Source organism: Styela clava, chromosome 4, assembly GCF_964204865.1.
Source record: "Styela clava chromosome 4, kaStyClav1.hap1.2, whole genome shotgun sequence".
NCBI classification, from domain to species: domain Eukaryota; kingdom Metazoa; phylum Chordata; class Ascidiacea; order Stolidobranchia; family Styelidae; genus Styela; species Styela clava.
This window is the reverse complement of record NC_135253.1, coordinates 15,512,904-15,584,992: the sequence shown is the minus strand read 5'-3', so window position 1 is coordinate 15,584,992 and position 72,089 is coordinate 15,512,904. Positions and strand designations below refer to the sequence as shown.

Genomic DNA, 72,089 nt, shown 5'->3' with positions numbered 1-72,089 from the left:
ATATGTATGCGATCACCAATCCACATTACTGCCTTCCTTAATTAAACTTTTTTTGGAATAGTAGTAAACTCACATGTAGCTAATAAAAGGCGCTATTCAGAAAAATTATTTCTTGGCTATACCCGCAGAATAAATTCATTGATTTCCATGGACGTAACACTAACTAAGATAGACACTGAATAAATTTATTTCTTTTCACTCTCAGCATTCTTCTCTACTATATAATACTAAAAAGCACCCGCCGAACTTTTTCTGATCATTTTATCAATCTGGAATTCTTCAAGACTTTTGTAAACTGAAACTATAATTGAAATAATGAATCTATCGAAAGTGATCTATTACAAACTTCGGTGTTTTTTTACTTATATAAATTACTTGGTGGAATTTAAATCCACTATGGAAAGGCCTTATTATTCAGGTTAAATTGTGGCTATTATAATTTGCATTTGATGATTGCAACATAGTAATAAAATTATTGAATTGCATGTACTGTATTTTACTTGAAATATCAACCGTCATAAACAGATATCTGAAACTTAATTTCTTGCTTGAAGCTCGAAACATATTTTTTGTTACCACTTTTCCCTATAAATCCAAAATGAAAACTGCTTTCTATTTTAATGTTATTCGACCATGATCGTTTAGTTTTACTATACATTCTACTACCAGCTGTTGGTCGAGCTACAATTGTTTAAACCACGGGACTCGAAGTGCGTTGTTTTTAAGCAGAAAGAAAAAATATTATTTAGTCAGATCGTACTTTCAACAAGGAAGTGATCCGTGAATATTTTCTAAGCTAATATCAGCCGATTTGCGTCGGCCGAAAGTGTTAGATACATATAATATATAGCAAACGTACAGAAGGGACATATTGTATTCTATTTGAGGAAAGTACTTCAGTCTATCAAGATATGATCAACTACCAGGAAGTTAATTAATTCATCACGTGAAAAAGGCCCAGAAATGCAACATCAAAAATAATATTAAGTTATGCCACGCTACGCTACGAAGTCGTCATGCTTTTCAGTTTTCAAACAATCGACAACAATCCAATTAATCAAAATTTTACAGTCATGCACTGTATATTGTGGTATAACAATGAGGTATGTTGCAACTATTAGTTGCGAGTTTTTCAAATAAAAGGAATTAAATTAAAGGCATTGGACGAACACAATGACGGAGCATTTAGTTTATTGCGTTAATTCGTTTGGGATATAGATACCCGATTTTAACTGGACATTGTGTTATGCCACTTTTTGGATATTTTCAAATACAATTTTATTTACTTTAAGAATTTAAGTGTGGGGTCGCATTTCACAATTAGAGGAGTGTTCGAATTTTAGGAGGGGAGGGGGGTGTACACCTTCTATAAGAGGTATAGAATAATCACTGCTTACCGGAGACAGTAATAACACCAAACTTTAAGATAATGAAAAGCTCACACTGCAGCCCCCTTAGCGGTCAACAACATCAAGATTTTCTTATCATCTGAATTTTTCTAGTCAAATATGTCGGTGGAAGAAACCCAATTAAATTGCTCGACCACAAACTGCTTTAATTTTATCATGTTGAATCTTTTAAGAAAATTTTCAAGTTTGATTTCTGAAAAACAAAATACACCTCCAATCTTAAATTTGAGTATTTTCTTTATTTTCTTATGCACGGTGAATATTTTACGAGCGGGTACTTGTAGCACAGATATTCAAGAGGAGGGAAGTGAAACTGTCGTGTTAAGATGGAATACAAAATAAGTTCAGATTTCGCTCACACTCAAGTCACTGTTTATTTTTATAACTATGAAGAATATTCCGACACATTTGATGAAATGTAGGATGAACAGCAAACACTTGTAAGTTACAAAACGAGAAATATGAAGTATGCAATAAAGTGTAGCAATATTTTACTTCAAACATCGTAGATAGCGGTATATACTTGAAAATTAAAATTACTCCTGATTACGTAATACGTTTTTGAACAAGCATATTCGCGTAGGAAGTTTGCATATTGACAGACATACACTCTCTCAGAACCTGCATAAAATTATTATGCCTACGATGAAAAACAAATAAATAAATAACTTGACGTAATAATGAAACGCCAAAAAAGCAACGTTTGCGTCACAAACACACGCATGGAAACGTTACGTTCGGTATTATATAAATAATGTCTGTAATGAAAATGCTTATTTGTTGTTTGTAGGGATTGGTAATAGTCGAATTCCACGCAGAAACGTATTTATCTATTAATCATGTTTTTATAAATTTTCCGGATGAGTATATTTATTGCAACAACATAATACACATGCGTGCGTAACATTTAAACAAATATATTTCACTCAGATCACGATGTACGGATGACTAACTTGCAGGTGCGCTCAAAATCCCATAAATAAAAATTATGTGAAAATAATTTAGACAAGGATGTAAGTTCATTCCTATTACCGTTGTGCTCTGTGGAAAAAAGAGCATGAAATGCCCCACCAGAGAAGTTCTGGATTTGAGAAAATACTCCACGAATATACCAGCAAGACCTCATAATATCTCTTAGGTTTTTGGATACGCACGAACACGTTTTCCTACGTAGAAGACACTCGCTAATCCTGTGGGTTATCACATAATGCCATGTTAGTATTCCTCATAATACCCCAAAAGCCAATACTGTACTCATATATAATATCATATTAAGATCAATATAATATTCAGACCCATTTTTATTGGTATACACATTTGCTCAAATTAGACATAATGGGCTTCGAAGTCGGATTGTATGTGTTGTTATCAAAACGAGTAAAAACTTGGGGTATTATAAGGATTAGCTTGGCTTCACAGTTTTTGGTGTTTGTGGTGTTTGAATAATGCTTGCTGGATTTTGTATGTCGAGCCAGATTCCTCGGAGAAATCTATAGCTCATTCATGCTTGGCAAAATTGAAAATGTTCTGCTCAGCGCACTAAAACTTGTATACAGAAAATTGTTGCCAACTCGTACTGAAGGACACTAGATACCTAAAGATAGAGACTAATGCCGCTTTCACCAAAAAATCTCTTAGGGTCCGTGAAAGGAGAACATAACATTTTTTTTGTATTAATTTACGCAAATTTTAACACAGTAATGGAACATTTATGTTGGGCAAATTTTTCGAAACTCTATTACAGCTTATATACCATCAGCGCATTACGTTAGATGTCAGTCCGAATATTATTACGGGCACGATACTTTGTAATTCTTGGTGTATTGTACAATCACATCTTATTATTTAATATAGTTTGCCTCATACCTCTCGTGTTTGCTTGTAATCAAGTGTTGAGTTGCTCATCGCACGATTTTCACCATGTGTTGAAAAACGCGTTTCTAAATTTACCAAGTGAAATTTTAGAAGGAAGTAATTTAAAAAAAAATATGGGTGACGCAAGCTTTAATTGTCTACGCACGTAACGCTTCAAGAAAAAGCGCGACACGTTGTTACACGGGGAATATTATGATTAATAAGAGCCTATTTTTGTTACAAAGAAGTTTTTATTTGAAATTTTCCGGATGCAGTTTGGCTAACGTGACATGCTGAAACACGTAATATTTATACAACTTTCATCAACTGTGGATGGGGTGAATTCTTAGTTTACTGAACGCGGTGAAACGGTTCAGGGGTTTACGTACACGGCCTGACAGCTTATAAGGTGTTATTTCGGTAAAAATGGCGTGACCATTTGTACTTTCAATCTCTAGACACATTCGTACGAAAAAACAATATAGAGATACAATACACGGCAAAAAGTATGAAATTTGTTCATATTTTTTTGATTTCAGTTTTTTAAGGTGGTACAAGGATATCGTAGATACACTGCTCACAATTTTACTACTCCATTTGCTTTTAGATTTTTTCTGGTGGAGAAACGATGCTTTAGCACCCATTTGGAGGTCATTGCTCTTATGGTTGCAGTCTCTGTTCGGCTTTGGCGAGTGTAGATCGACAAATTCAAGATTCAGGAAACTTCTTCATTTGCATGCTCTTCAAAGAAATATATAATAAGAAATTCATAATAAGCGTCTGTCATCAACTGCAATGCGATGGCATTCTAAACATCATTTAATAACTATTAGGAAGGCCCTAACGTTTGTAATAGATGAATTATTGCAATTTTATTTACATAGCGAATTTTAGAAAGCTGTTTTTATTGCCAATGTTTGAAAATTATGCGAAACACTTGGTGTCATCATTAGGAATAGCTTTTTCGTACTTGCAACCGCTTATTATCAAGTATGAAAATTTAGCTATTATGATCGAACTAAAGTTTTCCACAATCATTTTGTAGAATGGAAATAGGATATTTCTGTCCCCATACTCAGCAATATCCTTGTCCGTCGGTCCATCGGTAATTTTATTGGTCTCTATGGGATGAGATGATTTCAGGTTATAGCAACGCTGTCACCACCCAGTGGTTGTTGTTCGATCGATTAAGCCTAATCTTTCAGATTTAGAAACAGTTGAATTTATGCATCAATGTAGGCGAGGCTGCTGGAAGGCTACATATTTGAGAATATTTTTATATATTAAAATAGCGATATATTCTTACCACTGTTTAATAATAATTAGTCACAGATAAGAATTTTCCCGTTTCGTTCAGGACAGTTGTCAAAGACTAATATGATGAAGGCTGACTGAGTCCAAAATGAAGTAATGGTAAAGATTTTTTTACCGATCACGCCCGTCTGTCGACAAAATCTCCCTTATGTTCATTCACTCTGGCAACTGGGCGTAACCTATGGTTCATCTAAAGATTATGCTATTCTCTGAGATACAGGTGTTTCATGTATTTTAGTTAATATGAATAAAACTGCACTTATGCAGTAGATATTTTATTTTTTCGCAATATGTGGGATTCCGCAAAAATGCAGAAACATAATATGCAGGACTGATTCCTACATTAACCGCAGATCAGTGCTTTCTACACGGCCCTGGTCGCGTTCGATTAAAATTGTGGTCTCAAAGAAGAAATATCCGACCATAACTACTAGCCGTCTGGATCCCGTGCTGGTAATTGGTATCGCCTTTTGAAGATAGTGAAATATGAATTTACACCATGTTCGATGCAGTGCAACACACAGCTGGTCTGATCGAATAGTGTGTGTGAGTCTCCTTCTGTGTAAATTCCCTGCAGAGGCAATGTGAAAAAATTGATATCTCCATGCTAGATCTCTATCCATGATTCGTCACGAATGGCAAGGAATTCTGACAGATGCAGAAATGCACCATAGCACGGGTCATTGGTCGCAGTCCTTGTAAATTCATCAGGTGCAAAGTATTGTTTGCTTTTATCAAAGTTTGAATCAATGCCTGTCTGCTTTAAAGTTTGGAGGATTTACATATTTTTCCTGGAGGAGAGAAAGGAAGTTGAGACGGCTTAACCATATGACGAACCACGGCCTCTCGTCCGGTTACCAGTTCATGTCGGGTATGAGATTAGTTAGTAATTTGTTTTCGTGAGTATGGATTTGAGCTATTTCCCCATTGCAAGCTATTTCCTCATTGCATTGCATATTTTCTGAACCATTGAACCTGCTGCACTCAGCATCAACTTTTTCTGCGTTTTGTTGAAATTTGAAAACGAGTAGCTAGCTGTTCACTAAGTTGTAAGGTTATAATATAATTTAGTCTACAAGTGTCTCACAATAAATTATGTTACGCTAAGAATATAATCGATCGCGAAAACAGCCGTTTTATCGCTATAATTCAGTTCAGTTAAATGTTCCCCTACTTTCATCGCACACTGTGGGTATATCAAAATAGCCTCTTTTTCAACTGGAAAGTTCTTGTTGATGATAAAAATAATAAAATTGAAATAGACTTTCTATGCACTTTACGATAGTTAGCCGTCTTAGTGCAATATGGAGCAAGTCACAAGGAGATACTATAGTGAACTGATTAAATAGCAAACTCAATGAGGAAGTGAAGGTTTGACACAGTTGTACTTGTACTGCTATTGCTGGGAAAAGGGTTTACAGCGACAAAAGCATTTTACTTCAGAAATGACTGAATGGTGAAATATTGATTCATATGCAACAAATAATGATTTTGTGTATCACCTGTTAAACAGTTATAGGAAATAACATTACCGTACTACAGGCTTTTATCAATACGTTTTATATTCATCAAATAAAGTGGTTCAATATTTCTATAGCCTACCCGAACTAATGTTAAAACGTCAAAAAAGCGCAGTTATCAAATCAAATTCAAGGTCTTTATTAATCAGCAAAACTCGCGCAAAGTTGATAGACATGAATTTTACTAATAGTATGAGCTATTTCCGCCGAAGATAATGCCAGTCGCCCAAGGGCATGTTTTAAAGCTAGTGGTTATGGGGAAACCTTTGGGTAAAGTATTGTAACAGAGAACCGTGATTAAGTTGTGGCCATTATCTTTTTAACTACTGGCAATTGGCTTCAGGGTAGATGAGTCATATAAAGTCTTACAGAACAGGGCAGTAATTTTGTCAAGTCCGAATAAATATGTAGGAATCATTGAACAGAAATTTTATAATCTGACCGTCTATCCTGTAGATAAATACAGTTGTAATTGAGCCCGGACAGTATTGTAACGAGTGAATCGACTATGCAGTAGCTGGCAATGCAAATTCTATTCCAAGCTATGGTGTGAATCGCCGCAAAAGAAAAGAAAAATTGTGTATTGTAAAAAAGCGGCTCTTTACTCATTTTAAGACTATAATACAGCCTATTTCCACCGCTTGATAGAAAACCATGCAAATTGCATTTTTATTTGTATTATGTCAAGCCTTCTTTCTAGTAGACATATATATGCGCCGAAATTTGTAACTTGCGAAAATTATGTCGTTCTAACTGATATTATCTTGTTGATCTTGTTGTGTTGTTGCTGTATAGTAGTCCATAAAACCATGCCCTATTTATAGGACAATCCTTGAATACCATATTCAATATTAGGCTCGCAGTTTTGTTTTGTTTTTTTCAATAAAGACAGTAGCATTACGATGTACAGAATCCAATCAAAAACTATTCACATAACTTTGCGGTATTTTAAAAATAACTAATTATACTTCTCTACTAGTTGTTACAAGCCACACTCGTGCGTCACTATTTTAGAAATACATGTTGTTCGCCGTATTGAATGCGTGATTTATCGAGTTTATATTTGTAGTCGGCACTTCATGCAGGTCTTTGTGCATGCACATATAAATTCAGCGTAATGTATACACGTATGACGCTTACAGTATAGTTACATGTTGATATAGAAAGAAATATTCATTTTTTGAGTATGCTTTTAGAGGTAAGATATAGTGCCTGTAGTTTAGTTGTTCGAATAATTTAGACATCACAATCAATAACAGAAAATATTATTAGAAACAATAGGTACCAAACAGACAACACAATAAAAACCGTCGAAAACGCAGTCTCAGGCAGTCGGATGAGATGGCAAATTGGTCTAATTATGTTAAAATCACGAATATTTGGGACTTGTCAATCGAAAACCTATTTTGTATGTAAAACATTCGGTTAGCATTGCCAAACTGGAAAGCTTATGGCACATTCAATGCTCGTTCAAACCCTTTATAGAATTTATCACGACCTTAAAATTATTTTGTAGTAGAAAAAAGAGCAGTACTATTGTATTCATTTGTGTGGTTACTCGGTGGCAAGATAAAAGCGGATTTAATTACTGTTGGGTATATGACAGCATCGTACACACTCATTTGCGGGGCAAATACATTGAAAAGTTTGCTGAAGACTATAGCAGGGGCGCAGCCAGGAAATTTCAAAGGGGGGGGGGGCGTCTGAAACTGGCGCTCCGGAAGTATGTGTACCAAGATGACGCACAACTGAACTCTGACCTGGTACACATACTATGGTCAGGTTGTGCGCCATCTTAGTACATATACTTCGGAAGCACCCTGAAATTTGTAATTGCCAGGTTTGACAGTAACAGGCGGTCTTGCCGAAGGCCGCAAAACGCGAGTTTCTAAGAGAACTGATGTTCTAAAAAGTGCCATGTATGATTGATACATAATGTTTTTAGAAATCGAAACTGAATATGTCATGATTTGCCAGGAACAAGGACTTCAAATGGAAATTGCGCGCTGAATGGATGTTTCCCCGAGCATCGACTTTCTTGTTTACTTCATGAAATTTGTCAATCAGCAAGATGCAAAAAGTGACTTAGTTTCGCATCCGCTCAGACACTTTTCTCGCTCAGACAAATTTTCAGGCGTCGTCGTAAACAGTACTCCGTTTTCGCGTTTTTAAAATCTATTCGTTAGTTTCTAGTTGTGTTTCGGATATTTGAATATATATCAAATAGCTCAATGATCACTCTGTCTTCTTAGGAGTTTCAGTTTAATTGCAGTAGCCAAAGATTAATGTAGAAATAGCTGCTTTTACACATTCCAAAAGGGGGGTTCGACCCGCAAAACCCCTTGGCTACGCCCCTGGACTATAGCATCTCTCGCGATAATCTTGCACCTCAATCTTCCGACGGAGGAGGTTGCCCCATCACAACGGTATTAGATATATGAAATATGCGAACTAATGTTTGAGTTAGTCCAATTCAGTTCAAAACTTTTCAAATTTATATATGACTGATTTCTTCATTGCATTTTATTTTGTTAAATAGTTACTTAGCTTAATAAGTATTTAACTATACCAAAAAGACTCTTGTCACTGTGCAATCGATATGGAACTTTTTGACGTATTTAATTTCATCCAAAGTATAACCGACTTTCTTGGATCTAAACTTTGCCCGTTTTACGGATTTCCACTGCAAATCGGCACCCGTCTGACGACTGCTCCTATTATGATTATGTGTTTGGTTTTGCCAATATTTGTCGGAAAAGGGAGAAAGCTGGACAAAGTACACGTAGTTGTAATAAATCTGTTGGAACTATTTGTACATACAACTGTGTATGTATTTTTTAGTCTATACAATCTAGCCGAAAATCGTCAAAACCATCGTTTTGTTCGTGTCATATCCCCATTATTTACATGTGGATAAAATTAGCAAATTAGGAATGGAAATCGATTGTAGCAAGGCTATTCTGCCAATGGAAGCAAATGGAAAAATGCGAGGCAGGATACCGTGTCGTTCGATGCAGGATAGAGGACTTGACGAGATGAAACGATTTTAAGCTGACACAAAAATGTTACAGTACACGAAGATTCAGTAGACCGATTTGAATATAATTTCTCATTTTCTGCATCTATTATTTGTTTAACCATTTACATCATGGATAAGTTACCGATACTCAGACTGTTTACATTATTCACGTTCTGTCAGAACTTGCATGTTTTATATCAAACTGTAGTTTAATAATCAACAGTATTTTGCATCGTGATTCTTCCCAAAAAAAATTTATTTTCTGTTGAGAAAAGGCACATTCGAAGCAACTGCAAACCTGGATTTTGTCAGGCAATGTTACGCAAGACTGACTACATAATCGTTCCACTTTCATTGTTTTTGTATATTTGGGAATGATCAGCGAATTCGATTGATGATAATCAAATATTTCCTTGTCTTAGGTTGAACATTGAGACATATTCAAACCTTTAAACATATACAAACCTTCGAACGCATATATTTCTTTATTTGAAAAAATACCAGAAATGTAGTGACTGAAGTTGACACATTTTTAGGCTTTGGTCAGTTTGAAAAGCGACGAAATTTAGTCTGATATTTATTTAACGTGAATTATGCCTTACAAAATATAAATTGTAAACATCCTGTGACATAGGAGAATTTGCCTGCTACTCAAATTGTCCCGACATTTCTATTAATCAATATCTGTATAGTATAATCTGTTCCAGGAATATTGATATTTTTTTTTATCTGCGCAAAACATGTGCGAGGTATATATCACACGACTGGTGTAAGCACAGCGATGTAATTTTTCGACGTTTTGGATTTTTTCAGGAAAACTTTTATTACACGCCTTTATTACGTTATTTTTTTACTATATTTTAATATACACTATAGTGTTTTCGCATCATCACACCCTGGTGAAGTGGCCCTGATAAAAATTTTAGACGTTGGAAAATTGCATCGTATTGCTCATACTGACTGTGCTGTGCATATCTCCAACTTGAATATACACTCCTGCATTGCGATGCGCAAGAGGCAAGAGAGCCGAACTGCCACAAGAGAAAAAGAAGTGTTTGTTCCCAGCCCAGGCTTTAGGACTCCAATTATGTAATTAGCAATATCATATCGTTTATAGGACTATTTAAATCCTTTAACTTAAAGTACAGTACGGTGAGCTATATTCTTCCAAGCGCGGTGATCGATAACTAGACACGATGTAGACCTACACAAATAGTTTTGGTAAATTGTTTTTGTTGTATTTCCGAACGTTTTCTCACTTCACATGCCTAAAGCTTATTGATTTTTGTAAGAAAGTGCTTGGCAAACAAAGTATGTGTAATAATCTGTCTGTAGCAGTACCTTTGTTTCCGCATATTTGTCCATCCTTTCATACCGTCCACATCTAACAAGAAAACCCAAATCACAAAACATATTCCTGAACATTGCCGGGTATAAGTAGCCCGATGGGATCACGAATAGAAATATCCCAGAAGAAGTTCAGTGATTCATCGGCAATTGCTTTGACCCCTGCCGTACACCTTCAGAGACTGGATGCGTTTACTCTGGTTATGTGTTTACTCCGAACACAAACGTGAAAACGGGCTCTGAGTGTGAGAAACTTAAAAAGTAAGAAGAAAGAGTACTGGTGCGATGAAAAAATAAAATTTGAATACCTGTTTGAGGGAAATTGTGTAAGAGATCGACTAAGAATAGGTCAATATACAAATGAGGTATTTTTCATGTGTAGTCAATACAGGTAATTCTGTAAGAATGGGCCAATCCGCCATGTTACCCAGATCGAAAATCTGATTGTCCCTGACTGTTAACTGTCGTCATAGTTACGCCAAAACTTATTACGGGGAATTTCGTTTATTTTTAATCAAATAAAATATGCATGGAACGCAATGTAATAGCTATCTACCACGACAAGAGTTTCGATTTGCTATAATTCATACTAATCTCCTTTATATGAACATCATCACCAGAATTATTCAAGAAAGGAGTGCATATTACATACAGAGACATTGAAATTTGAATAGAAAAATTCCGTACCGGCATCTTTTAATCTGTTAAACGGTTTCATAGTCTCGCCGCGGGAAACTCTGTAAGGGGTATGTTAGAGGAACAAGTACAATATTGTCTTAGCAACAGGCAAAATATTTGTATATAGGCGACTGAAACCTCATGTAAAGTGAAAGCAATGCCAGTTTTGTACTATATTCAAATGGAGAGGAATATTAAAAATATACTTCCAAATGCACCTAAATTATATATTGTGACTAACCAACTATTATAATCTCACTATGTCATCAACTGGCTTTTTTGTAGTTCCGAGTCCCGAAATGTTTTCCTCAAAGTAAATAGAAAGAGGTAAATGCTAGTAAAAATTGTTCAAGGTGTTGTTGCAAATGATGTACTTTTTTATGAATGGTTGTAGAGGGTACATTTCATCTTATTTGGTTGTTAAGCGTCATTTTTCATTTAACTCTCACACAAATTGGATACATTTTCAATATATATTCCAATATATATATTGTTCTAAATTAAACTTTTTCAGCTCTCAAATATATATATTACTCAATATAGTGGGGAATACCTACTAACAATAATTCATGATTTTCTTATCCGATATAATTTGAGAGACATTCTGAAAATAATCGCTAAAATTTTTGCGTGGTCTGTAGTTGTACGCTAAGTGGAGAATGAGACACATGGATAAAGTAGGATAATAGATAATACTTCTCATATTGATAACTGGCAACTTTTAAAAATTGCGGGTAAATTTCGAGAGCACAAAATTAAAGGTGGATTTATTTATAGAACATATTACACGCCAATGTTTTATTTCAATTTTGACACCCACAAAAATTCCCCCTCAACATTCTAATAATAAACCGTGGATGTACGGCAAGTATATAAATAAGTATGAATGATATTGAAAACAATCATTGTTGATACGCATATTAGGTGAAGCATGTATAATGAGAGTATAGTTGAATACTTAGAATCGGTATCTTTGAAGACTTGTCAACAGTAGGAGTTGAAGCCTGAAGGCTGGTTGGACAACTTGGAACGATTTGCCTTAGAAATTGTATGTGGAAACTTCAGGTCTTCAAAGAAATAAAAATATGATAGGCTATATATACATTCAGACATAAAGGTTTGCACCGCAAATGTAATGGCTGTTTTCGTTATTAGTTTTTAGTTGTTTTTTAAAAATTTAAGTATGAATCAAATAACCCAATGATTATTTTGTCTTCTCTGAAATTTTATTTTGTTGCAGTGATAAAAAATTAGTTTTGAATCAAAATGATGGTTTGAAACATATAAACCAGTTTACATGCGCCAACTCGTGAAACTACTCTTAAGATGAGAACCAAAAATTTCGCAATGGTGAACTATATAGCAAAAATTTTCCGAGGGTCAAAGGTCCGAAAAACATTCATAACATCAGTCTTGGGGTTGATCACACAAAACGCACAATCGCAAACGACGTCGGTAAAAGATTTCAGTTGACCTCGGGCGACGTGTGATAAAGACGGATGAAAAAACAAATACGACTGTAGTTATTACTTGAGGTGTTTTCGAAGCCCATCAAATTTGTTTCCGTTGGTGATATCATATCGTGGAAAATGCTTGGATAGACATATATGTACCTAAGATACGTCAGTGATTAGCGTGACATCTAATCTAGATATAGTGCTGGTGATAAGATTTTTTTGAGGAGTCGTTCTAGACTAAGTAAATAAGTAAATAAACACATGTTTATATCATACATATAGATAAACGATGTAGATAAAGTAAAGAGAGTTACATGATTTGGTTTGTTCGTGATTCATTGTTACGTCTTGAATTTAATAATGACGCCACAATGAAGGGAGTATCAAAATTAGCTCGATAAGGATTAATAAAGGAAAGTCATGAAATGTACGAAATTGAATAGTAAGTCGGTTGAGCTCGCGGACTGTATTTTAAATTATGTATTCAAATTTATTTTCAATTTATTCGAGTCCACACTTTCGAATAATAGTTACACGCCGCAACGGTATATAATTCATTGGGTTAATTCGATATTTGAATCGACTACTGAGGTTTTACTAGTCCGTGGATTCAGTTCACATGCGCATGAACGAAAAACTTGTTTTGAGATCATGACTTGCAGAAGTATATTGCGGTGATTTAAGTTCACTTTAATTCGGATTTTCGTATTGTGGGACAACAGAAAGAGTTTCTCTTTCAATAGTTTATCTGCATTGCAATCGAGTTGTTAGGGTATCGAAAACTTGTAGAACTCGTCTAATTAATTTATGATGCGTCATTTTCGATGATAACTAAATGTCAATTCGGGTCTGGTAGCAATTAGTCCAAAGTCGGTTATCATCTTTATTATTATCCCAACACAGATTTCGGCTGGATTAGGATCATTAGATTAGGTTAAGCCCTCTATAAGATAAACAGAGAAAGATGGGACAGTAAACTAATGTTCCTTCGTAACCTAGGCTGCAACAAACAGAATTAAACAAAGCTGATATTAAAATAAGTGATTAGGAATAACAAGATAATACCAAAAGTCGAAATTAATTGTACCCACCAAGTAACAAGTATTGACAGTTGGTAGAAATAACAATATATATTTATATATATGGTATACATACGCCAACTTTGTTCGTGGTTATTGATATGATGATGTGTTCCACAAAAATTGTTTTCAACAAATTGCTGGTTGTTTTTATGCATCATAGGTTTAGCTTTACTTCGTCCGAAACTTCGATGAAATACTGCTATAGTCGCACGTACATCGAAACCGCGTAAGAAAGTATATTGTAAATAATATTGTCGACAATCTAAGTTTTCCTAGCTAAGAGTGAACAAAAACATTTTTCGGCAATAAATTTATGTTGGCTAGCACTAAATTGGGTACTCCCGTAGAATGTGTACCAGGTTAGGGTTAGGCCATAATTTTATTCCGATTTTCTTTATTTTAGTTCTATTATGATTTCGGGGACTGTTTGTGCTAACCAAGTAAATATACCCCCTGCCCATAGGCTTCCGTACCTTTACACAACTTAATGTAAAGTAGGCGAACAAAATTAGTCATCTTCGTATTGGTACACATACTTATGGAGCGCCATAAATTGACCATAAAATGTATTTGAGTTTTGCGCGTTTTTCTATCCTCGAAAAAGTTGACACATGGTGTTTTAGATCGTGTTATTTAACACAAAGAAAACGTAAACAAAAACGAGATTATTTTGCTGTGTCAACTTTTTTCAATCAAAGATTTGATCAAAATGACAAATTTATATCCCGAACGTTTTTGGGTGGACACGCCCGTTGCGACCTTATTTTTGTCACACTACAAACAAACATTCTATTTGTACAATACCATCACAAATTTCAAAACAACATTACGTTAACAAAGTCGGCTATCGTATGACCCAAATCATAGATAGATTAAAGAATCGAGTATATCACAGGTTATTACGCAGATCGGAAAGATTAAAAACATTTGTTATTTTCACACAAAAATGAAACAGACTGGAAAAGGATGACAATAAACATTCTTATAGTCCGCGGTTTAACAACAATTTCACTTGCTGACTATTGCACAAAAGAGCAGGGTACATATAACGCTGGGAATTCATGCTTGACTGCAAAAACAAAATCACTCAAAAAATTGTAATTTCCTGTAATTTTCTATAGTAAATTTGCGATATAATACGAAACGTGACTGGAAAGAGAAAATTATTTTTTAGTCATACGCGATAACTTGGATGCCGACATTAATTTAATATGACGGTGTGTGGGTGTGATGTCTGCGAGTCCATATCGAGTTTGAATTTATGCCCGAAGCGAATCTTTAGTTAGAAAATAATAGTTGGAAAAGATCACTTTCCATAAATGAAAGAAAACCGCTGTTGATGAACAAGTGAACAGGTTCTGACAGAAGAAAAAATACTGTTTAGACGAGATGTAATTATCAGGTTTATATATTGGGGGAAGGGCTGACAATCAGCCACATCGCAAGTTTGTAATTGCCCCTATGGAATACGTATACGAACCCACGTAGTCGAGATGCTCCATCGGTTGGCGGTGCAAAAACTCATTCATGTATGGAGATTTAACTATTTTGCATCTATCTTTCAAATGATTTATTGGGTTCTGTTTTGGATACATTTAGAAATATCAGCATTTAGAATGGATACCAGCATAAAGTCGATAACAATCGTTATGTTGAAAGGTAGATTATCCGAAGCTTTGCCATGAGCGACCATCGTGCATATATACTTGAGCTTTCAGAAATAAAAACAGCAGCTAGCACCTTCGAGTTCTGTAGCAGACTTTTTTGGTGTGAGCGTTTAAGTTAAATTTCCATATTTTGTCAAATCGCCTTCAATGGATCACTGCTTACAACTGAACTCAAGTTGATGACACATTTGGTTGAAATGCGGACGCTACGACTCCGTAAATAGGTTCGTCAACTCAAAATGAAACTGCAAGTACTGAAAACTTTTAATTTTGTATTTACATAATTGCTACCATTCTTGTAACAAAGTTCCAAAGAAGATCCACAGCATGTTTTACCAGTGACTTTCATTACATGACAAATTTCAAGCACCGGGTTTGGAAAGATATAGATCTGCGAGAAAAGGTGGTTGGAATCACCAGAAATCTGGTGAATTGCTCGGAAGATATGCCTGGCGCAACATTAGTAATTCGGTATAATTTATCACCCTGGTAATTTAAGAAGTTTCGATTTTGTTGTTCTTACTAAAGAAGTACTTTCATTCTATTTAACGACACGAAAAAAAAATCCTTTCACCTAAATAAAATATGCAAATCGCCGACATAAAACAATCTGAATTTAAATATATCTCAATCGTTTCACGAAAGCGTTGGTTTACGTTTCACCACCCTATCAGATTTCAAATAAATAGAACGTTTATTGGCCTATTATGAGCAGCTTATTTGATCTCGTGGGCAATGGAGTACTTTTTAGGTTAGATATTCCGCCCCAACAGAGTTTACATCTGAAGTTACGTAGGCTACTAAGAGCAAATAAGTGTTGGTATTGGATAATTATTTTGCCATGTAAGTATATCACCCTCACAAGTCAAGTATTAGTTAGAATTTAACTGTCAGTTGAATCATCATACTGATTCATTTTTATAACGATTCGGTTGTAAGTTAATACTTTCTTTATTGTTAGATTATCCAGCTATAAACCAGCGTACTTTAAAAAATAGTCTACACTTGAATGAAAATTCAAACACCAAGTTGAACGTACTCGTAAACAGATAAAGCGATGACTTCGACTAATTCAACGGGAGAAATTACCAACATTTCGTCACGCTCAATGATGCAACACGTCGGATTAGAAGCGTTACGTTTGGCATCGTCTTCTTACGCAATTGACGCAATAAGTTCGTGTTTTGGTGGAAACATAAGGTGGGTTATCCAAATGATGTAGAAGTAGATTTTTTTATGAGAAATTGTCTCACAGTTCCAAAAATAAAAATTTCACAATCTTGTTTTTATTTACAATTTTGGAATGATGTTAAAAATTGTCACGTTTCAATAAAATCTGTGTAAAAATACTTCCTCGATTTGATCGAAGTCCTCAATGGTGCTGACAATCATTAAAATGATCTGACGCAATAATTGTAAAATGCTTCTTAATCTTGAACAAAATTATAAATCTCATGACATCTACCTCGCCCAGACAGAAAAATATTTGTTTATGTCTAACGCCGGTCAATTTTGAGTCACAGAAGCATTCCCTCGCCGATTTCGGTGATTTGGTGTGATCAATTATGATTAATATTTATTTTTTATTTGATAAATCAACGGCATTTCCCTGTCACAAAACGCAATGGGGTAAGGAGAATAATTACTTATTGCACATTATTCATTTGGTGTTCTGGTGCGAATAAATTCCACAGTAGTAAGAGTGAACTAACTCCGGGTTCTCGTGTGTGTTTGGGTTCATCCTCGGACACAAGACGAAATATTAAACCTTTGGTGTAAACAACATCCGATTCCGATATACTTATTGCCATATGTTTGGAGAATGGTATTATTTTATGTAATACAAGCAAGATCGATGACCTATACATCAAAACATTAAAATTGTTGAAATATAGAAGCGAGTGAATTGGGAGAAAGCAAGTCCGTGACCTATCGCATAATGGGCATGCCACGTGATTTCCAGAAAATAGAAAAATCTATTCTGTGGAGGACTGGTTGCTGGCGCTTAGCTAAATGACTCCACTGTCGAACCAAAGTGTTTGAACGATAACGTCGCGAATATTCCGTTTCGATCGACAAGCGAACAATTTTGAGAATTTATTAATAAACCTCAAAATTGCAGTAATCTGAACCATGGAGATAGGTTTCTTTAATAATACCAATTCACTAAAAGACTAGTAATGGCAGTCGTAAATGGCTTCTGCTGAATTTTTATTAGGTTTAAATAATCACATTTAATATTTTAAATGTGTCGATAATTATGTGATGGGATTCCTGAAACGCTTATGTTTTTTTTATACACAGTTCCATCCTTCCAGTCAACCTTCTTATATTTATCAATATTCTCTTATTGGCGACAATATTATTCATCTCATATCAAGTATGGACAATATTATTTTCACCGATAGATGTATTTTACGATGTTGGAAGCATTGGTTTTGTTCATCATGACAAACGCATATCAAAGCACAAGACAGTCAATATTACTCGAAGACAAAGGTAAGCGTGGGCTTGCAGTTTCGCCGTTACAATCAAACTTCCAAACACGTGTTTTAAATTCAAAGAACATTATGTTTGCCGTAAAAAATATACAAAGAGGTTACTTTGAATAAAATCTGAAATATAACAATTCGGTATATTTATATAACAATATGTTTTCAAGTAAATCAAATCATTTGAAAGTTATATTATCGTTGTTTTAAAATGTTGCATATTTTCCCATTTGAATGTTGTATACATCCATCTAAATTATTCGAAATAGAAATGAATTGCAACCTTTATTTTACAATATCTATGATAAGAACATTGACATGCCTAATTGCCACAGATTGCGACACACTATTGTGCTCTTATCGATTTTGTAATTGATTTTACAAAAAAAAAAATACCAACAAATAATAAGTAAGCCCTTTTAGCCCATTCTATACACGCCATTTTGCAAAACTACTTATATTAAAAAATACCTTATTTTATCAGACTCGTTGGAGAAACGCCCCCAGTCTACCCAAACGGTTGGTTCAGATTAATTGACTCTAATATGCTGAAGAAAGGTCAACTCAAGAGCATGTTTGCACTAGGTAAGTGATATAATTGAAGTCATAGCTTTTAAACAATATGCTCCAAATATAGGATATGCATGTCCATAGAATATACAACTTGCTGATTATGAAATGTTGTTATTCACAACTCAAATGGGTTTACCAATCATTTTACACAGGGGAACATCTTGCAGTATTTCGTAATAAGAAAGGCGTCGTTCGTGTTCTTGACGCTCATTGTCCGCATATGGGAGCAAATATGGCGACTGGTGGAAGAGTGTTTGGCTCTGATTGCTTGCAATGTCCGTTTCATGGATGGACATTCAGTGGAGAAACCGGAAAACTGGTTGACATTCCATATACAACTAAAGGTAATTTCAATATAGTTGTATTTTAATAACAACTGGAATACAATCCAAAGTATTAAAAATCTCATACAAAGTGTGTGGTATTTATGTGACGGATTAGTTGAATCGCTGCAAATCAGTACAAGCACTTGGCCTAATACATTATACGACTTCGAGTAATAATTGCGTAATAATTGAGAATGGTGGCTTCTAAAATCGTCCAGCAAAAAATTTCTCATCTTCTCATTGATTTAGTTTTTGAATGAACTATAAAATAAATTAATTTTCTTTCGTGGCACTCCATCTGCTTTACCACTATTTCTTTCCACTTGGAATCCGTTTGTTTTTGTTTCAGTTCCTAATTTTGTGTCTGTACGAAAATGGCCGGTCTGTGAAATAAACAATATAATATACGTCTGGTATGATTGTGACGGGAAGGAGCCATCTTGGAAATTGACAAAATTATCTAATCTACAACGTCTCAAATACGTAGGACGCACAGAGCACATTGTGAATTCTCACGTACAGGTATAGAAAATCGATGTAATTTTGTTATTATAAGTGTTGGTGTACGGTTTTTCAATCACGTGCCGCGTGTGTTCTTTTATGACACATGGGCACGAAACACAATATTCAACCTATTTTTTGTGCGGTTTACAACATCCGTTATTCTTATTGCAGCATGGGGATTTTTTTGTAATGCAAGTAAGATCGAAGACTTTCTATATCAATCAATCAAATTGACACAGAACCAGAAGAATCTTTGTAAACATATGTATTCACCCTCTGGTGAAATTCATTCCAACTAAACGGCCCCAACCTAGCCAAACACAACACAGCTGTCTTGCGATACGAAAAATGATAACTTATTTGCATCACAATATGGTCTGGAGTAACCACCCACGTCTCTATTCGTTATTAAATATGCTTAGTAATAATACTTACCCTTCAAAATTTAAATTGACAGGAAATTCCAGAAAATGCCGCAGACGTCGCACATTTACAACATTTGCATAAACCAATTATTGGACGAGATGTTGAAAATACGTATGGACCGGTGTGGAATTTCTTGAGACACGATATTGAAGTGAGATATGATGTCAATTCTAATTTTAAGATACCAATATTATTTCTGAATGTTGTTCGTGGTTGAAAATTGCTGTCAACCCCCCTCATTTTTTTATGTCTGTAAATACATTTATAATATAATATAGTATGATATATAGCAGCATTGTTGATGGTGTTTTAAGTAGCTCACCATCAACGTGAATTGAACTAATTTAACTATTTAAAGAATTAAAATATTTGAAAACATCATCAATTCTCATATTATATTGGGATAAACTAAATTTTTGCTAATCAAACTCTTTTTACTTTCTCCGACTTCCAAATTCAAATATACCGTAAAAAAACGTAAATCAGTTGAACTAAAGTTAAATGATAATCACATAATCGTGTACATATATTTTCGTTCAACTTTAATGATTTGCTTCAGGCGGCTTGGAGAACTCCCGATGATCCAGAGTATCAACACATATCGACGATGGAAATCAGTGATGCTACACACTTTAAATTATTTGGAATACGGATCCCGCTAAAGAAAATGTTCTTCCATATCGAACAGGTAAGCTATCTCTATTTAGCATAAATTTAGAGATTTGATTTTATATTAATTTATTTTTATCTACATCAATTTCTGCCATTAAATATTATGCTCCTGTCATAATCACTGATTAAATATTTTGATCCAAACAATTTGATTAATTGTGGACTATTTTTGTTTTACAGATCGGGCCTGGAAACGTCCATATTCACATCAATACCCCATACTTTCGAGGAGTTTTGATTCAGACTATAACGCCTACGGAACCCCTTCTACAGAGACTCTCGCATACCTTTTATGTTGAACCACTCGTTCCAATGTTCATCGCGAAATCCTTTCTATATCTTGAAGCAACTCAGGTACGGACTGTTATACTATCCCTTTGTTTTCTTTGAGGCAATAAACGGGCACTTGCCAAGCGAGATTCTTACCGCACCAAGTATCACCGATTCCCTCATCAAAATAGTATATAGTACATTATTGATGGTTGGAAAATCTGGTCATAGCCTGAGATATTTTACTTCATTGATATCACCAATATATGTCGAATACGATGTGTAATTTCTGTTTTATTATCTAGATTGAACGCGACATTATGGTTTGGAACAACAAGAAATATCTTTTGAAACCTTTGTTGGTGAAGGAAGAATCGTCGATTGTTAAGCATAGAAGATGGTTCAGGCAATTCTACTCAGAAAACAGTCCTAGGCTGAATTCCGCGGGAACGGCCTTGATCAATCCCCTTCGCACTGAAGTAAACGATTGGTGATTTTGAAAAATAGGCATGCGTTATAAAGTAAAACCATGTCAGAGACAGCATCATCGGGTGTGGTGCGATCACAGGTGTAGATATCATCGATAAGGTGGTGGCATGATAGAGATGAGACACTTATGCGGCATTCATTTATTTTGTAAAATTTAATACTTTGGAACTTAATTTTTCGCTTTTGAATTTAATTATAAATCGTACTATTATGTGTAATTATTTATTATTTAAAATCAATTTTGCATTGCTGAATAAATTTACTATAAATAATTTTTATTTGAAAAATGAGTCTCGCTAGAGCAGAATGCTGTTCAGTAACACGCATATCGCCGTTGGTCATTGTAGACCAAACGTCGGTCAAGGTATACGTCTATTCTCAGTGGTGTAACCAAAATGTGTCTCACAAACGAAACATTATTTTTTTTTCAATGTTTTTTCTGACCCCTTTTTCGAGATTGTTGTTTTACGCTAACTACTCGACCAATTGACTGCAATTTTGAATAAGTTAAAGCAGGGTGGTCCGCAGGCAGGGGCGAGTTTTGATAACGCTGCCCCTTATAACTAACTTCAAAAATAATTCTTGGAAAGAACAAATTATAGATATTGTTATGCATGAGAATGAATAAACTTAAGGCCGAGTAAGATGGAAACAAACTTATATTTACAAAATCAAACACATTTAGCAAAAAACATGTCCAATCGCTACTTTGCTGGCAACAAATGTCTGAACATCAGGCTCTTTCACCTCGTTGGTCAGGAATTTCTTTTCGATGCTGATCAAAGATAAACTTGACAGGCCCTGATTTGACATCGGAGACATTAAATATGTTTTTATCTGTTTCAACTTTGAGAAAGATCGTTCGCAATTAGCAATAGACCTTATTCATCAAAAACCCATCCTACGCGCAAAAAGTGAAGTGATGTAAACAAAACAATTTAAACATTAGCTCTTATGGGGAATGTGATCACCAAAGCAAAAATTTGCATTTTTTCTAATTTTCTAGATATCTTCTATTGTATATATACGTGAGCAATTTTGAGAATCGAATGTATTTTACATCTTTTCTGATATTTTTAGCATGATAAACATGGTCAAGATTTTTGATAATCGTTTTCTAAAATTTTAATGAGCGCGGTGTTTCCGATGACGTCATTCTCACTATACCATGAGATTCTGCCAACGCGCCGTGCTCTGTGGGATATGCGCTGTGATAACATAATACTGGAATACCGTTACCGGGACCACGACTGGCGTTCAACGAAAAACCTATTTTGGCTTTTATTGGATGTTATATATTTTATGAATTCCATGTAACTATGTACATTTCTGGTGCACCTTTCAAAATCCAATGGTCTACCTCAGTTTATATGTTGACAACATGCACCTATCCCAAAATTGGTGATGTTAGGGGCTGGATTTAGACCATGAGAGGCACCTTCATATTTTATAGCTCAGAATTTTTCTCTAAACAACATCACATGTCATTGCTTAAAATTTAAAAATATGAGTGCATTAAACTTTTCATTCTCCCCATTCAGGGTGCGAATTTTCCATTAAAAGAATAAAAATTTCCTTGAGATAGTTTTGCTTTCAATTTCTTTGATCAAACAACCGCTACAGCCATACTTTAACATAGCAACTTCCAGCAGAATGCGCATAATAACTTCCCTTACGCAATAATGGCTGTTTACAACGTGTTTGAAACCAGGGGTGTACAGAATTTTCTACTCCGAAAAGTTTGATATATATATATATATACTTTTCGTAGGGCTTAAACTTGCCAAGTTTTCAAAATAATTACAAACTTCGAAACCGAATTTCGAGGCCCTAGGTTTCAGCCTATCTAGGTAAATCCATCCCTGGTGATGGTCCCTACAGCAAATTTCTGGCACTAATCACTCAGCAGATTGAAATAAATGGTTTTCGGCATTTATTAGCAAAGATAGATATTTTAATTTAACATATAGTTCAACTTAAAGCCTGTATAAATTTATAATAAATATATGTTTCATTATTACTGCATTGTGGGAAGGCTTTCCACACTATCAAGTCTATAAGGTTTTGGCGTCTTCCAATGTCTCAGATGGAAACTTCAGTCTTCATTTTTCATATTCTTTTTTTCTTTTCAATAATGCCATTAGCATTTGAAGCTTGACTGATTCCAATGTACCTTTTCCATTGTTGTTTAATGGAATATGCTGAACGTGACTTCAAATTTTTTTTCTCACTTCAATCATCACATGTTTGAATACCCGAGCTGACTTCTACTGATTCGTTATTGATTTACAATTTTTTTTATAAAGTAACTGCTGTACTTGCTAAGTTAAAATTTTAATGAACGATTATCAAAAATCTTAACCATGTTTATCATATAAAAATATCAAAAAAGATGTAAAAAATATTCTACCCTCAAAACTGCCCGAGTCTACGATGAAAGTTATCTAGCAAATTACAAAAAATGCCTTTCTTTTTGCGCGTAGGATGGGTTTTTAATGAATAAGATCTATTGAGTAGCCAATTATGAGTAATAAATAATATGCAATGAACAAAGTACGAAAAACATTTCAGCCGAGCCCAATAAACGAAGCAATAAAATCTTCAACATTTTTTAGAAAATCTCTGTTTCCACGTACGAAAAGCGACGCATCAGTAGATATTTTAAAAGCCACTCATACAGATTTTCTCGCATTATTGTAAACATTATCTTTTTGCATGCTATTTGTTAGTTTTTTTTTTTTTTTGTTTTCTTGTGTATCGGAAATTATAGTACGGATCAAATAATTCAATGATTATTCTGTCTACGTATGGTGAGCCTAAAAATAGGAAGAGTCATTTGGGTTCAATAGTGGGGTAAACGTCCATTGTTGACTCACCATCACCACAGTTAGTCACAAAAGTCTAAACGCCTAATGTCAGCTTCTAATTAAATAAAAACACGCACGCCGAGATCGGGTCGGGTTAAATAATGCTCAAATATATGGACACGAAAGTCCAATGATAAACTATAGTACCAGTATTCTGTCATCAGATCATTCGAAAATTTCACGTCCTACCGCCGGAGAAAATCACGTAGACTTCAGCTGTTCGAAATAAAGTTTCTAGGCTTTTAGATGAACCATCATTAAAGACTATTGTATCATCTGCAGCCAGGGGTACTTTAATTTCGTTTTCTGCAATTTTAAATTCAGTGATATCGTCATTATCACGAACCATTGTTGCAAAAATTTCTATCACTATCAGGTATATTCACGATGAGATTGGGTCGCCTTTTTATTTTTAACGGATCTACTGGTTTGTGTCGCCTTTGCGACATCTAGCGGTATATTTTCGTAATTGCCAGCAATCAGCTGATTTGTTGTTTGGTTAAATTCACAACGTGCCGAAATATTTTAAGGACTTCGATTTTGGGAACTTTCACGATATTTTCCATCTGATCGTGTTGATATTATCAAAGCCAACGTCGAATGCTCGTTAGACCACGGATTCTCAACTATACTCAAGTAATTTTAAGTTTTGTAATCAATACCGGAATAATTGCATGCGGTACCGTTGAGAATGACAAATCAATCAATAAACAGCTGGGAAACTGATTGACCACAGAACTAATTTACTTCTAATTTATAACGAGATAGTAATAATATTATGAATTGTTTTCTCCCCTTTCATTATGTCATTACAGTCTGACAGTTACTAAGTTTATTCTGTCTGTCTGTCGATGGTCTGATGGTGGTGTGGCCAGTGTGGTCATTACTTTATTTCAGTATTAAGGTGTTACAACATTCAGACATTAGGTCAAGGTGTGTAGTGTTGTTGAAAAGTTACCAGCATAGAGTTATAAAGTTATAGTACAGTTGGTGATGTACTGGTATAGACTATAAACTAAAATTAATAATCATATGATACAGTGATATTCTGTTACAGAATTTTAGGTCGATTAAATATCTATATGGCAGTATGGCCACCTTACTTCGTTCCTTAGGATATACATATATTCCCAAGAGAGAGGAAAGTTGATAAGATGGCTTAGTACCCTCCCACTAGATCTTTAGAAACCTGATTCAATATTTTTGCAGTATTTATTACATGTTAAGCTGTTGGTACCCTGTCGAGGATGAAGATAATGCAGTGATGCAATATTACGGTATCTCAGAATGCATTGAGTTTTAATCTTAAAATTGCCCAGTATGAAGCACCTAAAATAGACATGATTAGTTTGCTGATAACAACGGAAGATATGGTTTGTTTATGGCCCGGGGCAAATTGGTCATACCAGAAGAATTGTGGTATTACTGTAGCCATTCAGAATAGTTGAATAATTTTCTAACAAAATTGTAAAATAGCTTCGTTGAGATTCTATATTAGTTAAGTATTACAAAGTCTGAAAGTGAATTGTGCACTGTATAGCTATGATTAATAAGGAAATGAAGCATTTATTTGTAATAAGGTTACCAGTATTTAGCGGGTTCTAATCTTAAATATCCAGCTCCGAGAACAATAGTATTGAACAGAAAGGAGATTTATAGCTATTGACTAAAAGTTGGTGCCAATTCGTTCGTAGTGATATGATTAATTCAATGCGGTACTGACAACATGTCTAAGAGCAGTCTAGACATGTCAGGTTGCAAGTGTACTAGAGATCTTAATGTAACCAAAGTTTTGAAATGAACTTCCAATGTGTCAATTGCATTGTATTGAAAATTATTATATTTAGTATAGTCTTTTTGGCTTGTTACTTGAGAGACTGATTTGGTAACTTCACTATGATTTGTTTACTTGATTATTTTATTGCATTTTGGCTTTTGCATTATGTTGCTTATCAACATGATACAAATTGAATTTGGAATTTACAATGAGACATCAGTTTTAGCTTTTAGTATTGTTTCTTAGTATATATCATTGTTGATTTTGTATTTACTACATATTTAGCCTCAAGCTAATTGAATGTATGTGTCTGTCACTGTCTATTGACTGTTAAATGCTCTAAATTTTGCATCAGTGTCTGACTGGATTAATGATGTATTGTGTCTGAAGTAAAGAACCATTTATGAGATATGCTTGCATTCAAGTTGTGGGCATGTTCATGTCTGCTTATAGTGATATACCTATACATTTTTCATGCGGATATTTGCAAAGTCTATCCACATTTCAGGTGTAGCAATGCTGCCAATGTGGGCCTATGTTATTTTCTCTCATTTGGTTTAACTCAAATTTCATAAGAATCATCTAATTAATTTTTGATGCATACTACAATAATAAACCTATTTATTATATTGCAACAACCTGAACAGTGACATTTCCTTAAAGGGTTCTACTTTAGTATACAATCTCAGCGGTTGTGTGATCTCAGTGATTTTAGTTAGGGTTAGGAACTAAATTGTAGGAGAATGGGATTAAACCAGAATTGGTACCACTTTGGTATGTGATTGAGATCACATTAAGCAAGTGAGATCTCATACCAAAGTGGTACCGTACCTATTAATCTGTGTGTAGAATATTAGTGTTTATGTAGTTGTAAAGCAACTGTCTGGATGCAGACAATATAGTGAAATAGGCCACTCAAATATTGATTGAGACCATTTATTGATTCATATTTTTAACTGTAATTCTGTGAATAAATGGGTTAAATTGGCACAGACTGGGGCAAACAGTTTGACGTGTTTGAAATAGCGGTTGTGTAAAATTTAAGTTCGTCTGAAATATTGTTGCTAAACTTATACGGATTGCAGTTTGATGACTAATAATTGCTCTTTGCAAATTATAAGTGACAGATTTTCAAAGCTTAGACCCCAAATTTCATTTTGATTCAATATTGCATATAAAACATGTGCTAAATTTTATTTTATTTATATATTCTGGGCCTATTGAGAGCTTGTACACGACCCATTCCAAAAAGCATACTGCAATTATTCACATTAATTTATGACCCGATACATAACATTCTAGACTAGATAACTAAGCCACCAAAAGAATCTCGTATGACTAAATGTCAAGTAATTTAGAGCGATTGAATCATCATTCATAAAGCAGTTGACATTTTGGTTCAAACTTTTATGCTGTGATGCTTTCTTTGGGGAATGCAGATAATGCTTTTTGAACTGGTGATACACAATGGGATTTTCATGATGCAAAAATTCCGGTTATTTGTCTATTGTATTTTATAAGCTTATAGTATATTATTAATGATGGATTGTTTTCCTAAATGAACAGTGTTAGGTTATCTGTGAAAGTCTTATTATGCTGTAGATTGAGTCAAGAGACATTCAAACAGGACAATGGATATTTTCATTAATTTAGGTAATTTAAATAACTTTCAGACGAATTTTAAGAAAAAACGAATTTTATATTAAACTTGATCCGTTTCACATTTTGGTACAATTCTGCATTTTTCAATCAGAATGAATCATGAATTTTCAAATTTAGACACATTCCTGTTCATAATGCTAATTTGAATCTATTTGAGAAAGCCTGACAAGGAAGCCGCTTGCGGTTTATCTGGTTTTGTTAATTTGAATATTTATGCATATCAAGGCTTTTTTGATTGTCTTCATTTAGCCTTAGTCCAAGTAAGTGTGAAAATTTGCATACTACTGTCATTTTTCACAGCTTCCTCAAATCTTTACCATTAAGCCTGACTATTAGTCAAACATATTCAATAAGGTAGAAGCTTCTAAAAATTTGTTAATTAAGGGTATAGGCTGATAAATTCGAATAATTAATGATTACTCTTACTATTACCAATCACAGAAATTAGGATTATCTATTTTTGTGGAGGCTATTTATTTATGTTCTTCTGATTTCTAGAATATTCAACACCTTTATGGACGTCATTATGCTAATATCTTATCGAATTCATATTTACATAATTCATCAGATCAAGCACTATCTTAATGAGGTAATCTAGGCATAAGGCGAGGTAAACCACTTTCGCTATCGATTGCCTGTCAAAAGCTTTAAATTCTCAAGTAAACCTGGCGGACGATGATATACGGTAGCCTACCCCAGCGTTCTGAGTTTTACGTAAACTGCGGGAGATTGCACAAGTCGAACAACTAATCAGACTGTACTACTGCAATGTACGATTATCTGGTAAATGAAACTTTTGAAGCAACAAGAAAACATATATTTCATTCCAAATCATCTCGGTAAAGGGAGCGCAGCGCGATCGCTTACATCTGACAACTAACATTTCAAAAAGAACACTGCATTGTGGAGCAAGTGCGTAAACGTCATCACCGATGGGAGAGATGGATGTACATACATATGACGAACCTATGTATGTTGGAAAAGGAAGTGATGACTGTGCCACTGTATCCGTTATCCGAAGTGACAGTAACGCACGAGTTAACGTAAAGGAACGTCACACCATCGCGAATACGTCAGACTCCTGCATAATACAGTCAAACAACAAACTGTCAAAAGGATCTCCTGATAAAGGTATTGTCTTCAATTAACAATTAATAACAATAGCTTACTCAGATTTTAAATCTGACGTACAACGTTCTCAAACTTAGTTGACACATTGAATGAAATGCAATTGGCAACCATACTTTTGCTATAGATGAATTGCACTTTGACACTTACGCATTTTATTCGAAAATAGCAAGAGATGGACCGTTAACTAAGCTGTTTTAACGTGATGCGCCTACTATTTACATTTTGATGCGTCAAACGCTTTCTGCCCAAAATTAGACTTTACCCATTCAATTATGTCGTTGACAAATGAGTTATCCCATGAGAAAACGTTAGTTGAGTTGGTACAAACATACAACGAGTGTTGTGGTTATGGGTACCAGGTACCGCCAGTTACATACAAATAGTTTTATATTTCCAAGCTTGATTCATCTGTGGTCTATCGTAAGAGTCAGAATCATTGTTTTCAGATTACGCACAGCAGGATTTTATGTAATTCCTATTTGATTTCCCCGCTTTTTTCACATTGTGGACTGTGGTAATGCTCCACTAGCTGATGTTAACAGTTTCGTGAGTTATGTTGTTAACAGCGTGCAACTCAAACTTCAGTCATTTACGTCGCGCTATAGAGATGCGCAATGCATGCTGTGCAGGAAGTATGTATGTGTTGCGTGGTCATTAGTTATTTCATCATGGAGGCAGGCAATACATTATTATTAAGCGCTGTCACCACACTTTATAGACTAATTCGGATTAAAAGCATCGTTTGTTATGCGCGTAACACAGCGAGGTATCGACTACCAGGGCGGTTAGAATGGGAAGGTAGAACTCGCTGACAGAATGTCGACCCGGAATTAGGAATAGGTTCAATTCAGTTAATGTCATTTATATATTGTATAATATTGCCAGCGCATACTTAGACACGCTTCATTTTTTATTCAGTTTTTCTTCTCTGTGCACCCGTTCAAAACGTCGATATTTCAAGCGCTAAACATCAGAAATCCGTGTGTAATAATATGCAGAGTATTGTTTTCATTAGGTTTAGCCATTTTGACATGAGTTATTAGGGAAGGCAAGAGAATGTTCCCGGATTGTTATAGTGCTAGTTTTGCGTTCCTGATATTGTACTGTTTCGATTTCATCAATAAAGCATTTATGTTCGTTACCGCTAAAAACACTAGGAAAACAGTCAATAAGTTTAGACAAATCGCACATTTATAAACTGTTTGAGTGAATTGCGCTAAAACTAGTGATTGAATTAAAACTGACAAAAACGTTTATTACGAGGCAGAGTGGAGGTCAAATTTGAATCTAGTCAATTAGTTTGCGGATATTAGTCAACATGATACGATGTGTGACTGGCATGAAAACTCCACCATGATTTATTAAAATTCAAGGTTGGCCCAATCCATAATTCTACATACATGAGCTTGTTTTTAGCACACTATGGGAAAAACCTTAATAATATAAAATACAAGGAAAGATGTTTGAATCAGCACCTGGTTTTAATTGTTGTACTTATGCCTCCTAATCTAGTTATCTACATAATTTAAATTGTGGAGATTAGACGCTAATTAAAGATATTTTTAAATTGACATCTTATTAGCTTCAATTATCCACTCAGCCTTAAAGGGCTGTTTGTGGATGATTGAATTGTCTGCCCGTTTCAATCGGTTGCACCTTCCAAACTACAATTCGCCATTTTTGATATACAATTGAGTAAATCTCGTACTGAAATACATTATGGACTCTATTTCTGTTTTATTCTTATGTTTCACTCTTGTTACTTACACGTCGCCATATCGATTGTACTTGTCCTCGTCATTCAATTGCGTTATAATTTATCGACGAATTGGCCTTGCTTATTATTACCGATAAAGATTTTTTATGAAGGACAACGCGAGAGAATAGCTGGAAGCATTTATTTTATTAGTCCGTACAGTAGCAAAAGAGCTTGAATATTATCTACTGCAGATATTTAGCATTGTCCAAAGCTGGCATATTCGTTTCTATATGTTTGTACTAGCTGGTAGTGTTGAAGGTTTTTCTGTCAGTGTTTGTGAATTCCATGCCCATTGTGCTACCCGATGTCCGATTGGGTAGTTTGTGTAGAGTTTGCATCATGATTGAGTATATTTTTTTATTCAGTTCCAGTCCAGTATCAAATAGGTAATATAGGTTTTACTTCTAGAAGTACAATGTTGCAGCCTATTTTGGCATACGAATTATAATGCATATTGCATATCAGAAGATAATTTTAAGAAGAATGCAGAATATATAAAAAATAAATAAAGGAAAGTTCATATTGTAAACCTTCCTGACCATTTCAGTATCTGCGAGCATATATGAAATTCCCGTCTTCGGCAACTTAAGACACGAAGTCATACTTATCATGATATTACTACAATTATTACTATAGATGGATGTCAATTTTTCAAATAGCAATTCAATGCTGTAAAGCAGGGGTTCCCAAACCTCAATGGCCGCGGGCCAAAATTAGAATCGAAAAGATGTTCGCGGGCCGGAAGAATGTAGCGCCCAAAAGTGGATTCACTTTCATTTGACATTTTTTTGAAACATGTTCGTTTGACTCATAATAGCGCTCAATGTTGTATTCCTTCAGAACTGGAATAGTTCGTTGGCAAAGTAGACAAATCTCTGAAGTTTGATACTTTTCAATGGAGAAATACGAACACTGCCATTTATTCAAGAAACGTCAATTTTCTGAGTCTAGTTTTCGTTTGATTTCTGACATCCCTAAGCTTTCCTATATGACTGATAACTAAATTACTGTCCTTTGTAATCCTAACACCGGTATCTATATTTTATATACTGGTATAATTGAATTATTACGATAAACACGTGCTTGAACTCTGATAATGACATAAATTAGCGGTATCTGGATCGCAAAAAGGTAGAAATAAAATCTGTTGAACACTATTTCACGTAAGCTCGGCGGGCCATTTTAAATCGTTACGCGGGCCGGATTTGGCCCGCGGGCCGCGGTTTGGGAACCCCTGCTGTAAAGGATTTATTGATACTTTGTATTTACTGAATATTTTTACGGGATGAATTTTCTTAGCGCTTTCTGTTTAATGTGCATTTGGCAATTACCCGGAATCAGACCCAAAGATGTTGTTTTGAAATTTAAAATAAATTTTTGTTTGTTACGATATCTATGTTGTTTGGTTCTCAAAGAAGTAGTTACTCTTCAAAATAGTTTCAGCCAAAAATTTTAAAGCTATTTTTCTCGTCAGCGATATAAAAAATGTTGGCAAGTATGCAAATGTTTTGTGCGAATTAGAAATTTCTCCACTCTATTCACGTCATTTCTTCATCCCAATTACCATATTTTCTGACATCACAGAACGATTTAATATCATGTTATCTATTGCTAAGATCTGATGTACACACAGAATTAATAAAACATAGTCTTATTATATTTATATGTATTAACAGATTCGACAAGTAAAGATATACGTGACATCGGATATACAAAAGAACATCGATTGGCAGGGAAAAGAGTCCATATTGAAAATCACAACACTATAAACAGCATACTGCGATCGGGACCAACCAGTTCTGAAAATAGAACTAGTAAAAGCGAAGAGAGAATATTATTCTCGCCAACTATCGGGAAATCGCAGTGCCGATGTAATATTACTTCACAATCATCCCCAGTTTTGACGGATCGGGATTTCAGGAGAAAAAATAGAGTTTTCCGTATAACGCCGAGGCCTTACGTCCCTGACCCCGCTGTGAACCGGAACGGACCGCGCCAGCCTAATCCATCGAACAACGTAAAAGGGCGTGGACATATTTGTAAAACTAACAGCGGGACCTGTAACGTAAATTCCACTGACACCTCCCCCGGCCCAATACAAAACTCGTTATTTATTGAAAGAACGTTAATAAATGACAAAACGACATTAAAAGAACAAACTCATACGTCACAGCCCTTGTGTGAAGACAGTATTTCATGCAAAGCAAATATTTCCCAAAATAGAACGCACAAAAAGATCGATAGCCCACTTTGTTATGAAGCGCCCCCGACTGTTGACTTAACATCTAACAACAGGCTCACGCACACATACACCAATTCACACAGCGCAAACCGAGTTACGTCAAACGTAACGGGCGTAATAGACCAATCCTGTTGTGACGCGACCACAGTTAGTGGTTCGGAAAACCTCAGTTTCGAAGCTTTAGAAAGGCGTCCGATCGACAAAACCGTAAGTACGGAACGGGGCAAAATGGGAAACACGCCTCCACGGCGTTTACAACAGAGCGATCCTATCGGCAATATCAGGAATAGCAAACACTCGTCCGCAGTGCCACCGCCTTCTGCTAACGAACAGCGACAAAAGGAGGACGACGATTCAGTATCAAAATCGCAGACTTGCACAATACCAGCATTAATCGTCAGCGATTCAAGCCTCGATCAAGATATGGAAGAATTGTCATTAAATGAGAAAGACTTTACGACGAGCAATAAATCTGAGTACGATACACGCACGAATATCAACGACGTCTTAGAGGGTGCAACAACGTCAACCACTGGTGGAAAACCGCTTTTGAGACCTCATATAAGTTCGGATAGCGCTTACAGTTCCGACTCGAGGTGTACCTCAATGGATAGTGCGTCTGATCCATCCGGTCGGGTGGACGATTCGGAGTTTTGTTATCAGGAGAATTCGTCGTCACTTCTGTCGCCGGATAATAAATCACCTGATATAAAATCAATATCCTCATCTTCTTCTTCATCATCATCGCCATCTCATCCTGCTCTTGCAACTTCCGTCACTTCCAACGATTCAACATTGCGTGTTATGAGTGAATATGGTCTGCAAAGAAAATTATCGTCGTCTTCCGGATCGTCATTCCGGTAAGTGCTTATTTGGTTATCGATTTCTTTATAAAGCATATTTGCACTACCTAACTAACGCTAATAAAAATGACATATTTTAATGAGAATTAATAACTTCTTTATTAAAACAATAAGCAAAACATTTCATCTTATTAGAAGGCATCAATATTAAAGTCCACTTTATTGTTGGATTATTTTTTATGTTGTATTATTTGTTCAATTCAATGTCACATTTTAGTTATTAATAAGCGTTTATAGATAATGTAATATATATATATATATATATACCGACGAAAGGTAGTGTGAAATAGTGTCACTTTAGCATTGCGTTGTGCTGACAGGAAGCACATCTTTGGAATTCCGCCCTTGTATGAATTCTGAATGCGAAGCAGACTATATTATATGGAAGAGAAATCTCATTCTTATTTTTAGCTTGATCTATAATTTTACTATTGGTTGGGAGTTCAATGCGCGCTATAGGTTGGGCAACGAATTGTGTAATTTGCAAACTTCCATATGACTGAAACTCATTATTTTGAGCTCTCCGCTCATGTAAATGTCTTGTAATATTTAGTAGCGCACGCTGTCGTGAGATTACATAAACCATGCTTTGCAATTTTTTATGTATCTGGCCGTTATGACAACAGATTGATTGCTAGATTATTCACCAGGCGATTATACTTGTTACGTTTTTCCAAATAAGCATCATGATTTTTCGCATTTGTGTTTTGAATGTGTTGTGTTTTTTGACTCGATGAATCAGATTCCATAATTTTGATGACGTATTGGTTATGTTTTCTGTGGCATTCAAACGAATTTGCTTTGCAAATTAGTGAGTTAACCGCCTCCTTAGAGCGTGGGAATTGTCACGCTAAAAGGCTAATAATCCGAATATTATTTATTCTAAAACATAATAAGTACACTTAATAATAAAATGAATTTTGTAAGGATTATCAACTAATTAGACTTATTTATATATACATTTCCCTGGTGTTCTGGCATGTACGTTACGAAAAAAATTTGCAACAATTGCTGTCGTGATAGCCAAGTCGCCGAGCCGTACTTTGTCGGTATCTCGAGTTAAAGTCTCCCTTCAAATTTCTTGCTCATCGCCTTATTCAGGATGTGATAAACTTGGTAATCGATGCTGTACGGAAAATTCCGCTCTTTTCAAAAATAGAGTAGCACCTCACGTGCTACCGTCTGATTATACAAAGTCTTGTTCTTAGTGAAAGCCAGAAATGACAAGTTAAAAAGAATAAAACAATTTGAAGTTACTTATACAAAAACACTAAATCGAATTGATAATATCTTCAACTCTCCAGCTGGTAGACATAACACGGCGAGTTCGTCGTCGCGTTGATTGACCCAAAAAACCGCTCTGAAGCACAACATCATTAAAATAAGCAGCAATGCTGTAGGTACCTAAAACTGAATACATGTTAATGAACACTGAGGTTCTTATCTTGTTAGACTGTTGATGTAGTATTAGCTTCTCTTTTGGTGGATTTCCATCTTGATTTATTGATATAGCCTACTTAGTTATTGGTTGCACTTGTTTTCTAGCCGTAAAGTAAGCAGGACTAAAACCATTTTAAGGCAGAGAATATTGTTAGTTACTTCTTGTATTTATTTAATCTTTCCAACATTAGACCTGAATGAAAAATATTATATTATATTCTTGAAATTAGATTTATTCATAAACTATAACATAAAAATTACTAAATAGCTTAAAAGCTTGAAAATAACTAAATTACTTCAAATCTTGATTGTTCATTAGTCGAGGTTATACATTGCGGGCATTTTTCTTCTCATACGACCGTATTACAGTTTTGTATGTATAGCTTTGGGGCGGATTTTCATTGCAGCTACACAAGGTATTCCTCAATCAATCAGTCTTTTATGTATAATTTTGCTATAAACGAAGTGGACCCATGGGTTGCTGTGCTAAATTCTTGTTGTTATTGTAGGGGTGAATGTTGTTTTTTGAAAAAAATTGCTTTTTTCTACAATTAATTGACCAATCGGTTTCAAATTTTCAGTTCTTGAAGATCGAAGAAGTCGCTATGTTCAATTCCCTTCTTGTCCTATTGGACCCGATATTTATTTTATTTTAAATAAAGGGTAAACCCTTCCTATTCCGTATTACTCGAGACCGTTTTCATATTGCTTGTCCGCCTCTCTGTTCGCTCGGGCTATACCGTACAGCGGTTCCGATGGGCGGCCTTTATGTCCATATCGTGAAGCATTGCTATCTTGTTTGTTTTTTAAATGAGCTTTTGGTTACTTGGAGTTGTTATGCCATTTTTACTAAGAACAGTTTGTTTTAATTTGTGCTTCATTATCCTCTCATGCCATGCCTCTTCATTATTCTCTCATGCCATGCCTCTCATGCCTCCAAATGCCATTTTTACTAAGAACAGTTTGTTTTAATTTGTGCTTCATTATCCTCTCATGAGTTCGCATAACTGTTGGAATTGTATTTTATCGTACGTGTATCTGATTATCGTTTGGTTTCCTTACGTACGTGAAGTCTTCATTAAATATCGATATGTAGTAATGGTAATATAATTACATGCTATCCACTGCGCAAGGTTCACCGGGGTTCGTTTCTAAATAACAATTTAGAGATTTTCTGGCACACTTGTTTTAAAAGAATCAATTCTATTTAATTTTGAAGTACTATAATTGTTTTTTTGCGTCTTCACTTGTTGGCCTATTTTTATTTTGGGATACTCCCGGCGGATACCTGCTAGCTCCTACAATAATTGGATTTCATATTCGATTTTCGACATTCGATCAGTTAATCTTCAAATGCCACTAGCAATCGTTTTCTGTAAATGTCTCAACTTGAAGTCGCTTTTACTTCAAAAGTGGAAAGATCTTGATAATATAGTCGCAATTACCCACTGGCGGACAAGGGGCAACTTCAGTGGTTCTTAACCTTCTAAATGATCGTGACCCCAATGAAACATTCCATAGGCGCAAGGAATCCCTGAGCAACCCGTTTTTTCGGCGTGGTCTCTTCACCACCATTATGCAGTTTTTAATCAAAAATTCATATTCGCAAATAGGATATTGGAACTTAAACTACTTGTGTTAGAAATCGTGACAGCTCTCGACCCTTGGATTAAGAGGATTTGTTGACCCGGTTTGACGCGACTTCTGGGGATTATTTGCTAATCTAACTGACGTTGTTTTGTATTGTCTATTCAGATCTTCCCTCTCATTTGAAGAATCCGAAGACGATATGCTCAGCAGCGACGGCGAAAGCTTTAGGGAACACGCTGTCCACAAAGGACGTAGACAGAGCAAAGCGGTAAGCGTATATTTCTATCAGAATCCTGTGAGATCAAGGTCGACAAGTTATGGCTTGCACTATAGGATTATTTGGGTGTGAGAACTCTAATTCACTTTTTTCTGCGTTGCACGTTGTCATTGGTTAGTACACAAATGCAATTGGATATTGTAATCACCTGTGCTTTCAAATATCAGACAGTTTTTTTTTTTAACTTGACAACAATCGTTTTTGCGATTTATGCTATCTTTGTTAGCTTATTTTAAATTCGCTTATGTATCTTATGATATGTATATTCAGGGGCGCAGCCCGTTTTTTTTTCTACAGGAGTACGGTGGAATTGAAACAGTGCAATTAACCACGCCGTAAGGCGTTCAAAGAACTAAAAATATTGCGTCGTAATTTCGGAGGTGAATATTTGGCACGTCCTATTTCAGACCATCTCCTAATCGTCAAATATAGCCGCACTCTCGCGAATGTTATAAGCTCAGCGAGAAATATTTGCCCATCCTCATGTCTTTGCAGATACGTGTTAAATGTACACGAAATACAACGAGAACAAAATGACATCCTGACAGTCTAGAAACAAAATGAATATAGAAAATAACCAAATAATACATTATATTATAACCTGACCACTAATGACAGCAGATTCATTGGGGAAGGTTATCATGGCCCTATGTTTTTGCTTACTAATTTTGCAAGATCATATCGATCGTGACATTCAAGTCTTTTGTAAAAAAAAGCTGTTGTGGTATGACCTGCATAATTAAATTATATTTGCTATGAAGCTATTAATATCATGCTCATCAAGACGTCATACACACACCCCTTTTATACCCTTATTGCTCCAATGATGACATCTTTAATTAAAAACAGCTAATGTTGTTTGATAATAATGCCAAGTCGACCTCTTTATATATGACTTGTGAAACTAATTTCCTTTTCATGCGGACACCTGCCTCGGCTTTGTTTGTCCTTCTATGTGCAAATGATGTTGAGTGATGAATTAGTTATATCAATTTACTTCTTTCTAATGAATTCATTGTCGCTTACCATATGGTGCCTATTTCCTGCCGATTTTTTTTCATATTGTTGGATTGTATGCAACCGTTTCATTCATCAAATAGTTCGTTTCTGTTCACCAACTAGTTCATTAAGCATGTTTATTATTAATCCATACTTCATAACTATCTCAGTATCTTGTCACGTTACTTTGAGTAAAACAGATGTAGTTTATTTATATATTAAAATGAAGTTTCCGAGTTATTTAAATCTGCTGACTGCTGAGCGATCGCGAGTTGAGAGGATGGATAAATTGTGTCCATAAGCATAGAACTTTCAACTAGTGAGTTCATCTTTCATAAATTGTGATTTGGACCGAGAATTAGGAACATATTTATTTTTTGATATATTAATTGAAATTAATTTTAGTTTCTTAAAATGCTTACCTATGTTAGATTTCGGTCGTATGTCGTGTTTGGATTCATTCCTTGTGTAGGCTGAAAGTGGTTGAAAATATTTTAAGGTAATTTTCGTGCGGTCGGGTTCCAATGATGATAGAATGGATTTAAATTACTCACGCTCGGATAAATTTCCAGTGAAAAATCTGTGATCAATCTACGTTTTGCCAAAATTGTGATATTAGTACAGACCATAGTTCTTGTGGCAACTTTGAATTTAGCCAAAATATCATCTTCTGGATAAATGCAAACCCTGTCTTGTAGTAAGAAGGTATTTTTACCACAGGTTTACCCGGAACCAAAAACTTCATATTTTGCGCTTGTAGACGCCGTCATTGAAGTTTGGTGACCAAAATCTTTCGATTATGTTTTATCATATTATCTTGCCGTAACCTAAAATACAAATCAAAGGACCAAATCAAATTAGTGGCAGGGCAAAAATAGGGTGGGCATAGAGGAATACGCCCTGGCACTTCCTTGTCTAGTGTGTGTATCTAACAGCTAACCATATATAATAAGGGATAATAAATAGAAGAAAATGTCGTTCCGTCATTTGACTCTTCGTACTGATTTCAATCATCAAATATTGATGTGGTCATTGTTTTTGACAGGAATTGAAAAATATTTCTCCCCTTTTAATTCCGTATGTGTCGGTAATAATCAAACATTGACGATAACAGCTCCGGACTGAATAATAATGGACATATACAACGGTACGACGAGGGAATTGTGAAAATTAACCTCTCGAATTTGACCGGTTATTGCCTTTTGCGTCAAATACGTGAATATCATTAATGGAACACCCGCATGAAATGAATGCGATTGTTCAGGTTGTAGAAAGAAATCGTATTTAATCTATTATAAGTAGGTTTGCAATTTTTATCCAGTAGCATTATCGACTCAGACGTTTAACGGCTGTTTTAAAAATCCTAAATTAATAATATTTAATGCATTCATCATTTCACAGTCTGCTTATAAATTAGTGGAATTCGTGCCAGGGACGCACGCGTGCGTGAAAAATTAAAAATAAAAAATTTACGTGGAAAGACGTGTGCCCGTATATTAAATTTGATTTTCTTTTAAGTTGAATTTGTAGTTCTTTTCGGCCTAATGTGTGTTATAATATCTCTGGGAACACTAAAAACTTAGGCCCTCTTCAATTAAAGTGGTTTCCACAACAATTGTGATTATGTGCTTACCGTGCGTTCATTACATTACGCTCTTTGACGCTGCCGGAAGTGTGCGTACCGCTGTGCAGTTAAGTATGCGCACCACTCTGCAGTTTACCTTGCGTTTCCTGAGACCGACTTCGGCTAGGCTTTGCTTTAAGAAGTTGATATATGAGTAATATTAAGTAATGTAACGCCGACAGCATGATCGCACTTGTCTAGTCAACCATGAGCCATATATTACCTTCTTAAAATTTAATAAATTCGCGATGGCCCGTGCTTGATCATATGAAATTCTGAACTCTCCGATATGTTTTTATTTGAGGTTGAGCGAAGGCTGAGTCTACAATTCTCGCTTTATACCGCGCCATAACTTAGCGAGCCTCTAAATTTTAGACAGAAATTGATCTATAGCCGGCGCTTATCGTTTCATTACGCCTGCTTTATAGAGCGTAATGACGCTTTCGATATTGTAAAAGATTATAATAATGCCTACGTCCCCTGTGGCGTTTTTCCTGGCGCTTTTTACATCGGTAAAGTTGTACAGTACTTGAATGAATCGGAATTGTACGAATTTTTGCGTTTTTCTCCAGACTCTATAATAACTACTCTAATATATGTAATACAACGCTTTCTCAACTTGGATGCTTTTCAGTTCGATGCGCTTGAAAGAGAATAGAAAATTGTTACCACGGCGGTGAGGCTCACCATTTGTCATACAGAATGACGCAAAGCCACTTGACTTAATAGTGGCGATGTATCGCACTAAAGAGATTTAGTCTTTAAATAGTGTAACCGAATTAGCTTAATTTCAATGAAAGGGTGCCGAGGTCTATTAGGATAGGTTGACTGCTGTTATTTTAGTATTAGACGCTTATTTCAGTATAAGTAGCTTCGGATTTCTGGAGTGTTATCCCTATATAGCGTAGATTCGCTCTGGAAATCACTGCTATTTTTGACGTGTGCCTCTAGGTATAGCTATTTGTTTGCTTGCCCCGGCTGTGTTTCAGTTAAGATAATATGACATCCTGTGTATTACATGAATAGCGACAAACAGGATATAACTTCCGTAATAGCTAAGCTGTTAGATATACTCTGGGCTGTTAATATGGCAAAATGCGCCAGAATGTCGATGACGACCGTCAGTAACATGGACAAGATACAGACAAATGGAGTGGATTATTCAGTAAGTACTTCACTAGATATACTCTCATTGTTTAATTCAGACAACCCAGTTTCGCTCACAGATTTGAGTAAGTGACCGTTGTTGTATAGCGCGTTGTTTTGATAGCAGTTCAAAAGGTGGTATACAAAAAGACTGGATTTCGATTTTACTTTTTTAAGTACCGTAGGTATCCTCGTGTAGATTGCTCGTCGCTTAGTTTTATTGTACTGTTATAAGTTTATAAGTTCCACTTTTTTATCATCATGCAATGTTGTGGTGGTTTGCGTGTGAAAGTTACGACGTATCGGAAATTAAACTAATTAGGTCGAATAAAAAAAATTTGCGAGCTGTCTTGAGAGTATGAATGGTAATGTATTCATATCTGTCACTCTGTCACATTCGTTTTTACCAGTAGGTCAATCATAGTTTAAAATATTATTGATCGTTTCAATGATTGCGTGGGTAGTGTTATAAATCCGTGTGCATATGATAGAACTGTTTTAGCACTGTATTCCGTTTGATATATGCATAGATACATGTATGATGTAGGGTAGCAGCAGAGCTACTAAGAAATTGGAGAGTGATTAAATCAGGTTGTCCATCTGAAGAAACTTTAGCAGACATTCAGCATAGTTGGGTTGGTGTATTATATTCAAAACTCATTCTGCAAAATTGATTTTAATAACTCTAATCCTAACCTGACAGACTACCCTAATTCACCTTCATTATATCTAATTACCTGTATTGATTTCTTTTTGAATAAAAGAATAAAGTATTCATAACATTGAAGATAATATGGGTTGTGACATTCCTTGCGGTCCATATTATTATATTACCGGTATATAAATTCTTGCTATTGATATTACTTGATCTATGGTTGAGTAAAAACATTTCTTAGAATTATCATTCTAATATGGTATATTTGCGTCATCATTCATTCTAACATTATGTGCGGTGAAGTCATCGTCGATTTATTTTCAAATATGTACCCAAAAGGTGAAAATCGTAGACTATTGTAAATATTGTAATCGTAACGGTTGAATTATAAAAATGCTTTCAGCTATGCCAATTTACCTTTAAATTGCTCGACCGTAAAGGGTCATCGTTTTGCTTTGCCAAGCGAGCCAGCCTTATTGACTTAGTGCTGAAATGTTATGTTAATGGAGCTTATAGGATAGGTCAATCCAACAACGCTATGTATTGACCGACTTGAGTTGATGGAACAAGCGGTATGGCACTTTGCTTTGTTTTGGCCTTCTAATCTGGCGGAGCTCTTGCTTGTAAATATGGGGTTAACATTGGTTTACATGAAATTCTTCTATTCTAAGATGATCACGGTAGATGTATGGTATGTCTTCACGTTTGTACAGTCGATGCAATATTATTTGGGCTATAAAGCGTGTAATAACTTTTCTGCAATGCTGAATTGACGAATACATATTTAAATTTGCTGAGTTTTCACCAGTAGCAATTACGGTTGTTGTTTAAGATTGCTTCCTTTGGCCCTTGATTCTGTAATCAGCTTTTTACTTTTACTGGCGCTTTTTATGTTATAAGAAGAGCTTTAGTTTATATTATGGAATATATGCTCCATTAATTCCTAGATATGTCAAGAATGTCAGCATAATGTTACAATTGTTATTCCCTGAAGATTTCTTCTTCGTTGGCATAAACCAAAGACATTCATGAATAGTCAGCATCTTATAACTGTGTGGGCAAAGTTAAACAGTGATGAGAGGGCTTCAGTATGAGACGATCTAGGAAGCCCTCTTTTAAGTCCGGTTTTGATGATTCAATCAGGAAAATCACAAACTTAGTATGTCGAGCTGTGCGTCATCAAATAAAAGTACGAAATAAACAAGGGTCGTCAATTAGTTGATGTCGCAATATTCTTAGGGATGAATCAGAATCTTTCTGCAGAGAATAAAATAAAGTAGAGACTTTGAAGATTATTTCATTTCGATTTTTCAACCGTTCATTTTGTTTTGACAGATTTATTTATTTTTCCTAGGGGCAAAATTGTGATTTTACAATTTTTCAATTCTTGAATATTCTTAATACTGGCTTTGTTGAAGAAAGGGCAAATTTCACATAATTTGAATTTCTAAACACCGAAGCAGTCTTTAACTGACGTAAAATTCTGTAAGAAACGAAATGTAGTTACCGTTAGAAGGATTTTATGTACGATTGAAAATTTAGCTTACTTGGAGACAGGGCAGATTTTAAATTGAGTTCTTTAAATTTGATATTTATGGACCTAAAGTTTCAATTCTTGGGAGCGTTTAATCAAATCTTCTAATTTGCCCATCTACACAATGTGATTCTCTGAAATCGGTACCGGAATACTCGATATTTGGTTGCCCTAATACTGATACGTACGTTGTTACCTCACTCATATTTCCCCTTTTGGAGAAAAGCTTCCAAACACTCGTTTTATCATTATTATATTCTTGCGCTTGTCAGAAATTGAAACAAATAGTGCTATTATGTTTTTCTTTACATTTCATTTCAATCATAGAATAAATACTTGTTAGAACGGTAAACGTGTTATATAGAATGATTTGAAACATTTTACAACTAAGCTAGTTTTAATGTTGCTAGAAAACTCCAAAAGCATTTGTCAATGCACAAAACAACAACATATTTCCGTGTAAATAGGCCTCGCTCTGAGTCATACAAATTCATAAAACGAATGCCTATTAGAATCAATTTCTAATTTTGTTTCACTCCGCTGAATTGTTCGGGCATATTTCGAGTTTTCCCCAGACGAAATTGCCGAAAGACATTTCCTTGTGATTAGAAATAAGGGTACTATCCTCTGCATTGCCCCATTACTGATTTTCTGATTTGCATTTTGGAATCTATTTGTCTGAGGTTGAAGGTTAGGATAATTTAGGCTAGCAAATGTGTTGAATAACATAGTCAAACAGAGAGAGATGCGCTGAACTAAACTAAGAAAATCTAACTTCAATTCAGTCCAAGATAAAGAGAATCAAATAAATTTAGTGACGGAGTAATAGCATAGTACCGAAACTAGAACGAAATTTTCAACGCTTGTTATACTACGTTTTTAGTTTATATTTCAATTATTTTATATTATTTGTAATACATGAAAATAATCGCCATATTAGTTTCATTTTGGGCATATTTTGTTATTAAAACTTATCAGTGCATTCCTTAATCGCACGTTGTCTTGCAGAAATTTAGATTCTAGCTGCAGGCGATGTTTTACGTTGAGTATAAATGTTAAATTCTGACTTAAGTATTTTGTTTGCTGTAATCTTTAACAATAGTTTAAGTAAGTAATTGTGATTTATAGTTGCATTATTATTTTATTCAACTTTAATTCTTTAATTTAATTTAGTTTTCATTCAAGACCTAAAGGTCAATAAACACTTGAAGGCGTATGACTGACAGCGCGAATGTGTTATGCTGTTAATTTGTTCTATTTCTTGCGTGATTGTTTTGTATTATCACCGGTCATGTTCATATCGGAATAAGACGGTAATTTAGAATTCTGTTTTTGCCCTCATTTTCAATTTCTTATAATCTGAATTGAGCTATTAGTATCAAAAATATTTGTTTGCTAAAATTGACCATTTCGCTTTAAAGTGACGATTTTTTTTCATAAAAACTATAATTATGATCATCTGTTTTTATTAATTCGTTTATTTAAATTTTCGGGTTATGCCGTTCTACCAACAATATTTTTCGAGAAAGGTTGAGACATCATTAAAAGTGAGAATCTACAACAGGGCTATGAACCTACAAAATGGCCTATGTTTTTTACCAACAATACAATTGTCGAAAACAAAAATTCTCTTTATTTTAGTTCGTTATTCAAAGCCATCTATTACTACAAAATGTGTTTATACTAAACGTTAAGCAAAATTAGAGAATGTATAACATTTTATATGGTTATAAACATATTGAGATAATAATAGAAAAATAAATAAATAAAATGTTAGACTTGATCTTTTACACCTTGTGTTGTTATTGGGGCATTTTTCATCCATGTTTGTGCCTAACTGTTATGCTCAGAAATGACTAAGCAGGGCGTCATGTATTATTTTAGGTGAATTTATTCTGATGACCGCTTGTTACTGCACGTTTCGACTAAAAGGGCAAAATAAAGAACTTAAAATAGTCCTAACATATTTGATCATTGCAAAATTTGCAGTTGTGATGATGAATATCAACGATTGTCGAAATAATGATGGTAAAACGCATATCTGTCACTGCTTAAATGAAAATATTCCCAATGAAATCATGCTTCGTTTCAAATACTGTATATGAAACTAATAGCATATGGACCTGATCTAATTTCAATTTTAGGAAATATCGTCCTCAATAATTTACTGTTTCAATGCGCGACAGCCATTTTAATGTAATAATGTAATCTTCAGGATTGACGAAGACCAGTACGCCATTCTGAATAATTTTGTTCGCAAGGGCTGAGCGGATCATATGAACCGTATAGTTATCTCCCAGAAAATTCCTCATTTAATGCTCCTCCGTTAGTGATAAAACCTCATCAAATTTGCGTTTTTCAAAAACTATTTGTCCAGCTTACACAGTATTTGAAGTACTGTATTGAAAATCTGATCAGTATACAACATTTAAAAGTTGTTTTATCGAAGTCACATGACATCTTTCCACGAAACGACCCGTTGTTGACTTTAAGTTGGGGCGAACATAGTAGTCCCAATAAGTGAGAATATGATTCCGAATACTTTGTTTTGTTAAACTATGTTATTGAGTCAACTAATCTTATTAAAAACTGACATTTGCGATCGTCTTAGACTCCAGTAATGTTCATTAGTTCTATTTCACCTTAACTTTGTATCGCCGATGCGCAATTAAGTCGCTATGATGACGTCATTCGAAATGGACTATTTCAATCCCATTTGCGAGACGTAGAGTGGAATTCATTTGTCGAAGGTGTGTTTTTATTTTTTGTGCTCATACAGATGCACCCGCCTAGGATATACGCCCAATAGTTGACAAGGTCGGCATTGCCTTCACATCACAGTAAAGTACGACTAACATTCATGACGGTAGTAAGCCTAGATGGGTAACTCACATTCGGACAAATTAAATATTAACTATCTCGCCTTTTTTCACGTATACTGACGATGTATGTATTTTATTACCCACCTGACAGCGTTTAAACTCTAGCCAACTGCTTTTATCGCTTTGTGGATTCCAAATATAGCTTGTTATGTGTATAATATGTATTCGTCTTTTTGTATGCATAAGTCCGTTGTCTCAGGAGACGAGGCATATAGTCGTTATGATAAGCTACAGTGTATGTATGCGGTCTTGCACTTTATAGCGATAGTCATCAGGTTACAGCAGCAGCGTCAGCTAAGCGATGGATAACCGTTTTAGTTAAATTAAAGGCAATTATTTTGGGTAACTGTGTACTGTTCAAGTATATATATGTCATATATACCTGCGTATTTTTGTCAGTTTGTAAATTTCAAGTGCCTAACTTTAAATGATAGTTATGGTTATTATTAAAAAAGGATACTAAATTATTATCTTTTACATGTCAGTACAGGAATGCAGTGTTGTTTGGGTTAGTGCTTCAGGGGACTCCTTTTCAATAAAATTTACTTTCACGTTACATTCCAAGACATATACAGGCCATATGAGACACATAATACGATCATGTTAACTATATTGGTTTTGTTTAGTTCTGTTCCAATTGCTTCAAGTATGTTGTTCAATTTGTTCTCGCTAGGCAGTTTCATCTTATTCTCATCTTACGCGCCCGTTGTCGCTTATGCGTGAATTCTGGCCCGTTAACGGCCATACCATGCAGGCCTCACCTTCCGTCGTCCTTTTCTCATCAAGGGTCAATTGGGGACACATACCCTTTCCTATCCTTACTAAACAGATCACATAGATCGCATCTTAACAAATTTTCTTATATGTAAATTTGACATTTCAAGTATTTTTTCAGTGTAAGTATTAAAAGTATTTCAAACCTCTTTGACAAGATCAAGCTCAAGTTTAACATGTCTTCGTGTCATTTACTACTCGCTTCATTAAATATTTATACCTCGCTAAAAGGGAGTTCGAACAATGATCCTGCGTAGTTTAAAGGAAAGTTGTTATATAAAAATTTCCCTTTCTTAGATATTGTCAAGTTATACTTAGTATAGATGGGATTAACTAGTAGGCCTGAACAGTAAATTAGTCTTATGGGTATTTTTGTCCCTTTTTTGAATTTATACCCAAATTTCATCTATATAAATCAAGGATAGAGTCAGTCGAACTCGGTCGAGGTACTTGGCGTCGTCAGATCAGAAAACGTTCTGCCTTTTTTGCCTTACATACATCTGTGATTATATTCGGAAACCGTTTGTTACACATCATACGCTCCTACTAAATGTCTACAATTGCATCACGTTTTATCAATTCCTGCTATGAGCTGACGCGTTTCTATGTTTATGGTCTTCAATTCAATCCCACATTGAAGAATAATAGCTAATGTGGGATGCTTTTAATAACATTCACTTGTCATCAGATATCACTTCTCCTTACATATATTTCACGGTTAATAATTTTCTACTTGAACCTGAAAAAATGTCAATTTAAATCAACTTGACTCCTCGATTTTAAATCTTCCTACTAGAGAATAATTGATTTTTTTGTAAGCGTAAATGTAGTGGTACTTTATTGCTTCTAAGGCCGGAATAATGCATCAAAAAAATGATGATAATCTTTAGGCAGCAAGAGAGGCTTTAGATCGATAACGGTGTTTTGAATAGATACCGTTTTAGAGTTTTGAAATGTCAGAGCACTGATTGGCATGTATATCATATTGAAGGTTGATGTCAAGTCTAGTGCGAAGACGCGCATTTGCTGGCTTGGAAACTAAGTAATGTCCCTGGGGTTTTTATGCATTCCGCTGAACAGATGTAAAAATAGGTAGTAGATGGAATCGAAGCATACTCTTAGCATGGTACTCTCTTAATTTGTACTCCCTTGTTAATCTAAAACGTAACATTTCCATGCGGTTACGGTTTACCCTTATTGAAATCGTGGCATATGCCTTATGTGTAGTTATGTTATAAGTATAACATATAAACCGTGCACTGATTTCCAGATTATTTTTTTGACTCTGGCTTGGCGGAAATATGCCCTGGCTGAGCTATACTTAGAATTAATGACGCAAGTTAGAGCAGCATTGTAGTAAGTAATCAAAAGTTTTTGCATTGTATTTAATTAGTTTAATTTGAATGGTTATGGTATCTAGATATACAACAAATGTATTCTTCTGAATAATCGCTCATTTAACTAACTATATTTGTTATTCCCATAGCTGGATAGCTAGTCATTTAACATATCGAATTGATATGATGTACTCATAATACATTTGTTTGTTTGTTTCGCCTCAAACTAATTTGAATATTTGATTTACCCTCAAATCCATATTATTTAACTCAATTGTTTTGCTAGCACGGGGTCATCGAAGAGTTGTGGGGGAAGTTGATAATGTATATTTGATAAATCATTACCTATTTCCGACATGCATTGTGACGTCACTATCTACGTCATTATGTGTTTTAAAGGTCGTTCTATTGTTGTTATATCGTAGTTTCAGATATATACTAAAATATATCGTACTTAGTGGTGTATTTGATAATAACGTCAATGACGTCCGACTGCTGTCTATTTGCCTTCCCTTCAATGCTAGTAAGTTTGCATTCAATCATTTGATATTGAAACTCGAAAGTATGTTTATTTCCATAGATTATATAATTTATTCATTTACCGAGTATAAACTTTTGATGAACATTATGGCCAAGCTTGATCGGAGATAGATAGTTTATTTTTATCGTGAAATAATGTCATTTTGCTGTTTTTTGGGCCATTCGGTACATTTTCTCGTCAAGGTGTGATGCAAATTATATATGTAAATTGCCACTTTCAACGAAACTAGGAAGCCTATTCATCGTTCATAATTTTACAAGTTTAATCCGGGTGTATGTGAATCTATATTTAACATAAAACACCCGTTTTCATTCGCATGACATGTTTTAACTAATATAGTTGCACAGTAGCACGCGTGTATTGCAATTACGGTAACTCTTACGTCACAGTACACCGCTTATCTGTGCTCAGCGGTTCAAATTTTCTGACGAAACTTGTAATTAAATACAAGACTCTCTTGTCCATTCCCACTACTCAATATTAATTATAAAATGCCCCCGTTCATTGAATATTTTATATTAAATTTGAATTGCTTCAACGGCGTAGATCCTTGTCGCAATCAATAGGGTTCTTTAGGGATTACCCGAAAAGAATCCTCTTTTTATTTAGCCGGAAAATCGATTTCTATTTTGAGTTAATTGGATTGAAGTGGCCGGTCATTTGTACTATGTGTTTAAGCAGGACTCTGTCATTTTATCATAACAATCTACGGGCAAATTAAAAATTAAAGCGCACTTGCTAAAAGTAGATAGAACGAGCCATTCACGGGTTTTATCTGTTTCATATCGTATATTGTATAACAGTACTCTGACGCTAAATAGAAAATGGCCAAGAGACAAATTGATTATTTTGAGTGTCGGTCACTGAGTCATCTATTTTAAGTATTAATCATTTTTATTCAAAAACTCAGCGAACAAATATAATTTCGAATTTACGTAATTGTCGTCAGTTCGTTTCTCCTTACAGACCGAGAGAATAATTTCACACGGCCAAATATGGATCATATTTTATCCTTGGTCTAAGAAACATCAATTTTCGATTGCGTTGACGTTTTGGACTGCATACTTTTAAATACAAATTTTCGTTTTTCCTATGTTTATTTATATAATCCAAATTTCCGATTCACGCATTTAGTTATAAAAAATTAACTATATACTGGAAGGAAACTTTATTTTGTCACTGTTCGCAAATAGAATCTTTAATAACCTTTTTACACCCGTTTATTAGTAATATTCCATGTCGAGCAGTGTTGATTTTAATCCTTTCAAAACTCAGCCGCCTGGCACTATGTTACAACTTGTACCCAGTTTTGTAGAATAGAATCTTTATGAAAAATGGTATCCCCTTGCCTATCAGTACTGGTTGTACATAGTCTTGTTCGACGTGGTAGACATGTAAACGTGTGTTATTAACTAAACATCCTTTCTTTTGTTATTTCAGCAAAGTTCGTGGACGAAAATAAGGCGCATGGTCATTTGGTCACCTTTTATGCAATCATTCAAAAAGAAATATCCTTGGGTACAACTTGCCGGCCATGCAGGTAAACAAGACTAAAATAATTGGAACTCGAAAAAGAACCTAGGATGTCAGGTCAACTACTTCTGGTGGTGAAAACATACAGACGTGATAGCGCCTAACATGACAATGGGGTTTTTACAATAAACTCAATTGCGGTATCGGACAAGCTGGTGGTATTGCTTCCTACTCCCTACATCAGAGGTCGGCAACCTTTTGTCGCTCGCGGGCCAAAATTAAGGTTGCAAGTCATTGGCGGGCCGCACATATTTTTTAGAAAGTTGAAAAACCGAACGGATGGTACTTTTTATAATAAAAATCAAGCAGTGATACATCTCTCGAATGGAATATAGATTTATTTCCTCATTGCATCTCATAAAATTTCATTTGAATATTTTAACGCCATTGAACCTTTGCACTTAGCATCAACCTTTCTGCGTTTTGTTGCCATTTGCCTAATTATATTTAAATTATATGCTCATTAAACGAGTAATTGGGAAATATTAAGTTGTTAGGTTATAATATAATTTATTCTAAAGAATATATTCGTCAAAACGGATGTTTTGTTACTATAATTTAGTGAAGCGTCGCGGGCCAGATTATAGTGCTCCGCGGGCCGTAGGTTGCCGACCCCTGCCCTACATTATAAACTATTTAGAAGTTCTTTCTCGCTTTGATTGCAAATTCTTTGAACTCAGAGATTTCCATACCAAACTTATGACCCTGTAAAATTAGATAATCAATTAAAAAAACGTTATCTCGAATTTTATGCGTTACTGAATTCATTTTCTACAAGTTTAAGTTCATTTTTGCAGATTTATCTTTTGAATGTATTAGATGCTGGATATGTGAAAATATTATTTTTACACTGTAATCTGAGCTGTGAATTATGCAGTGTTGATCATCCTTGTTTCTGGTATTTTCTGTTCATCCCAGTCTAGTGATTGTTAGGTGTTTTAAAGAAGTCGTGCCATACTTGTCCCTTTTAGCGCACTTGTTATACTTGATCCACTGTTATGAGTTAGGACGAAGTTAGATGGTTAAAGTAAGAATATGAAGGGGAATTCATGCTATGTTCTGGATTAGGCATCAGATGTAATACGTGGTAGTAAAATATTCACACGAGCGGGACAACGGGTGCAAGTGTGGAACGCGACATTTTCGGGACAACTGAGTTTGTCTACTTCAGTAATCTTCACGTCTCTTTCCTATTTAACCTTGCTTTTAAAATTGCAGGTAATTTTCAACCCGGAGAAGAGGGCTGTATCTTGAAGAAATTTTGCTCAAGAGAAGCCGATTGTCTAAATAAATTATCCACTGATAATGCATTAAGACCGTTTGCACCTGAGTATCATGGAATAGTAGAAAAAGAAGGAGAAAAATACACGAGAATGCAGGATTTATTACTCGCATACGATTGCCCCAGTGTGATGGACTGCAAAATGGGAGTACGGTATGTAATTGGTTGATTTTACTCAGATTCGGCAATAATGGTCCTTCCACAATCGATGCAATGCCGATTCTGTATGTTAGTGTTACCATTGTATTATACTAGTTTCAAAAAAACAAAAGCATGAGATGTTAGAGAATTTGCACAAATAACACAAGGCGGTTTGTTGTAAATTTTTATGGCCTGGGCCCTGGAGTCTAAGAAAATGTTACACCCGACTTGGGTCTGAAATCTGACTACCGACTCCGTGGATTAGATGGACTCTGATGTCACGTGATTCGACTTGACTCGTGACTCGGATACCACGTGATTCGACTTAACTCGTGACTCAGATGTCACGTGATTCGGCTTGACTCGGGGTTTAGATAGTTTTACACCCAAAACTGTCTCCGACTCTGGGTACAGATACAACCCTTCATGAGTTAGAAAATTTCTTTGTTCTTTACATTATCGTCAACTTTTCATTACGCTACGACTACGTGTTCTCACATGAGATTTGTCAATATTTGTTGCAATAAAACGTCAACATCCGTCACCTAACCCTAGTACAAAGACCTTTGATTTTGCCACAACTTTTTGATTTATAGTAATTTCTATTTATTCGTTTCTCTTTTCTTGTAAGTCATTTGTTTTTAAATTTCATCATTACGTGTGCGTATTCCGTCATATGGTTTAATAATGTTGTAGACTTATGGTAAACTCGAAATGAGTCAGATATTTGAGAAATTTTGTGTTTAACGTTTTGGTATTTATGTAATGGTGCATCTGCGTCATCACAACTTACATTAAATAGCAAATATTTGAACTGTGAACAATACTATCCTATCCTTCTTCCCGCGTTTGTCATCATAAAATATTTGTTTTACTCGGAGATGACTAGGGCGAAGGCAGGATTTTTTTTTTACGGAATTAATCTTATGACGAAGGATTCAGAATAAACTCAATTGATTTTTGAAAACACAAAATCTTGAAATTTTTAAAAAAATATGCTTTTTTATGAATAAAATGCACAAATTAGTATATTTTGATAATGTGAATCTAAAACTGAAATTGAGAAATATTCATGTTGGCCTCAAGTGCTTTCAGTATCTGAGAGACGCGTGCGTTATGACATCCACTAATTTATGATTACTAAAAACGATTGCATTCTGACAATGGTATTCACTGAAGCAGACTATTAAAAGACACTCCGACTTACTCTAACTCCAGTATTCGTACAGTAGGCCATACTTTATAATTCGCATATCGTGGTCGCAAATTTCGGCTCCAAATAGTGACTTGTGAGATTGGTGGCCACGAAGTTAAGGTAAACCATTTTTGACCTAATGTGGTTGAAATACTCTAGCACTAGCCCCCTATTCAAATATAGCTTTCGACTTGTATTGAAGATCTAACGAAGGGTAAATTTTATATTGAAATCTTCGGTGGTGCATGTCATTGAAGAAAAGGTAAATATAGTATTTCAATACCTAAATATTTTCCACTTTTTCAGAACCTATCTTGAAGACGAGCTCGTGAAAGCAAAGATAAAGCCAAGATTACGTCATGTGAGTAAATTCTATGAATTCATAGGAAAAAATGTATTTTACGCAGAGATCAAAAGCTTTTTTAAAGAAGTATAATCATAAATGTAAGGCGGGCATTTAATGAAGTATGTCTCAAAGCTTATGATTGAAGCTCATCTTCGCGGCGTGATATCTTAATTTTGATTTGTGAAATTTGACATCATTGATCATTCTCTTTGCCTCAAATTTGTAATTTATAATTATAATTTTTCAATGATAGATATCCTGATACTCACCGTGCCTCTAAACGTGATACTAATTAATCAACCATATATTGTGTCATGAAACTGTTACTAAGACACGATTTTACCCAATTAAATTCTCCATAAGACATATTCTTATGAATTTTGATTCACTTCTACTCATAATTAATGGTCTTCTGCATGTTACTAAATATAAGGCGATTTGTTTAAAATGCATTCGTTCTTATTTAAAATTGAACCAATACTTTAACAACGCTAATACGGTAATAGAAAGCAACAAAATAACTTTCTTTTCACATGAATTCAACGTTCTAATTTTGTGGAATATGCTATATGCATTTAACCGCCTTAAATCGGTGCACGTAAAGCATAAAATGATGTCGAAACAAAAATTTGCTGGTATTGGATGTTTTATTATTACAGGGGTTTGCAACAGGCGGCTCGTGGCCCACAACCTGTCAAGTCAATAGGTGTGGCCCTTGTCAATACTCAGATTTATTCACATAAATCATAAAATCCTAATCCGCAGTTGTTTGAAAAGGCGCTCACATGGATAAAAATAAATAATGTTTTTTTTTTCTCGTCTCTGCGTTGAATGAATCTTCCGCCGCTTCACCCGGTTCATTCATTGCTGTAAGTCTAATAAGCGATAGCCGCATTCTATTCTCTTCCCATCCCGCTAATTGTGTTGCTCAGCTGGCTGTATGAAGTTGATTATATATGTCCACCGAAAAAAATGTTGCACACCCCTGCGTTATTACAGTGAAACCCATTATAATAGCAAGAAGGTTATGGCTCAAAATCGACCACGATTACTTCATTTTACATTGTTCAAACCGTATGTCTCAGACTTCGATTCTGAACAGTTCATTAGCATTTTATAACCTTTTTTAACAACGTGCACTAGTTTTTTTTACACTACGAATCGATCAAAGCGACAATTCGAAATAAGTTAATTATGGTATCTATGTAATAAAACGTAAGTAAAATTCAGTGTCGACTACTTGGTGCGTTGCATCGCGGACGTTCATGCTTCAAATTATCTTCTCCAATAAGATTACCATTTTGTGCAATCGAAATTGGTAAAAATTAATTTAACTTCCCTAACTGTTCAAAATACCAGAAAAGCTGGATTACAATCCGCCAAATTAAATTTTAAGCATTTCCCATGCAGCATATTTTCTAGAAAAACCTGTTCGAATTAGAAATATACTAAAGACTTCCATGTTAGAAAATATTAAAAGAAAATATCCCGTCCAGAATTTATTACAAAGATTGGCTGATTCTTCACTTCTCTCTCTGGTAGTAACAAAAATAGTAAATTACCAGGAGATGAAATGTTAAATAAGGTCAGTAATTTGGTATAAACAAAGAGACGTTTCTCTTTCCAGCGACTTTCATACAATGAACTTTATATAAACTTCTAAACGCAAATATCAAACATATTTTCAAATGTCAATTCCATGATTAACATTTTATCACCTGATTTTAAATGGTATGAAAATATTAAATTTTTGAAAAAAATTCTCCCTTTTCATATTTTTCAATTTAATTCAACCAAACCTGCTAGGTTTCTATTTTATATCGTTTACAGTAACACACCGGAACCTATAAATACCATAGGTGTTTAAAATGTATATATATATATACAAAATGTCACCTCAAATACCAAACCTTACGATTAACTTATTATTATAAATAAAGGTTTCACGGCACGTCCGTGCGGTATTATAAGGATGCTAAATAACAATATAACAGACGTGTATTGTTTATCCGTATGAAAATATCAGAATTATCTCTGATTCATTCTCGATCATCCTTAATTACGGTATATGTATTTTGAAAATGTGTTGAAAATCGATATGTTTTAGCTATTGAGATTCTATGTTATTATTTTTGTACTTCTGAGAATTTCCGTCTGCGTAGCCAAATAATGCATTAATCAAAACCTCTATTTTTGAGGTCATGTACTCTATCACATTACTGCGTGTGGTTTGATTACAACGTTATATGTCACTTGATTCTTACGCATACTGTGCGTAAGCGTCATTATCATAGCCGTGCGTGATCCGAAAATTGTTTGTATATGAATTTAAACAGATTTGTGCCAAATTTGTGTTTGAGTCATCTGCTTGGCAATGAACAATACAGCTAACATTTTCAGCTGCATACTGTCTTTCAGGAAGAATGTACTGTTCTTCGATGATCGGACATTCATGGTTTTATGTACGGTTTGCTTGAAGAAGTATATATTGCTGTTGTACACCCAGTACCAAAATTTAAACTTTCTTTTTATTGTTGTTAAAAGGAATAATCGATTCTAATTTAACATTGCTATTGCTATTAATTCATCATTTTGACCAAAGTTAGATGACTAGTCAAATTCAGTGATATATCCGGGTACGCTGATCTCTCTGGGTACTCCTGTAGTATGTGTACAAGGTTAGGGTTGGACCATAATCTTATTCCTATTTTCCTTATTCTAGTTCTATTACGAGTTCGGGACTGTCTGTGTTACCTAAGTGAATATACCCCCTGGGCCCTGTTCATAGGCTTCCGTTCCTTTACACAACTTTATGTGAATTAGGCGAACAAAACTTCTGGAGCGCCGACTTCTCCATGTAATTTATTTCGGTTTTGCTAGTTAAACATTGACATTTGCTATCAAGCGATTATAGATTTTCACGACTTGACTGATTCGATAAAAATATACCGATTAAATATACGTCACTAACAGAGTTTCTAATGGATGAGAATTTTCGAACCCATGAAATTTCCAATATATTCCCGGTAATTTTGGTCAAAATTGCATCAAATTGTCTCTGTAATTAACCTGTAAAATTACTCTTTGTTGAGTTTTCAATCAATAAAATACGTTAATAACCACAATATACCGTAGATATATTTCATTTTTTGTAACTTGAAATTATCCTGAACACTAATCAATTTAGTCATTCGAATTACGAGGATTTGAACATGAATCATATTCGTATTATGTCTAGCAACATGATCGTTTCGAAACTAGCTGTTAATAGTTTTTTTTTTCCAGACTTTTAAAATCACTATTTCCGTGAAAAATCGATTCTAATTTGTTTTCTTAAATAGTATTTATGCATCATCGATGACATCCGGGTCAAGGTTAATTCTTACGTAAGTTTGCGTGAAATGTCGGAGACGTTAATTTACGCTGCGTGATATAGCAAGTTTTGATTTACAAAGAACATGGGAACATAATTGACAAAGGGGATTGTCCAGCTGTTAATACGTTAATCCGATTTTTTGGCATTGGCGATGAAGATTTATTTACTGCATCGATTTCTTTGTTTATTTCCGACAATAAGTCAAGTCAGCAGTAAGTCAACGATAACGTAACAATGGCAATTTGTGCAGTCGCTCAGACAGATATCCAAACGTTTTGTCAGTTTTCAGTTGTGCGATAAACTAGGTTAAAATTAGCTATTTGCGCCACGTCGTTAAATGATTAAATGAAAAATATGGTCTGTCCACTTTCCAAAACACTCTCAAAGTAAGTACTAAAAATTAGTAGTGAAAGAGTACAAGGAGAATCTTTCTTGATCAATGGTCGGGAAACGTCCATTATAGTTTCGATTAGGATAAGTTATTGCTTCCCTTTTTCTAAAATGAACGGAGTACCAAACCTAACAACCTAACATAAGATAAACAAAGTCAAGTAGCAAAACCAAAAAAAAAAATTACTGGTGGGTCGATTGGATACGGTGCGCGGTTGTATCATTAAATGTTTTATAAATTGAGTAGGAGTAGGCGACGACGAACACAACAATTTTCCCAGATAGTTTTCATTATTTCGATTTGTCGACTGTTTAGGGCCCTGCTTGGCATGAACAATCGAATGAAAAATTTCTTTAAAATTACAAAAAAGTAGCATTCAAGTGTTATAGAAAACGTAAGCGAAAACGTAAGCTTGACAATCACGGGGTTAATTCTCTGTCGGTTTTGGTTATATTGCAGTTCGTCATGACAGTGATAATACCGCGATTTACCCTTTTTCCTTTCCTCTCAGCACTAAATCTAGCCCAGACGCTTTTTCGATTCTTGCTCAAGTTTCGAATTGGTTCCGGTAGGTTAGGATATATAGGCTAATAAAACGTTACCAGCGATAAAACCGCTTTATCTTTAGTATTATACATATATTCAGTATAAATATAAATATCAAATGTTTTTGATCAATTCTCATTTTAGGACATGTACGCAAAGATGACTGAAATTGCACCAGAAGAACCAACACAAGAAGAACACGAACAAAGAGCTGTTACAAAACCACGATACATGCAATGGAGGGAACACGTCAGTTCTTCATCAAATCTTGGCTTCAGGATTGAAGGAATAAAGGTAGTAGACTGTATTATTACCGATTTCAAACGTTCTAAATTGGAATCTTTGAAGAAAATTTCGCGATTTCAAATTTTATAATGCAAAAACGCCATATTTCATAGGAAAAAAACAGTTTTTTTTTAATGTATCTGTGAAATGATTGGGCAGTCTCTGTGGAAACCCATATCTACCGGATTGGCTTGGATATAGGTGTTTTATCGGAAAAAAAACTAATATGCGGACCATCAAAACTGCCATGGATCTTATTTTCTAAGCGCGTGGTGCAGACGTACACTACTGACATAATATGACCATTTTTATTCAGACCAGAAATAAATGATAACATAAAAAGCAAGTATCTATATAAAAACTCGCACTTCGATGGCAGCATACGTCTTGTGTGCCAGCCCTAAAAAACAAATCTCCTGGCAATATGGCAGCCAAATTCCTCGCATTTCATTCATCGAATGGTACTCCCGTAGTATGTGAACCAAGATGGCGGACACTGGAACGTAGTATGTATACCAGGTTAGGCCATAATTTCAGGTATAAATACTACGGGAGTCACTTGGCTAGTCCCGGAACTCGTAATAGAACTAAAATAAGGGAAATTAGAATAAAATTATGGTCTAGCTAGCCCTAATCTGGTACACATACCATGTTCAGGTGTCCGCCATCTTGGTTCACATACTGCGGGAGTGCCCATCGAATAACAAAAAAATGGACTAACAGTACTGAGTTTTATAAATTTATATAATCTGATGCCATTTTATTTGTCGGTAAATCAATCGCAAGCTGCAATCTTTTCCCCGGCGGGTATGACCGCATCGAACAGATAATCCAAAAGATGCCTCATATTGTGGTATTTGCCTTGTAAGCTGAAACTATCTTCAGCCGGCTGTATTTATTATTTTAAACCCTATTATGACGACATAATCGCACTATCGATTCAAACCACCGTGTGAAATTATGCCAAACACGCAGCAAAATTATTTGAGTTTTTTTTTATTAAATTAAATTTTATCATTCTGTCTTGGGCGAGTATCATCGATTAAACATATATATACTAATATTTGACATGTATAAATTATCGTTGCTATTCTGTTATTAAGCCTCAACAATTTTTTTTGGATTCTGTTCAGGTTAGGTTGTTTTCTGTTTATCTAAGACTAAAATTAATCACTTTTTTGAGAATTAGTGGTTTTGCAATATCAGCAGCATAGTACCACATAATCTTCTTCGTATATGATACATAGCACATGGTGAAAATTCGACAAAAGGCGTGTAGTTGGCGTGTAAAAATAATATGAAGAAACTATGAATTTATTCCGAACGATTGGACACGTTTATAGTAATTTCCGGATAGTTTCCAGCATCACCAAAAGTCAGTGTTCCCATATCAAAATGCTCATACCGTTGATGGTTTCGTGACTATTTGTTTCTGAACGTTATGAAAGTTGCTCCATTGATTTACTAACGTATAATGCACCGCTATGTCCTATAATTAATTATACATACGGTAGTTTCACTGTCTTTCGGATACTCCCGAAGTACGTGAACCAATATGGCGGACACTGGAACGTAGTATGTGTATCAGGTTAGAGGTAGGCCATAATTTTATTCCAATTTTCCTTATTTTGGTCCTATTACGAATTCGGGGACTAGCGAAGTGACTATTTGTACCTGAAATTATGGCCTAACTCTAACCCGGTACACATAACTACGTTTCGGTGTCCGCCATCTTGGTTCACATACTTCGGGAGCACCGTCTTTTGGTACTCCACAGTGGTCGCCCGTATGGGGTAAATTCCCTCAGCTCAGACATAAATCTCTTAATTCCGAGTGAGCTCGCATGGCCAGCAAATTTCTTTAAAAAAATCATGACATTATGTTAGTGTTGGATGCCCTATAATTTCCCTTGAACTAGGCAATATTAGAAAAAAAGCCGTCCATGCTGAGGAAGTAGTTTGCTTTGTAAGGTTATGTCGGTATATCCCACCATTACACTTACACCCTTAGGTTTATCCGTGCCAACAAACCAAGGGTTGAACCACAAATGTACATACTGCGTTAATGACAGTTTAGGACGACGCAAGTGGGACAGATAGGAGTAATGCATTCGAGAAAATTTTGTATTCAGATGAATGTTCGATTTGGCAATATTTTTGTTTGAATAGAGTTTAGGTAATTCAAAAGAAATACCTATATAAATGTAATTCAATCTATTTACTGTAGACTGTATTGACTGTATTGAATTGAGAAATGGATTCGTATTTATATGAATTTTCTCACTCGCACCCAAAATAAAGTAATCTCATCTCTGAACAATGTCACAGGCAAACACTGAAAGTCCAACGATTTCGATCTTATCAATTTATCATTTTATCTTTCAGAAAGCCGACAACGATCCGAGTAAAGATTACAAACTGACGAAAACAAAAGAACAAGTTAAAAACGCTTTTAAATATTTTATCGACGACAATATTGACGTGTTGGTAAGTTTTATTTTACTATTTGCTTACCCAGATTTTTTCTTAGTTTTAGTCAAATGAATGATATTCAAGATGACTGCTTCTAAATTTTGCTATTATCGTTTTTTTTGGATAGTCAAGATTTCCTTCAATTTGAATTCTGTAGCCGCAGTCCGGAGTCGGTTTTTAGGTGCTAGAAATTTTTAGTCCGATGTTGATTTTCTTGGATTTGGCGTTTGAGATACTTCAGTTTCAGCTGACAAAAGTTCTTACAATTCTTTCGAAAATGTCATTGATATCAGAATCTGAGTAACCGCACTTTTATGCAAAATTTTCAATTATGTTTTATTTTTTAGGAAAAGTACATAAAAAGGTTAAAAGATGTCAGGGACGCAGCCGAAAAATCAGAATTCTTCATGTCTCACGAGGTGAGTTATATAAACTCATAAATGAGATAACTAAAATTAAAATGTGGTCGCGCTGCCATGATTTTGTCTACGCGAAAATGAATTTCGCTCCCGTGTTGTAATGCGATCAAGCACGTCGCTGTTGTAATTTTTCAACCCGTATTAAAACGAAATCATTGGTTTAATTTAAGAGAATTTTTACATATAGCTCTGTTCTCCTAAATAATTTCGTTCTTTAAATATGCAAGGCTACGAAACTCTCCCCTTTTCATTTAGGATCATATTTCACAATGCTATACGGTTGACAATAAGTTCAATTTTCATGATTCAATTTTGTCTAAAATCACACGGTAATGAAACCATCTCTTGGCTGTTTATATTACCGTTTATCTATTGTATTTTCTGTAGGTAATTGGAAGTTCACTTCTCTTTGTTCACGACAAAACCGGAATTGCCAGTGCGTGGATGATAGATTTCGGTAAAACTTCACAACTTCCGGATAATAAGAAATTAACGCATAGAGAGGAATGGATAGAAGGAAACAGGTGAGCTTCTTCGCCAAATAGTTGACTATTTTTATTCCTATTGTTTTGCGAATCGAAAAGAAAAACGGTATCTCCCTGTATATCATTTTGGTCCTGCTTTGAAAGTGGGGGCGACAACATTGTTGTTATAACGTTGGACAGGAAGTGTACCTATGGACTTTGTTATTAAAATCGCTTCCAATAGATTACTGGACCAATTGGCCCGGAATTTTCAAGGGTTAAAGATTTTGTTGACGCTACAAGACTATTACTTATATTTATCTCAAAATTTCAGTTGTCTCTATGGGATTCGTCTTTTTTGTTTGCGATGATGTCATCATAACTGATAAAAAAAATTGCGCACTTTGTGGCGGTTCTGCGCTCGATGCTATTTGGTGGTCAGGCAAAAACTTCGGTACCTGCCGTCTACTGTAAAAGATTAGATCCCGCACTACTCCGCTTTGACTTTCGTGTGCATTTATTCCAGCATCGCTCCCATATATGGTGATCAGGCGAAGTCTGGAAAACTGCGCTATCGATTGTATACTGTAAAAGATTTGATACTCGTATTTCTTTTTTATGTGGATTAGCGTGTTAACATCCAATCTTTCTTGTTACTGCCATTTTAGAATTCTTTTGTTACTCCTAACACAACGATGCTTTAATGAGATAATGTCTAAGACGAAAATATTATATTAGATAGAAATTGAGGTTTTATTGAATTTGCCGTTTGAGTCATTGCCTAATTTATGTCTGAAATGTCATGACTTATCGAACGCTATCAATGAAACCAATTTTATAGAATGAGAATATGATTATTTTGTTCTGGTTTGTGTATGACATTTCCTCTTTTAGATACATAATGTGAATTGCTTTTTCTTTGTGGCTTCTGCATGATTTCTTTTTCGCGTTCGGTTATATTTCATTTGATTTTAAGACTTGACTCCCTTGAGATATTTTACGTCGATATGGTCGATTTCAATATCATTATTTCAAAACATTCAGACATCAACCTCGTAAAATGGTTGTTAACTTCCAAATAAAAATTTCGACGTCTCGTAATTATGTTATTAAAAATACATTAAAATTTAACGACATTTTGCGGTAAATCGAGCTATTTTGCAAAGTCAAGAAATCCATTGGCGTTTAGGACTAACGGCTTCCTTGTTTGTAGATTACAATGATGAAGTGGCTGAATAATGGTGATTAGATAATGTCACTGAGTCAGAACCGTGTCTGTTTCAGGGATACCACCATTGTCAGTAAAGCCAGTCCAATCTTATTCGCCAGGCTTGATGATCTTTTCCTTGGCCTTTGGCCCTAGAAAAATTCTTCCTATACTTCATTGTAAAATTTTTGATTTGAGTTTGCACATACATAAAGGTTTACATTTTTCATTGTCGTCATTTTGATTCAAAATATTCAACCACCCTACATTTAAGAGTACTGATAGCTAATTTTAGCATAGTCTATCTAATTTGGGAAACACTGGCCTAGCAAAGTCATGCTAGAAAATATCCCTTCATAAAAGTGTATATTTGAATTGTTGCGTCACCTTCAATATATTTTGTTTTATTAATCATCATTGCGGAAATAAACGAGGAAGTCTATGCTCGTTGAAACTCCCATAAAAACAGGACATCTGTGTCCTGGCATGACCTCACAACATGTTAGACAGCAGACTCGTCCAGTAAAATAAATCTGTTGTCTTTTATTTAACGTCCACGAGGGCCATCACTGACAAATAATGTTCCTCTATTACAGGGAAGATGGCTATCTCTTTGGACTTGATAACCTCATTGGTATATTTGAAGAAATTTGCAAGGAGTTGATGTCAGATTCTGTCAATATAATACAATCAACGGAAGTAAACGGTAATCAGGAACCGACGTCGAACGACGTAAACGAGAGTGATAACAACGAGCAAAGCAGGCTTCCTGGATCACCACTAACGTTGACACTTTCAAGTCAATCATCTGCCGAAAGTGTCGAGTCCTCGTCTTCCCAACCTCAAGATGGACCGACGGACGACAGTGCGTCAACACAAAACAATACAAAAGAAAACACGCGCAAACCACCTTTAAAACGTCAAACGGCGTCTTCCGAACCTGACGCATGTCATCAACCACCTTTAGCAACCGATCCCGTGACTGATAACATCACAAACGACGCAAAAAACGTAAACACCGACGTTGCAAATGACTCTGTCGGAACTATAAACGATATAAAGGACGATTCACACCTGGATGAATCGAGGGGTCCAGGTACAACATGATTACCCCAATCTCTTCCCTACAAGTGGGTAGTTGAAAATCCATGGGGTCTACGTACTCCGTGCCTCAAAGCTTTCTAGGAGTGTGTTAGGCAATCCACTGTCCTTACAACAGTACCCACACGGATAGTATTGAACCCAATCACATCACTACCAATCATGCATGATCTCATTCTATGTTGATCGTCGGTTATTGAGTGCACTAATTTCCGGCCTAGCAAAAGTTTGGGCTTGACTTAGGTTTTCGTGCACTTCTTGCTAAAAGCCTTTTCTGTGTCTCAAGGCCAAGAACTAGACAAAACATTTGTTAATTAGAATGATTTCTGGACCAATAGCCCACCAACAAAAACAGCGATAGGCCTGTTAGTCAACAAAACAGCAATTTCAGGTATCTTTTCAGGCAAATTCGGCAATGATCTATCTCGTAATATATCGTGACTGCTTGTAATATAATGTTGGTTGTAAATCGTATTGTTAACGCTGCAATGCCTTCACATTGAGCTGTTTATTACACCATAACTCGGAAGCTAATTATTTATCTTTTAATGTCCAATATCTCATAACGGTACAATGTGTACGTTACTTTATCACCAGATTTCACAATATTCGAATCGCCATTATTTTCTCAATTACCTAGAAATGTGTTGATTTTCAAACTGTAAATCATAACCACTTTGATTCGTGGCGGAGTCGGCCATGTTTTGTCCAGGAATTTCAACCCCAAGATATTCTGAATCGCACACTCTCGCTACAACGTTTCGGCTGACAAAACTTCAATATTTTCGGACAACAGACTTCGCTTTTTTTTAACTTACAAAACAGTTCGATTTGGGCTACAAAATTCGCGATTTCTTATCAATCGTTGCTTCCTGTATTTCTGGAAGACAAATTATAAACTATATCTTGGCAAATATCGGATTACACATACAGATTTGTTATTACCGCACCCGGTCGGTAAATGGAGATTTTATTTAAGTTGGCTCGTGTATAGGTCGAAGTTGTCAACATATATAGATGGATACTCCACATGGGCAAGTCGAGTTACACTGCAATTTTTGCAGACAACTTTTTTTCAAGGCCCATAGTCGTTCATATTCTTTTGATTGTCGCATCATAATAGGGCAATTTTCCGATTTCTTCAAATTCTATTTCTTCTGTTATCGATTTTATCATTTTGTTAGTCATTGTTTTATCAATTATCTTTACTTTATTATTATCTTGTGCACGAATCTATTTATCGTTTTATTTTATCTGTGGCTTGCCGTTACAGATAATATCATGTTATTTGTACCGGTGTTGATTTATCATCCGCTGTTGCCGTGTTTATCATCTTCTTCTTGTTATTCTCTCTTATCTCATTTTATCGTATCGTTATCGTGTGCACTCAAAATCATGATTTGTTATCAAACTAATGATTATCAAATTCTTGATGAAACTTGTTGATGTTTTTATTTCTTTTGACGGGTTGAATGAAAGTGTAATTAGGTATTGGGTTCCGTCACCTAGCCAAGGCCGAAGCAACTAGTAGAAAAAAGAGTACTCATGTAGTATGCGCCATTATGGCTCGCATACTACAGGAGTACTGAAAAAAGGGGGCTCCCGAAGTATGCGAACCAAGATGGCGGACATCGGAATGTAATATGTGTACTAGGTTAGGGTTAGGCCATAATTTTAGGTATAAATACTACGGGAGGCTCTTGGCTAGTCTTCGAACTGATAATAGGACTAACATAAGGAAAATTGGAAAGAAATTATCGCCTAACCCTAACCTGTTACCCATGTTACGTTCCGATGTCCGCCATCTTGGTTCGCATACTTCGGGAGCACCGAAAAAAGACTCCGACCCTTGGGGTCGGTCCACGGTGGTGTCGTATAGGCTTTAAGATTCCTTTGTTTGTCTAGCTGGGGTACTTTTTCTCGCCAGTCTTCCCGAGTTCAGGGTAGCTGTCTTGATGATTTTCCCCCGATACTACCAGGCCAAACTATTAATACGACTACGACGACCTATTCAAATGTTTGAGGAATTCTGACTTTATATTATAACTCAAAACGTGATGACGTATTTAAAGTCTTTTTCGACAATCCATGACGAAGCTATAGAACTCGACAGGTGAACTTCAATTCTAGAATTTTTATTGCTATCACCTAGCCTAGGAGGTTCATTCGACACAAATTATTTGATTGAAAAACTTATTTTATTTCGTCAAAAATGGACAACTAGCTATCGCTTTCCAGCGCTGAGTTCATTTGTACAAATGATATCGAGTGGGGAGATCATCGGGTCAATCGCATCCTCTTCTTGCACATAAATTTAATGCATGATGGGCTGCTTTGACTCCTTTACCAGCTGCAAATCGAAGAAGCTTTTCAGGTTCACTGTATGAAAAGAACATCGTTGCTGATGAATAAGGGAGATTGCATTCACATGAGCAAACCCGGTCAGAATATAACGTTTGTACGTGATGCCTGTACACGCTCATAGGTGTAATGTAATACAAAGTAAATTATATCTTGTCTTATTTGGATAACAAGCTCCGTCTTGTAATATTTTTACAAACACGTAGTTCTGTACAGACTTGAATTCGAGCACACTGACTGTTGTTCAACCTTGACTCAGGTTTCTATGGGTCAATCCACATAATTCGGGAGGATATTCAATTAGAAGACATTACAACGAGAACATCAGTTTGAACTTTCTTCTCTCTGTACTCCCGAAATATGAGAACCAAGATTGCGGACACCGGAACGTGGTATGTGTACCAGGTCAGGGTTAGACAATAACGTTATTCCAATGTTCCATATTTTAGTTTTATTACGAGTTCGAGGACTAGCCAAGTGACTCCCGTAGTATTTGTACATGAAATTATGGCCTAACCTGGTACACATACTACGTTCCAGTGTCCGCCATCTCGGTTCACATACTTCGGGAGTACCCCTTTCTAACTATAAGTCACCAAGTTATTACTTGGTAAAGTTTAATATATATATCTACGCATTGAACAACAATTTATCAACTTGCCCTCTTTTCAAATTCGTTTGGGATCCATGCATATGTCCGACAGCCAAATTATAACTCGCTTCTGCGTGTCCTTGGTCTGAAGCAGCCCTGAAATAATAAGGCATACTTATTAGCAATTTTAATGTTTTACTTGAATTTGGAATTAAAAAGATTTTTCTCGGCTCTAAAACTTCGTCCGTGCCTGTAGTATATTTTACAAGAATGGGCAATGTAAACGCAGAATAGTCAAACTCTAAGAATCTAGATCTATAATATGGGGATTAACATATTTTTATTGCTTTGGACAAATGTTGAGCTACTTGCAAAATTATTATTAGTTGCGAAATTACAACCAATGCAATGGGTTTTTAGGCTTTAGGCTCTATGATACAGGTACAGTTTATCTAAAATCAACACAAAACCAATAATAAACACCTGAACCATTGCATGGCTAATGTATCATTTTTGTCTGTTCCCTTTCCAGCTAAATATCTTTGCCCAACAACATGTTGGGCTGAAGAGTATCCTAAATGAGCATATCCCTTTGATACATGAAAATGGAGATGGTCATAATAATAATAGGACGTGTAGATGAGAGAAAACGCCAGTAAGACTCCGAATACCTAAATGAACAACATAGACACAAGTATGAATAAAAAATAAGTAAATGAAAAATTTGCGTTTTGCCAATCGTATCACCATTTTTACCGATTTCACGTCTGCTTTCCACGAGTTCCAAAGTGGACATAATTTTGACATTTTATCAACTTTACTTTAGCTTCAGAAGCTTTGAGTTTTTTCAGAAAAAAGATTTTTGAAAATCTTGCAAGGCCTCGTGATGATTTTTCTTCGATGTTTCGGAAATTCCCTACTTGTCCACACTTGTCCCAATTATCCCACACGCGTTTTACTGCTATGGGTTAGTAGAGTATATACACAGTCTATGTATACTGTGGCGAAAATGGCTGAAGAAAGATATGCAGCGAGATTCAGGCTCGGTTCTGGTTTAGGATAGAGATATTGCTTGGACACAACGTTACAGTATTCGTAATAATGTGAGATTTATATAATTGGGACACGTGACCCAAGAGGGACAAATGTGATACGACATGTTTAAAACACCCATTTTTCTTTATAAGATTATTATTCTAGCTGACTTTACATGTCAATGCTCAATATCTATATATATATATATATAGTAATATACCACATTATGTAACAACAAAATACAATACTGCCAAGGTCATATTATAACGAACCTCTAGTGCAGTTACCCACATTGGATCTCGTTTTGAACCTTGCATTCGATACACAGAATGTCCAAGTTTAACATATCTTTCCATTTCATTGTGCGACGATGTTGCATCAGCTGCATATTCGTCACCAGCCTGTTCCTCGACAATTTTATTAGAACTTTTGCGATGCCGTAACGTCTTCCCTGTCATAGTAGTCTTATAGTGTCGACTGTCGAGCGCGGACCTAGGCCGTCTCTCTGCTAGAAGAACTAGAAGAAGAGAGACAGAAATGTTCACGACTAATTCCATTCAAAATATAAAATATTTGAAGGTTTGTTTATTCTTCTCATAGGCATTTGAATCAACATCAACAACTATTGCTTCACTAGCCACTAAACTACTTTTGAAACATAATAATAGATCCTAGTATACACATATATAAACTCGTCGAAGCTGTGTATTTTCAAGTAACCCAATCTAAGAAAAGAATATGTCATATATATAATATATATGGTGGATATATGAATAATTTATATTTTCATTACGTTTAATTGCAATCCTTTATAATATCTATGTCATGAATATTTCAGTGCTTTCGTTGTGGCGCAGGTTTGTCGCTCACGGAATATGAAACCTAACTAACATTATAATCACTTGAATTTAATACAACATAACCAGGCGAATAGTGATTGAAAAAATAGAGCGACAGGTACAAATCTTAACATTGTCTGATTTTTAGTTTAATGTAGTTTTCGTAAGCAGTGAAATATTATTTATCATTTATAATGTATTGGTTTGGTTGTGAGGTTGGTTTGATAACAACCACAAATAACAAGTGAAATATCTAGCGCCTTATATAGGCTACCCCTCTCCCCCCACACCCAAATTTAGGACACTTGCGCATATTTCACATGCATAAGAGGCATAGGTGTGCAACATTTTTGTCGGTGGGCCATATAACCAACTTTAGACATCTAGCCGGGCTAGATCCTTGTACACAACGATTTAAAAAAATCTCGCCATGCAAGATTTTACTTTTTTAACATTTTAGTGGAACATTTGAAATTTCAAGTTTCTGCATAGTTTGTTAACACCAGCTTCAACGGAAGTTGTAGCGACCCTTAATTGAAGAAATACATCAGCGACAACCAGAGCGCCGCGGGAAAGACAAGAGGAGAGAATGCGGCTATTGTTCAGCGTTACATGAGTAGCCTAATGAAAGCAAAACTGCGAAAAATTTAACGCAGCGACAAAAGCATAAAACAATATGTATTTTTACTCATGTGAGCCACTCCTTAAACATAAATTGTCGGATTTGGATTTTATACCTAATGCGGAAAATTTGAGTGTTAACAAGGACCACACCAAATGTCTAAGCGGGCCGGGTTGTGGCCCGCGGGTCCCCCGTTGCACGCCCCTGATATGAGGTAACACGAGAATTGTAATTGTGAGGGTTCGAGTTGTACTTCCAGCACTTTGCAATTAACTAATGCCAGTAATATATACCAGTAGATAATTTTATATATCATTTATGATGTGAGATTTCAAGCAATATATATCCTATCATACACTGCCAAAATATATGTCATAGTAAATGACTGCATATGGTATGGACCATAATTTTTCAAGACAACAATCGTTGCAAAACTTTGATTTGATGACCATACTTCTAATCTCTGCTGTCGGGATAATGATTCTCTCTCGAAAGCTAGCGAATTGAAATATGCACATGCATTTTGCGAACAGCAAATATTTTCCTCTGTCTCTGCAACAAATGAAAAGAGTTTGGGCAATTTTCTGGATCATGAGATTGTTATACAAACGGTTTTTAATGTAAATTAGTGTACAAATGAATATTAAATTGGCAATTATTAGACTATTTAGGATTTACACCAAAAGCACAACGAATTATTGGACACGTTTACTGGACATAACGATCGTCTCAATATTATGTTGTTATTGGACACGTGTAGTGGACATAACGATCGTTTCAATATTATGTTGTTATTGGACACGTAGTGGACATAGTGATCGTTTCAATATTATGTTGTTGTTGTTCTTAGTGTCCTTGTTCTTTGACACGTTTTGAAGAAATCGCTTTTCTCTTCGAATACTAGACCAATTGCTTTGAAATTTTCGGTAGTTGAAGATGAAATTTTTCTCCAGAAGGCTATTACTTTTTTTTTCGCTATGACGTCATCAAAATTATTGCCGTTGGGTGGCGCTACGTGTCCATATATTTGAGCATAGCTCTTTTTGTTGTTATTTACCTCCATCATTTTCAAAAAATCGCTTTTCTCTTCGAATACTGAACCAATTGCTTTGAAATTTTCAGTGGTTGAAGATAAAAATTTTCTCCAGAAGGCTATCACTTTTTTTTTCTCGCTATGACGTCATCAAAATTATTGCCATTGGGTGGCGCTACGTGTCCATATATTTGAGCATAGATCTCTTGTTACCTAATATAATTTTATTGACGAAGGTCGTTGTTATGTCCTGACAAGGCAAGGAGACTACTGTTTAAAGTAACGAAGTATATTACACAATATATACAAAAGAAACGGCAAACAGTATAAGATCAAATACCAAGCAGCCAGCAAGCTTAACAGAAAACACTAGAATGAGTAATAGACCGGGAAATCCCCTGACGTAACAATATGCTATATACAAGACTATGCGCATGAATATCTACCAACTCCCTTTTTTTCGAGACTGCATTCTAATAATTGTAGATTTGCAATGCAGTCTTCATTAGTTTTCAATAAATCGTTGGGGTCGGCGTCTTTCTCTCGCGCTCCTCCGAGGCGTATCAGGAACGGGTAAGTCGGTCTGACCCATTTGTTGTTGTTCTGGTTCGTGTGTTTCACTCATGTTCAATTTAATGAAACGCCTGTTCCTCCACCATATTCGGCCACTCTGCAACTTCACAAGATAATCTCTATTTCTTCCGATTCCCACAATTGTTCCCACTCTAGTCCATTTTTTTGTTGTGGATTCGAACGCTGGAACCAATTTTCAGAGGAGGAAGTGGTTTGGAACGTTCGTCGTAATATCTTTTGCTATACAGTCGCGCCTTTGCGGCCTTCCGGTCACATTCTTCTGCACGTGTCTGCCATTTCCTAGCAAAAGATTTTTGATGTGCTGGAACACAGGAGCGTAATGGGTGTCCAAACACGATTTGTGCTGGCGAGCGGTCGTCTATCCTTGGTGTGTTGCGCCATTCTAAAAGTCCTCGCTGAAACTCCTCATCATGAATATTTCCATTAGATGTCGTTTTAGCTACGAGTGACTTCATTGCTTTAACAGCTGCCTCGGCCACTCCATTAGATTGTGGATATGTGGGCGTTGACATCACGTGATTGACGCCCCATCTGTGAAGAAATTTTTTGAAGTCACCTGAAGAAAATTGCGGACCACCATCTGTTCTCATCCGGACTGGTACACCCGTAGACGCAAAATGTTTCCTGATCGAGTGAATTACATGCCTGGAGGAAGGCTCAAAATCCCACGATGTTAAAACGGGCCATCCGGAGAGCCTATCTGTGTACACCAAATAGCTTTTCCCAGCATAAGAAAATAGATCAGCGGCAACCTCCTGAAATATACGTTCAGGCATAGGATCTGATATCATTGGCTCCTATATCAACACTCATTCCGGGCCAATAAATTATTTGTCTAGCACGTCTTTTCATACGCACAATGCCCTGATGCGCGTCATGAAGTCGATGTAGAGTTTCCTTTCTTGACCCTCGGGGAACTACAATTCTGGCATTGTATAATATCAAGCCGTCGTCCACACTCAAATCATTTCGTATTTTCCAAAAGGTTTGTGCAAAAAACGGTGCTTGTTCACATTTTGACGGAAACCCTTCAATGACCACTCTGATCAGCTTTTGGTACTCCGGATCCTTTTCAGCAACTTCGCGAAGACATGTTAAATTTGGATCAGAAAAAACACAATTATCACCCTCATCTACGACTTCAAGTGAACGAATTTGCCAGATTTTCTTTACGCAGGTTTTCACATCTTCCTCAGCCTCTAAGTCATCTTTCGTCGGGTCATCAACTGGGGCACGCGAGAGCGCATCCGGAATCGCATGCAGTTTTCCCTTGCGCCATACTGTAGAAAACACATACATTGAGAGTTTTTCCTTGAGCCGCTGGAGGCGAGGATTTTCGACCATGTCCAACGTCTGGCGATCAAGAATTGGGACTAGCGGTTGGTGGTCTACTATCAATGTGAAATGAGGTAATCCGAGTAGTAAAATTCGACATTTGCGAACGGCCCAGACAACAGCTAATAATTCTAATTCAACCATTGCATACCGTGTTTCGACGTCACTTAAAAATCTTGAACCACATTGTACGAGTCGCCATTTTTCTCCATGTTGTTGAAGTAGAGCATAGCCCAATCCCTTCTTGCGTGATGCATCAGTTTGTAGGACTGCAGGACGGTCAGGATCAAAATTCGCCAGTGTTGGAGTTGATGTTAAAGCCTTCTTAACATTTTCAAATGCCTGATCATGGTTAGCAGTCCAATTAAAACTGTTGCGTGTTTGTAACAGGCTACGTAAAGGGGCAGCAAAGGTGCTAAGTTCCGTTGTGAAATCTCCTAGTTGGTTCACTAGACCCATAAAACTACGCATTTCAGTGATATTAGTGGGAGTCGGAAATTTTGAAATAGCGTGAACTTTCTTGGGGTCAGCTGAAATACCATCTCTTGAAATGATAAACCCCACGAATTTTACCGTGCTTGCTGCGAATACAAATTTTTCAGGGTTCAAAGTGATGTTGTTGTGGCGACATTTATATAAAAATTCCCAAATGGCACGAACATGTTCTGGGAAAGTTTTGGAATACATGAGTACGTCATCGACCACTTTTTGCATGTTATGAA

At 35.5% G+C, this 72,089-nt stretch overlaps 3 protein-coding genes across 3 annotated transcripts; 2 read left to right on the top strand and 1 right to left on the bottom strand.

The window, feature by feature from the left end:
* The first annotated feature begins 16,187 nt into the window (after positions 1–16,187).
* LOC120327085 (cholesterol 7-desaturase nvd 2-like) lies at positions 16,188–21,384 on the top strand. The gene is made up of 9 exons (XM_039393480.2): positions 16,188–16,547; positions 17,652–17,846; positions 18,324–18,424; positions 18,565–18,756; positions 19,088–19,260; positions 19,700–19,819; positions 20,228–20,356; positions 20,521–20,694; positions 20,916–21,384. The coding sequence occupies exons 1-9, from the start codon at positions 16,405–16,407 to the stop codon at positions 21,102–21,104; spliced, it is 1,416 nt and encodes a 471-aa protein (XP_039249414.2). The 5' UTR covers positions 16,188–16,404; the 3' UTR covers positions 21,105–21,384.
* A 6,507-nt stretch (positions 21,385–27,891) lies between these two features.
* On the top strand, positions 27,892–64,394 carry LOC120327083 (uncharacterized). Its single transcript, XM_039393475.2, has 11 exons — positions 27,892–28,536; positions 31,972–33,397; positions 36,596–36,698; positions 49,640–49,739; positions 50,951–51,167; positions 52,657–52,711; positions 57,154–57,303; positions 59,679–59,780; positions 60,113–60,184; positions 60,572–60,708; positions 62,452–64,394. Exons 1-11 carry the CDS (start codon positions 28,338–28,340, stop codon positions 62,960–62,962), a joined length of 3,072 nt encoding a protein of 1,023 aa, XP_039249409.2. The 5' UTR covers positions 27,892–28,337; the 3' UTR covers positions 62,963–64,394.
* Positions 64,395–64,619: 225 nt separating this feature from the next.
* On the bottom strand, positions 64,620–67,633 carry LOC120327102 (uncharacterized). The gene is made up of 4 exons (XM_039393499.2): positions 67,217–67,633; positions 66,393–66,580; positions 65,979–66,065; positions 64,620–65,335 (listed from the first exon to the last, which is right to left on the bottom strand). Exons 1-4 carry the CDS (start codon positions 67,499–67,501, stop codon positions 65,242–65,244), a joined length of 654 nt encoding a protein of 217 aa, XP_039249433.2. The 5' UTR covers positions 67,502–67,633; the 3' UTR covers positions 64,620–65,241.
* Between the last annotated feature and the right edge of the window lie 4,456 nt (positions 67,634–72,089).

Excerpts from the sequence above, each read along its gene's own strand:
- LOC120327102 (XM_039393499.2), bottom strand. The coding sequence starts at position 67,501 with ATGGAATTAGTCGTGAACATTTCTGTCTCTCTTCTTCTAGTTCTTCTA. Across the intron at positions 66,066-66,392 it reads TTAGCCATGCAATGGTTCAG|GGCTGCTTCAGACCAAGGAC; the intron begins GTGTTTATTATT and ends TTATTATTTCAG. Across the intron at positions 65,336-65,978 it reads CAAACGAATTTGAAAAGAGG|TGAACCTGAAAAGCTTCTTC; the intron begins GCAAGTTGATAA and ends CTTTTCATACAG.
- LOC120327085 (XM_039393480.2), top strand. The coding sequence starts at position 16,405 with ATGACTTCGACTAATTCAACGGGAGAAATTACCAACATTTCGTCACGC. Across the intron at positions 19,261-19,699 it reads TTGTGAATTCTCACGTACAG|GAAATTCCAGAAAATGCCGC; the intron begins GTATAGAAAATC and ends TTAAATTGACAG. Across the intron at positions 19,820-20,227 it reads TCTTGAGACACGATATTGAA|GCGGCTTGGAGAACTCCCGA; the intron begins GTGAGATATGAT and ends GATTTGCTTCAG.
- LOC120327083 (XM_039393475.2), top strand. The coding sequence starts at position 28,338 with ATGGGAGAGATGGATGTACATACATATGACGAACCTATGTATGTTGGA. Across the intron at positions 59,781-60,112 it reads ACGACAATATTGACGTGTTG|GAAAAGTACATAAAAAGGTT; the intron begins GTAAGTTTTATT and ends TTTATTTTTTAG. Across the intron at positions 60,185-60,571 it reads AATTCTTCATGTCTCACGAG|GTAATTGGAAGTTCACTTCT; the intron begins GTGAGTTATATA and ends TATTTTCTGTAG.